At 47.3% G+C, this 72089-nt stretch overlaps 2 protein-coding genes and 1 pseudogene across 2 annotated transcripts; 1 reads left to right on the top strand and 2 right to left on the bottom strand.

Annotated features, from left to right (window-relative positions):
* Positions 1–15922: 15922 nt before the first annotated feature.
* Positions 15923–22122, top strand: LOC123078630 (aspartic proteinase oryzasin-1). Its single transcript, XM_044501209.1, has 14 exons — positions 15923–16082; positions 16445–16929; positions 17036–17096; positions 17693–17787; positions 17877–17989; positions 18530–18698; positions 18835–18874; positions 18976–19040; positions 20272–20385; positions 20502–20566; positions 20711–20867; positions 20945–21061; positions 21606–21694; positions 21799–22122. The coding sequence occupies exons 2-14, from the start codon at positions 16456–16458 to the stop codon at positions 21881–21883; spliced, it is 1644 nt and encodes a 547-aa protein (XP_044357144.1). The 5' UTR covers positions 15923–16082; positions 16445–16455; the 3' UTR covers positions 21884–22122.
* A 6189-nt stretch (positions 22123–28311) lies between these two features.
* LOC123074558 (uncharacterized) lies at positions 28312–29384 on the bottom strand. Its single transcript, XM_044497360.1, has one exon. It carries the CDS (start codon positions 29241–29243, stop codon positions 28533–28535), a length of 711 nt encoding a protein of 236 aa, XP_044353295.1. The 5' UTR covers positions 29244–29384; the 3' UTR covers positions 28312–28532.
* Positions 29385–31490: 2106 nt separating this feature from the next.
* On the bottom strand, positions 31491–37306 carry LOC123076281 (uncharacterized; annotated as a pseudogene).
* Between the last annotated feature and the right edge of the window lie 34783 nt (positions 37307–72089).

A 72089-nucleotide genomic window follows, 5' to 3' on the forward strand; every position in this document is an offset into this window, starting at 1 on the left:
AAGGAGCTACACTACATATGCATGGGTATATGTGTAAAGGGCCATATCGGTGGACTGAACTGCAGAATGCCAGAATAAGAGGGGGGTAGCTAATCCTGTCGAAGACTACGCTTCTGGCCACCTCCATCTTGCAGCATGTAGAAGAGAGTAGATGGTAAGTTCACCAAGTAGCATCGCATAGCATAATCCTACCCGGCGATCCCCTCCTCGTCACCCTGTTAGAGAGCGATCACCGGGTTGTATCTGGCACTTGGAAGGGTGTGTTTTATTAAGTATCCGGTTCTAGTTGTCATAAGGTCAAGGTACAACTCCGGGTCGTCCTTTTACCGAGGGACACGGCTATTCGAATAGATAAACTTCCCTGCAGGGGTGCACCACATAACCCAACACGCTCGATCCCATTTGGCCGGACACACTTTCCTGGGACATGCCCGGCCTCGGAAGATCAACACGTCGCAGCCCTACCTAGGCGCAACAGAGAGGTCAGCACGCCGGTCTAAATCCTATGGCGCAGGGGTCTGGGCCCATCGCCCATTGCACACCTGCGCATTGCGAGGGCGGCCGGAAGCAGACCTGGCAACCTCCATTACAAAGGAAGTCACGTTACGCGGTCCAATCTGGCGCGCGCCGCCCAGTCGCTGACGTCACGAAGGCTTCGGCTGATACCATGACGCGAGTGCCCATAACCGTTCCCACGTAGTTGGTTAGTGCGTATAGACCAAATGGCCAGACTCAGATCAAATACCAAGATTTCATTAAGCGTGTTAATTTTAAGTATCCGCGGATGCCGACCAGGGCCAGGCCCACCTCTCTCCTAGGTGGTCTCAACCTGCCATGTCGCTCCGCCACAAAGTAACAGTCGGGGGCCGTCAGGAACCCAGGCCCACCTCTACCAGGATGGAGCCACCTGTCCTTTCAGCCCCCTCATCAGAATCACTTGCGGGTACTCAACGAGCTGACCCGACTTTAGTCACCACATGTGTCATGTATACAAAGTATATAGTATATACCCGTGATCACCTCCCTAGTGATCACGGCCCGATAGTATAGCATGGCAGACGGACAAGAGTGTAGGGCCACTGATGGAACTCTAGCATCCTATACTAAGCAGTAGGATAGCAGGTAAGGGTAACAACTGTAGCAACAATGACAGGCTATGTAGCAGAATAGGATTAACCGAAAGCAGTAACATGCTACACTCTTCTAATGCAAGCAATATAGAGAAGAATAGGCGATATCTGGTGATCAAGGGCGGGCTTGCCTGGAAGCTCTGTTGCACAAGAAGAAGGGTCGTCGGTGACGTAGTCGTACTCGGTGGCATCAGTGCCGGTCTCGGGGTCTACCGGGGAAGAAGAGGGGGGAAGAAACAGTAAATACAGAGCAAACAAAGCATCACAAAACATAACGAGGCAATACGCGGTGCTAGGTATGCCCTAACGCGGTAGGAGGTGATACCAACGAAGGGGGCAACATCCGGGAAAGTATCCCCGGTGTTTCGCGTTTTCGGACAGATGAACCGAAGGGGGAAAGTTGCGTGTTTGCTATGCTAGGGATGTGTGCTGGATGAACGGGCTGCGTATCCGGATTCGTCTCGTCGTTCTGAGCAACTTTCATGTACAAAGTTTTTACATCCGAATTACGGATTATTTTATATTAATTTTTAAAGATTTTAAAACATTTTCTAAATTATTATTAATAATTTAATTCGAAAATGGCATTACTGCATCAGCATGACGTCAGTATGACGTCAGCAGTCAACAGAGGTGTTGACTGGGTCAAGCTGACGTGTGGGTCCGAGCTGTCATTGACTGTTAACTAACCTAACAGATTAATTAACTAACCTAAGTGATTAAGTTAATCTGATCAGGATTAATTAAGTTAATTAATTAAGTAATAAATTAATTAATTATTTTCTTAATTATTTTTTTATTCTTTTTCTTATAAAACGTTTAAGGGCGGGGCCCGCCTGTCATTGGCCCCTGGGGGCTTAGTGGATCGGGCGCTGGCGAAACGGGGCAGAGCCCCGGGTGGGCGGGCGCCGGGCGCCCGACTGGGCGATGCGGGTGCCGGAGGTCACGGGGCCGGCCAGCGAGGGGGGGGGGTGGCCGCGGCGAGACCGGCCGCCAGTGGCCGGAGCGGGAGGGATGGGAGGAACACCGGGCGACGCCGAAGCGGGGTAGGACGAGGCCAGGTTGGGTCCGGCAGAGCGGGCCGACAGGTGTGGGGCTACGGGCGACCAACGGCAAAGCCGTCGGTGAGGCGTTGCCTCGACGCGAGGCGCGCGCGGCCAGGAGCAGGGGGAGGTGGTGGCGCAAGGCGGGGCCGGAGGCCACGGCGCCGGCCAGGCGGCCGGAGCAGCGACTGCCGCGGCGGGAGGCGGCACGGGGACGTTGGGATAGGGGACGAAGAGCGGGCGTCTTCTGGCGAGGCGAGCGCACCCGTGGGCAGCGGCAGCAGGCGCGGGCGGGAAGGGGAAGGCGAGTGCGGCCACGGCGAAGAGAGGAGGGAGGGGTAGCTCACAGGGATCGCAGGGAACGGGGCAGCGGGGCGCGAGGAGGGCGACGGGGACGACAGCGTCGGAGTGGAGGCAGGCCGTCGAGGGAGGAAGCCGGGGAAGCGGCGAGCGACGGCGTCGGGGGCGGCTCCGGGACGGCGTGGCGGCGGCGGGGTGGTGCCGGTGCGATGGCGTCGGGGACGCGTCGGGGGCGGGCGTCGAACTCGATCCAGATCGAGCGAGAGGGGGACAGGAGGAGTGGGGATCGTGGGGTGGGCGTTAGGGTTAGGCGGGGGCAGCGGGGTCCTTGTAGGGGCTGACGGGGCCGACCTGGTGGCCTGCTGGGCTGAGGCCCAGTTGGGGGGGGGGGTCACCCCATTTGTTTTACTTTGTTTTTGCTTTGCCCTTTTTTTATTTCTTTTCTGTTTTATTTAATTTTAGTTTTACAAAATACAAAAGTTGCAGCTAAAATAGTATTATTAATTATGCCACTGTCACAATTAATTTTGGCACCTAAAATAAGATAGTTTGTACTTGTTTATTATTTTTAAAAGCATTTAAATAATTGTTTAGTCCCTGTTTTATTCACCTTAGAGTACTTAAAACATTTTATAAAAGTGGGGTTTCTTCACCACAATTACCTATGCATTATTTGGCACAACCCGAACATTTTAGTTTTAAAGTTTGAAAACTTTTGTTCTTTGCCTTTAAATGCTATTTGAATTTGGATCGATTTTGAACTAACGCGATTTTAATAACAGTAACCATGGTCACGTGGCACCATTAATGTGGGATTACTGTAGCCTAATTATCCGCGCGTCACACGGGTACCCCTCAGGGTCGACCCGCCTTTCCAAGTAACAGGTGTAAAGTCCAAGTATCCGTGTGTCCAAACATCAAGGGGAAAACCCGAGGAATCACCCCGGATGAATTCCACTCGATGTAATCATCAAGGTGAACGTAAGAGAATCCACCCTCGAGGTTCACACTTGAGGGGTTGCACGACAGAGTTGTATCGGAAGTGATTAAAGAGGAAATCACCCTCGATGACCACGACCGAATAGCTACACTACATGGTTAACATCAGAAGTGCTGAAGAGGTCTCACCCTCGGCACTCGATAGTAACCCAGTAGTGTCGAGCAACTAAGGGGAAAGTGATGTGTGGTGCCGGGGCCTGGTCTTCGATCCCGTTGATCGGGTCTTCGATGATGAAGCAGGGGCAACAAGGATAAGGTGGGGGTCACTGATGGATCAATAACCAACCTATACTAAGCAGTTTAGGAGGCGGTATGGGGCCGCGGGCGGCACCACTGGCTCGTGCTAGGGGTGGTCGGCGCAGCGGCTACGGCGACTTCCGACGGCAGCTACGACGGGGCACGGCAACAACGGGGAGCTAGCAGGGGGGCGCGAGCGAAGCGGGGCAGGGGCTCAGTCAGGGCACGAGCGGCGCACGACCACGCGGGGGAGGGCGCACGTGCACAGCGCAGCGGACGACGCGCGCGACGCTGGCGCGGTGGCGCGGCAAACGGACAAAGGCAGCACGTGGGAGGTGGCCGGCGCAGGTGGCCGGTGACCTCGAGCAGGCGTCGGAGTGCGTTCGCGACAGAGAGGAGGGGGGAGAGGCCCTCACCGAAGTTGGAGGGAAGGGGGCAGCGTGGCTCCGGGTCAACCGGCAAGGAGGAGGTCGGGGACGGTCGTGGTGATGCGGCGGTGAGGCGTTGGCGCCGGCGATGGAGAGGCGGGCGGGGTCGAGGAGGCGTCCGGTGGGGTTCGGTGATGGCGCGAGGTGACGGCGACGTCGACGGCGTTGAGAAGGCGTCGGGCCACGATGGAGAGGGGACGGGGCTGCGGCGAGGAGGCCGGGAGGGGCGGCGCTCGGCGATTCGTTGGCGGGGTCGGCTGATGTCTACTACGCAACCTTCTTCTTATAGACGTTGTGGGGCCTCCAAGTGCAGATGTTTGTAGGACAGTAGCAAATTTCCCTCAAGTGGATGACCTAAGGTTTATCAATCCATGGGAGTTGTAGGATGAAGATGGTCTCTCTCAAACAACCCTGCAACCAAATAACAAAGAGTCTCTTGTGTCCCCAACACACACCCAATACAATGGTAAATTGTATAGGTGCACTAGTTCGGCGAAGAGATGGTGATACAAGTGCAATATGGATGGTAGATATAGGTTTTTGTAATCTGAAAATATAAAAACAGCAAGGTAACTAATGATAAAAGTGAGCACAAACGGTATTCCAATGCTAGGAAACAAGGCCTGGGGTTCATACTTTCACTACTGCAAGTTCTCTCAACAATAATAACATAATTGGATCATATAACTATCCCTCAACATGCAACAAAGAGTCACTCCAAACTCACTAATAGCGGAGAACAAACGAAGAGATTATGGTAGGGTACGAAACCACCTCAAAGTTACTCTTTCGGATCGATCTATTCAAGAGTCCATAGTAAAATAACACGAAGCTACTCTTTCCGTTCAATCTATCATAGAGTTCGTACTAGAATAACACCTTAAGACACAAATCAACCAAAACCCTAATGTCACCTAGATACTCCAATGTCACCTCAAGTATTCGTGGGTATGGTTATACGATATGCATCACACAATCTCAGATTCATCTATTCAACCAACACAAAGAACTTCAAAGAGTGCCCCAAAGTTTCTACCGGAGAGTCAAGACGAAAACGTGTGCCAACCCCTATGCATAGATTCCCAAGGTCACGGAACCCGCAAGTTGATACCAAAACATACATCAAGTGAATCACGTGATATCCCATTGTCACCACAGATAAGCACATGCAAGACATACATCAAGTGTTCTCAAATCCTTAAAGACTCAATCCGATAAGATAACTTCAAAGGGAAAACTCAATCCATTACAAGAGAGTAGAGGGGGAGAAACATCATAAGATCCAACTATAATAGCAAAGCTCGCGATACATCAAGATCATGCCGAATCAAGAACACGAGAGAGAGAGAGAGAGAGAGAGAGAGAGAGAGAGATCAAACACATAGCTACTGGTACATACCCTCAGCCCCGAGGGTGAACTACTCCCTCCTCGTCATGGAGAGCGCCGGGATGATGAAGATGGCCACCGGTGAGGGATCCCCCCTCCGGCAGGGTGTCGGAACAGGGTCCCGATTGGTTTTTGGTGGCTATAGAGGCTTGCGGCGGCGGAATTCCCGATCTATTTTTTTCCACGATGTTTTTAGGGTATATGGATATATATATAGGCGAAAGAAGTCGGTCAGGGGAGCCACGAGGGTGGAGGGCGCGCCCCCCTGCCTCGTGCCTTCCTTTTTGCTTCCCTTACGTACACTCCAAGTCTTCTGGATTGCTTCCGTTCCAAAAATAACTCTCCCGAAAGTTTCATTCCGTTTGGACTCCGTTTGATATTCCTTTTCTACGAAACACTGAAACAAGGAGAAAAATAGAAACTGGCACTGGGCTCTGGGTTAATAAGTTAGTCCCAAAAATAATATAAAAGTGCATAGTAAACCCATTAAACATCCAAGATGGGTAATATAATAGCATGAATACTTCATAAATTATAGATACGTTGGAGACGTATCAGCATCCCCAAGCTTAATTCCTGCTCGTCCTCGAGTAGGTAAATGATAAAAGAAAGAATTTATGAAGTGTGAATGCTAACAGGTGCATAAGTTTGATCAATGATAATTTCAATCACCCTTTCTAGCATCATTATATGTCATAACAGTAGCTCATATCATAAAACTTTACATGATCAAGTAACAAACTATTCACATGTTAAAGTATAGATCATAAACTTTCTTGAAAACTAACAAACCGTGTTATTAGTCATCAAACAATTACAATTCCTCTTATTTTCCGGAAGAGTCTATGTCAGAGCTTTGATTCTGCAAACTTCACATACTCAACTATCATTTAGTCTTCCATGATTGCTACCACTCAAAGCATATTTTTAGAACAAATAGTATTCATCGAACACAGAGAAAGATAGGGGCTTAATGTTTCGCCTCCCAACCTTTTACCTCAAGGCTAATGTCAACAATAATAATTCATGCTCAAATATATTTGAATGACCATATATGCTTAGATCTTTCCATCACATGATGCTTGCAAACTACAGAGTTGGTTGGAATGAGAAGGCATACTAATGACTCTTGCATAAAAGTAAAAGATACGCCCTTCGCAGAGGGAAGCAGGGATTTGCAGAGGTGCCAGAGCTCGAAGCTAAAACAGAGATGAAAATAATTTTGAGAGGTATGCTTTCATTGTCAACATAACGACCAAGAGTTCCCAATATCTTCCATACTAGATACATTATAGGCGGTTCCCACGCAGAAAGGTAAAGATTTTACTCCCCCTCCACCAACATTCACACTCCACGGCTTGTCCGAAACAACGGGTGCCGTCCAACTATCAACATTCCTGGGGGAGTTTTGTTTAAATTATTTGCGAATTTGTTTTTGATCTTTTGATCATAGGACTGGGCATCCCAGTTACCAGCCATTTTCTCGTGAATGATGAGCGGAGTCCACTCATCGTGAGAATAACCCACCTAGCATGGAAGATACTGACAGCCCCTAGTCGCTACATGAGCGATTCGGGCATACAAAACAGATTATTATTTGAAGGTTTAGAGTTTGGCACATGCAAATTTACTTGGAACGGCAGGTAAATACCGCATATAGGTAGATATGGTGGACACTCATGGAAGAAACTTGGTTCAAGGAATTTGGATGCACAAGCAGTATTCCCGCTTAGTACAGATATTTTGGCTAGCAAAGGATTCTAAATAGCAAGCACCACATGTTAGAGGATCCATAACAATATAACTTCTATACAAATATACCCAAGCATAACTCATTATGTTGTCTTCCTTGTCCAACTTCAACTAATTTGCTCAGGTTTGAAAATAATTAATGGGGCTCACAATCATAGAAGATGTCCAAGATAGTATATTTATATGTGAAATCTCTCTTCCTTCAATATTCTTTCATGAATTGTTCAAGTGACCAATACAATGTTTGCTAACCTTCAATAAATTTACCACCTCTACTTCTTATATGTGAAGGCATTACTCCCCATGGGAAAGGCATATGAAACATATATAATTTCAGATTTATGACATTCAAATCATTCAACCATTTACTCATAGGATATAAGTGAAGCACACGAGTAAATGACAAACTACTCCAAAAAGATATAAGTGAAGATCAATGAGTAGTTAAATAATTATGTAGCTATGTGAAGACTCTCTCTCATTTAATAATTTCATATCTTGGGATTTTATTCAAATAGCAAGCAAAGCTAAATAAAATAAAATGACGCTCCAAGCAAAACACATATCATGTGGTGAATAAAAATGTAGCTCCAAGTAAAGTTACCGATGAACGAAGACGAAAGAGGGGATGCCATCCGGGGCATCCCCAAGCTTAGGCTTTTGGTTGTCCGTGAATATTACCTTGGGGTGCCTTGGACATCCCCAAGCTTAGGCTCTTGCCACTCCTTATTCCGTAGTCCATCGAATCTTTACCCATAACTTGAAAACTTCACAACACAAAACTTAACAGAAAATCTCGTGAGCTCCGTTAGCGAAAGAAAACAAAACACCACTTCAAGTACTGGATGAACTCATTATTTATTTGTATTTGTGTTAAATCTACTGTATTCCAACTTCTCTATGGTTTATAAATTATTTTACTAGCCATAGAGTCATCAAAATAAGCAAACAACACATGAAAAACAGAATCTGTCAAAAACAGAACAGTCTGTAGTAATCTGTAACTAACGCAAACTTATGGAACTCAGAAAAATCTACCAAAATAGGAAGACCTAGATAATTTGTTTATTGATCTACTGCAATTGGAATAAGTATTTTATCACGTTCTGGTGATTTTAAAAAATTGTTTTCGTGAACAGAAATTTTCTGAAATTTTCAGCAAGATCAAATAATTATCATCCAAGAAGATCCTATAGGTCTTACTTGGCACAAACACTAATTAAAACATAAAACCACATCTAACCAGAGGCTAGATGATTTATTTATTACTAAACAGAACCAAAAAGCAAGAAACTAAAATAAAATTGGGTTGCCTCCCAACAAGCGCTATTGTTTAACGCCCCTAGCTAGGCATGATGATTTCAATGATGCTCACATAAAAGATAAGAATTGAAACATAAAGAGAGCATCATGCAGAATATGACTAGCACATTTAAGTCTAACCCACTTCCTATGCATAGGGATTTTGTGAGCAAACAACTTATGGGAACAATAATCAACTAGCATAAGAAGGCAAAACAAGCATAACTTTAAAACTTTTAACACATAGAGAGGAAACTTGATATTATTGCAATATGTAGAAGCATATGACCCTCTCTCATAATAATTTTCAGTAGCATCATGAATGAATTCAACCATATAACCAGCACATAAAGCATTCTTTTCATGATCTATAGGCATAGAAATTTTATTACTCTCCACATAAGCAAATTTCTTCTCATGAATAGTGGTGGGAGCAAACTCAACAAAATAACTATCATGTGAAGCATAATCCAATTAAAAATTAAAATCATGATGACAATTTTCATGGTTATCTTTATTCTTTATAGCATACGTGTCATCACAATGATCATCATAAATAGGAGGCATGCTTTCATCATAATAAATTTGCTCATCAAAACTTGGGGGACTAAACATATCATCTTCATCAAACATTGCATCCCCAAGCTTGTGGCTTTGCATATCATTAGCATCATGGGTATTCAAAGAATTCATACTAACAACATTGCAATGATCCTCATCATTCACATACTTTATGCCAAGCATTCTATGTAATTCTTCTTCTAGTACTTGAGGACAATTTTTCTTCCCATCATTTTCACGAAAGACATTAAAAAGATGAAGCATATGAGGCACCCTTAATTCCATTTTTTATAGTTTTCATTTTATAGACTAAACTACTGATAAAACAAGAAACAAAAATATTCGATTGCAATATCTAAAGATATACCTTCAAGCACTCACTACCCCGGCAACAGCGCCAGAAATGAGCTTGATGTCTACTACGCAACCTTCTTCTTGTAGACGTTGTTGGGCCTCCAAGTGCAGAGGTTTGTAGGACAGTAGCAAATTTCCCTCAAGTGGATGACCTAAGGTTTATCAATCCATGGGAGGTGTAGGATGAAGATGGTCTCTCTCAAACAACCCTGCAACCAAATAACGAAGAGTCTCTTGTGTCCCCAACACACCCAATACAATGGTAAATTGTATAGGTGCACTAGTTCGGTGAAGAGATGGTGATACAAATGCAATATGGATGGTAGATATAGGTTTTTGTAATCTGAAAATATAAAAACAGCAAGGTGACTAATGATAAAAGTGAGCACAAACGGTATTCCAATGCTAGGAAACAAGGCCTGGGGTTCATACTTTCACTAGTGCAAGTTCTCTCAACAATAATAACATAATTGGATCATATAACTATCCCTCAATATGCAACAAAGAGTCACTCCAAAGTCACTAATAGCGGAGAACAAACGAAGAGATTATGGTAGGGTACGAAACCACCTCAAAGTTACTCTTTCGGATCGATCTATTCAAGAGTCTGTAGTAAAATAACACGAAGCTATTCTTTCCGTTCAATCTATCATAGAGTTCGTACTAGAATAACACCTTAAGACACAAATCAACCAAAACCCTAATGTCACCTAGATACTCCACTGTCACCTCAAGTATCCGTTGGTATGGTTATACGATATGCATCACACAATCTCAGATTCATCTATTCAACCAACACAAAGAACTTCAAAGAGTGCCCCAAAGTTTCTACCAGAGAGTCAAGACGAAAACGTGTGCCAACCCCTATGCATAGATTTCCAAGGTCACGGAACCCGCAAGTTGATCACCAAAACATACATCAACTGAATCACGTGATATCCCATTGTAACCACAGATAAGCACATGCAAGACATACATCAAGTGTTCTCAAATCCTTAAAGACTCAATCCGATAAGATAACTTCAGAGGGAAAACTCAATCCATTACAAGAGAGTAGAGGCAGAGAAACATCATAAGATCCAACTATAATAGCAAAGCTCGCGATACATCAAGATCGTATCACCTCAAGAACACAAGAGAGAGAGATCAAACACATAGCTACTGGTACATACCCTCAGCCCCGAGGGTGAACTACTCCCTCCTCGTCATGGAGAGCGCCGGGATGATGAAGATGGCCACCGGTGAGGGATCCCCCCTCCGGCAGGGTGCCGGAACAGGGTCCCTATTGGTTTTTGGTGGCTACAGAGGCTTGCGGCGGCGGAACTCCCGATCTATTCTGTTCCTCGATGTTTTAGGGTATATGGATATATATAGGCGAAAAACGTCGGTCAGGGAAGCCACGAGGGGCCCACGAGGGTGGAGGGCGCGCCCAGGGGGTGGGCGTGCCCCCCTGCCTCGTGCCTTCCTCGTTGCTTCCCTTATGTACACTCCAAGTCTTCTGGATTACTTCCGTTCCAAAAATAACTCTCCCGAAATTTTCATTCCGTTTGGACTCCGTTTGATATTCCTTTTCTGTGAAACACTGAAATAAGGAGAAAAACAGAAACTGGCACTGGGCTCTGGGTTAATAAGTTAGTCCTAAAAATAATATAAAAGTGCATAGTAAAGCCCATTAAACATCCAAGATGGATAGTATAATAGCATGAATACTTCATAAATTATAGATACGTTGAAGACGTATCATCGGCGCGCGGGGCGACGCGGTCATCGGTGTTAGCTGCCCCCGATCTGGATCGGGGGGAGGGGGAGGGAGCGAGAGACGTGGGGGATCGAGGGGAGTGGGGGGTAGCGGTTAGGGTTTCTGCCGGGTGGGGGATAAGGTGGGAGCGGGGTGGGTCGGCTGGGCGACGGTGCGGGCCGGCCTGGTGGCGTAGTGGCCAGCTCGGTCAGTTGGCCCAGTGGGGTAGCCCTTTCTCTTTTTTCTATTTCTTGTTTCCTCTTTTATTTAAAAATAGAGATAGAAAATGACTATTTAGGGTAACCACAAGAGCTGAGAAAAAAATGTGGGACTTAGCCTATTAAATAGTTTGCATTTTTAGGCAGTGCCACAAAAAGTTTGGAGGCTAGAGGAGTCCATTTTCATTTTTCACAAATAAGATAGCACTTAAAAATGCTGAAATTGCATTGTAATAAGTGCTACAGTTCATCTTAGCGCTTAGGTGATGTTGTTTTCCTTAACAATTAAATGTTATGGAATTTCGGCTAAATGAACTATATTACAACAACTTTGGTGCAACTCCATATCTCACTTGCAAATTGAATTTCATTTCAAAGTGGAAATTTCAAACGATATTTGAATCGAAGGTGATCAAGCACTGTTTAGCAAAACGATCAACTTTAATCACAGAGGGTTACTGTAGCATGACACCGGGGGTGTTACACCGTGCCCGGCTCCGGCAGGATTGGCGGCAGCTGTAGCTCTGACTCCTCTGGCGCCTCCGGCCTCCTCCGCCTCTATCTCCACGTTGAGTTCGGCGAAGAGCGCGTTGGACTCCGCCTGCTCCCGCCAGAGGAACACCCGATTGGATTCCACATAGGCCTCATCCTGGATGGACTCCAGGATAGGCTGCTGCTCCGGCATCTCGTCAGACTGGACGACGGCGAACTCCGCCTCCGCCCGCTCCATGTTGAATCCCGACAGCTGCTGCTCCGGCTCCTCCGCCTCCTCCACCTCCATCGGAGCCAGCTCCTCCTTCTCCTCCGGCTCCGGCGAGTCCGGAGGTAGCCCAACAGTGATGCGGGCTGCTCGCACGGCTTGTCTCGCCCAGATCTCCTGTTGAATCTCGGTGCGGCGCTCCAGTGTGAGCATTGCATAGTAGGTTATCTTACTCTGGACCATGGAGGACCACCGGAGCGTGGACAGAGCACCGGAGCAGGAGAGGGAGGAGGTGGATGGGTTCAGACTAGCGGCGGGGAAAGGGGAGGAGGAGGGGGTGGATGGACTAGGGTTGCGGGACTCCGGCCGGGCTAAATAGGCGGATTTGCTCTCAGGCAGCAAGCTGGAGCGGTGCCACGCGACATTCACACCGCGACGACGGAGGAGGCGTCTGTCGGACCGCCGGATTTCCGGGCGAGTGTGCGTGGCTCGTCAGTCCTACATGACGGGCGTGCTCGGGCGCCCCCATATCTGCCCCACATTTGGGCTGGATATGAGGGGTGCCGGTCAGCCCCGGCGTTTGAGGCCCGTTTGAGGCGTCCGTCTGGGTGAAAAAACGTGACTAGTCAGTGCCCGAGGGTTTGAGGCGCCCGTTGTAGATGCTCTTAGCACACACTTTACAATCGCCCGCCCATTATATTTCTGGCGACTATACGGGTTTGGGCCATTTTTAGGCCAGAATAGACCCCGTATAGTCGTCACGGTGTGTAAATGGTTTACAATGTCCCGCAAAATTGCCCCCAGTCAGTATATCTACCGTCCCGTGGACGCTATACAGGTCGCAACCCTTTTACCCCGCCGCCGCAGTCCACCCTCTATCTACTCGCATTTCTCGCCGCCGGCCACCCCTATCCGCGACTCCGGCGACAGATCCGCCATCGCTCCGCCGCATGTGGCGCGGGATGTGGAGCGTCGGCCACTCTGCCAGCGGTGATTGCGACGAGGAGAGCAAGCGCTGCGTCGCCGCCGACGTGGCGCGGAAGCGATCCACCCGCCAGTACACCAACCGCGGCCTTGAGCCTCCGACGTCCCTCCTCCGCCGCGAGACAGAGGAGTGCAACCGGTGGCAGGCTCGGCTCTCCGGCCAGGCAGCTCGCACACGCCACTGCCACCGGTCAAGAGGGAGGCGGAGGAGCTCCCGCCGCTCCACGCGCTGAAGAGGGAGCCCGAGGCGGAGCGGCCGCTTGCCGACGTCGTCAGGCCGGAGGACTACCTCCCCCCCTCCGAGGCGGACGCCACCGAGGCGGCGATTCTCGAGCGCAGTGCGCGGGAGGAGGAGGAGGTGGCGCAGCGCCACCATCGGACGAGGAGATCAACGATGTCCTGTACAAGCAGATGTTAGCGTGAAGATGTTAGCGTGGCGCAGCGAAGACGACGTGCAAGACTCCATGTTCATCGACCTCACCTCCTCTGACGACGACGAGTGATCGCCGCCACGTCACAGCATCGCCGCCGCACCTGAAGGGCTTCGGTGAGCCCCATTTTGGGCAGTTAAAGTAGGGTTAGGCCGACACTTCGACGTATCTACCCTATGTCTCGATGTCAACTTGTATCTACTATTGTTTCTTGTTCATCTCTTGCGCGAAACCTTTTTTTCAAAGTTTAAAGTTTTATATGTGGTTTCTGTTCTGTCGTAGGCAAATTCGTCTCTTATAAAACGCGAACCGTAAATCCGGCTAGCCTTATAAGGGGTCTGTTAGAGATGCTCTAACTGGGAAGAAGTTGAACCCGAGATGGTTGCGGCATGCTGAAGGCCCTGCACTCAGCGACGACCACTTCCAACTCTCCTCGCTTTCCGTATTAGTATTCCGCTTTAGACAAGGAGTATTGGAAACGATGGCCAGTATGCTCCAAGGGAAGTCTCTCCTGTGGGAAGTGGATTAACTCAGCTCAGGTTAATAGTAAAATCGAAAAAAGTTAAGAAAAATCCAAAATTCTAAAAAAATTTGTGGCAAAATTTAACAGTTGTTTTAAATGCTTGTAAAGTTTCAACATAGAATGACATTTATGAAATTCATGACAAAAAATATCAACACTTCAAAATAACTTTTTCGAGCATAGATTTTTTTGGCACAACTTCATAAATGTCAATTCATGATGACACTTTGCAAGCATTGAAAACATTTCTCAAAGTTCGCCATCAAACAAATTTTCCCCTCATTTCTTTGCTAGTACTCATTATTTCCCTTTTTTTTGCACAAAACGTTTAACCAAATGGTCCATATGTGACATGTTTGCAGCTCAGTTGAATCCTGCTGTGTCAACCATGGCTGGTTGCTATATTATAAAATTGATGATGTGCACTAACCTCACACCAAACGCACCATCTAATCATGTGGCCTCGCAAAGCCATCTCACTGTGAGGCGAGAGCATCAACCGCTCTAGCACACCATTAGCGCGCATCACGTGCGCATGCTCTAAAATCCGCCGCGCGCATCTTCCATCATCCCATCTTCAGGAGGGATCAACACACTGAACTTGTCAGACCCAAATGCCGTCGGCACCACCATGACACTAGACAACGCCATCACCCTGCGCTCGTCCATCGAGACGCATCCATCGCGGAGACTCCGCTGCACCATGCCGACGAGACTACCAACACATTATTTGGGACGTGGCTAGACGGGGTAGATTCCGAAACAGCGAGACATATCCGTGTAGGAGTATGTGCTTTATTGTGGGCAGTTTGGAACTGCAGAAACGATTTGTTTTTTAACAGAACAACAAATATTCATTTCTTGCAGGTTCTCTTCCGGGCCACTACACTGATTCGTATGTGGTCGCTACTCACTCCGACGGAGGCCATGGAGCGTTTGGTTACTGGATCTATCCGATGGGAGATGGTAGCTCGAGATATCTTCAACCGGTTTGGATGGCGGTCATGTAATAGGATAGATGTTTAGTTTTCCATCTTAATTTGTGCCTGCCGGTTGTAGCTGTCCTTTTGTTTTGTTTTTGCTCTTTGTGAGCCTTTTACTTTTCGAGACATGGAGACTTTTTTGTTGAATGCCTTGTTTATCAATAATATGGCTGTAATGCAGAGGCCGGGGATAACCTCCTTTTCAAGAGAAAAAAAATACCGACGAGAACTACCGTCGTCAACGCGGGAGAAACGACACCGCTCCATCTCTAGACATCTTTAACCAGCACTTGCTCCAAAAATGATACTCCATGATGGTGAGCGGCGCCAGACACCGCCATCCCCCGATCAAGAAGACCGAGATCAAGGGTTTCGCCGGCAAATGACCCTTCCAGTGGAGTCAAGGTGATGGTCCAACTCCGTCACACCTTCGAGATCCCATCGGCCGAAGCTCCCAAACAATGCATCCACGCCACACGCCGCCCGTGTCCGGTCCGGCAAACCTAACATGAGGTTTCCTTCAGAGCTTCACGTGCCCAGAGCCATGACCATGCCTGGTTGCCACCTAGCATAGTAGTACGACTAGTCTACCACTCCCATGGCTATGGAAGGCAGTAGCACTCTGGTCCACACGGGGACGTGGAGTACGGCACAAGACCAGGTCTCGTGCCCCCAAAGGTTGCTCTGTTGGCCACTCGCTCGCCGATGGCTCTCATGGGGCTGGCGATGGAACAAACTTGGATCGATTCGCAAGCTCGAATTCTTGATCTTCTAAGGCACCGCACGGGTCCAGTGGCCAACGTTACGTGACACCAACCTAGCTAGCTACTTGTACCGCCTGTGATGATTGATGCCTAGTTGCCTGTGCTGTGCTGAAGAAGGGATATTGTTTACGCTGTAACTATGTGTACAGTTTGCATGCAATCATCTTATAAATAAGCGCCCCTGATAATTGCTCGCTCAGTTCGTATCCGACGCCCTCCTTTTCTTTGAGCCCTTCTTCCGCTAGCAGGTGAGTACTCTGCTCCATGTGCTCTATTAAATCCCCTGCCTCGTTTCGATCAACTAAATAGCAAAATGGTCGGCCAGTTCCACTTTTTTTTTCTCTCTGTAAAATAATCATTCCCCCGTTTCATCCTTTCTGTCAGAATAGTTCCAGTTTGAGCTTAAGAGTGTTCGATGTGTGCTCAATACAATTCAACTCGAAAACCCTTTTTTTTCAACAACAAGCAACGATTATTTGCATTAAGATTAGAAGAAAGTAATAATTACCAGAGTGCCATGGCATGAATTTGCTAATGACATTTCCGTAGTATCCAGGAAAATTCATCATGCTTTTGACAGCTTATTATACTGCACTACTTGCATCTGCAGTGCACATCGCAATGGGGCAACACGGAATTCGTGGGATCTGTACAATTCTCTCCGTGATCCTAGCGTCGAGTACCCTCGTATCTGCCGGAGACGATGGCTTGGTCCGTATTGCGTTAAAGAAGAGGCCGGTAATGCAAGACATCTATAACAAACCAGTGCCAAAGAGTACAACGGAGAACAGCGGGGCAGGGAGGGAGGTTGATCCGGTGAGGGAAGCAGTTAACCAAGTTCGCGCCCAGGCACAAAGAATCTTCACAGAGGCTGCGGCCATGGAACGGCGGCTCAAGCGCCGTTGGAGTCACAGAGGGATCGGAGGAAACAGACGTGTGCGCGAAGGTTATCAGGCCGTCGTCCCGCTGAAGAACTACGTGAACGCTCAATATTTTGGGCAGATTGGGGTTGGCTCCCCGCCACAGAATTTCACGGTGGTCTTTGACACGGGGAGCGCCAACCTCTGGGTCCCTTCCGCCGAGTGCTTCTTCTCGGTAAGAGTCAATTCAACCTCTTTTTGTCCTCGTTTTATTTTATTTTATTATTTTGGGATGCTTGCTATGCTGGGTTGACTACTGATTTTGGTCAGCGTAAGAACAGCTTGCTTGCTACTTCCATCCCAAGTATGTATCAAGACGGTCCAGCACTTACAAGGAGAACGGTATGCTTTCTCTCCAAAACATCTATTTATTTACACTGTTGGGTTTGACTAGTCATAGTACTCCCTCTATTTCTTTTTAGTCTGCATATAAGATTTGATCAAAGTCAAACTTTGTAAAGTTTGACCAATTTTGTAGAAAAAATATCAACATCTAAAACACTAAAGCTATATGGTATGAAAATTAATTTCATGATGCATCTAACAATATTGATTTCATATTGTGAATCTCGATATTTTTTTCTATAAACTTAGTCAAAGTTAACAAGGTTTGACTTTGACCAAATCTTATATGCAGACTAAAAAGAAACGGAGGGAGTATGTACTACAGCTCAATTTTTAAATTCTTCTATTCTTAAACAAAAAACACAATGCTCTAGGGTGATAGAATTTCGACAACGATTTTAAATTTCAGTAGCATTTGTTTAGTGGAACTAAGATTTGAGCTGCGAAGACGATTTTTTTTGAACTTTTGAAAGAATTCTCTTGATTTTCTTCATGTTCTCATAAGCAAAATGAAAACCGCTGCTTCATGATGTAAGACTTTTAAGATTATGGCTAGATGCTGGTCCGATTTCTCCCTTCTTGCTGCTACGCAGGAACACCTGCTTCCATTCATTATGGAAAAGGAGCAATTTTTGGATTTTACAGTCAAGATCAAGTAACTATTGGTGATCTAGTTGTAAACAATCAGGTGATTCTTGTAACAGTTCCTTATTTACAAACTTATTTCGACCAATAGACTGCCAATGCTAATGCCGCTGAACTTAAATTTGTTATCAGGAATTCATTGAAGCTACTTACGAGCCCGGCTTTACATTTTTAGCAGCAAAATTCGATGGCATCCTTGGACTTGGATTTAAGGAAATTTCGGTTGAAGGCTCAGTTCCAGTCTGGTATAATAGTATCATTAATTCATAATCTAATTATAGTTGTTGTGTGGTACTACCATAGATTAAGGAGCATCGTCCTGGTCTTTAATCCTTATTTATCACTCTTACAGTTTTTCATCCAAGATTTCTTTCCATGGATTTATTCATAGCTTTGCATGAGAACAGTATTGTGTCGTGTAGTAAGGAACCACTCTTTTTGTTGGACACTTCAATCTATGTTATCCTCATGATAAATTCTTTTGGTATGCTTCGTTCAACAAAAAAATGTGGCCAATGCTACTTCCTACTTCCTCCTTCACAAAATAAGTGTCTTAAGTTAGTACAACTTTGTACAAAAGTTAGTATAAAATTGAGACACTTATTTTGGGACGGAGGGAGTACTCTCTAGCCACCAGGGGCATGTTCTTGCTGATTAAGTGTTATGCCTTGACTTTTGTCTTGCTGATTAATTCGGCACAGGGCAAGTCACACCACATAGGTTCTAACTTGTCACTTGCCTGAATTGCGTTTTGGTGCCATCTTACACCTCCAGTCATCTACCAGGTACAATATGATTGCACAAGGCCTTGTGAACCAACATGTTTTCTCCTTTTGGTTAAATCGAAATGCAAACAATGGGGATGGAGGTGAAATTGTTTTCGGAGGTAGTGACCCCAAACATTACAAAGGCAGCCATACATACACCCGAGTAACCCGGAAAGCATACTGGCAGGTTGTTACTGTAGCTTCACTCGTCAAAAGTTAAAAGAATATTGCTGGCCTTGTTCTGAATTTATTGTGTTCCCTCCGTCCATCGAACTTTTTGAGAGTTAATTTTCTATTTTATTTTATACTGTTGGTGTCTGCAGTTTGAAATGGGAGACTTTCTTATTGGTGGGAAGAGCACTGGTAATGAACTATGTGTATTTTTTCCTTAAATAGGCAGGACTATTAAGCTCCTGTAGATGCAACATTGCCCTCTCCTGATCTATAACGTATGTCATGACCAGGAATTTGTGTGGATGGATGTGCGGCAATAGCAGACTCCGGAACTTCATTGATTGCTGGTCCAATAGTAAGCAACCATAGCCATCGGCCAATTCCATCCCACCTTTCAAGTTTGTATTAGGAAGAAGTGTACTTTTGGTCCCTCAACTATTGTTAAAATCAAATTTTCTTCCATGAGAATAGCACTGAACATTATTGATCCCCTAAAAGTGTCAAAACTTTCTAAAGTTTATACTTTGCATCGGCTGAGATTTTGCACAAATGGCAGCCAAAACAGACAAAACAGAAACCGTAAGCGGTCAATATAAGGCATTTCAAAGTTTAACGAGTCCTATGATTTTCAAGAATATTTTTAAATCCTATGCCATTTTGAAATTTGTGAAAATTTTGGAACCTCTTTTGGATATATGTTTTGGCGACTAGTAGTATATTTTATGTTCCCCATTTCCATGACTTTTTATGTACAATAATAAGGACCAAACATAGACTTTGGCAATGTTGGGATCCAAAGTGACCTTTTCATTTGTTAATAAATTTATTTTCTAGCTAAATAAAAAATTAGAATTTTTTCCATTCAATTATTGGCCAAAGGTTGTTTTGGTGCCTCAAGTATAAAACTAGTCAACTTAACCTATGACTTCAAATGGGACAGACACACAATGGATGATGTTGTAGTGGTTTCTCACTAAAAAGGAAATGAAAAATGTGGAATTATGTAGGGAAAAGTGCTAATTAAAAAAAATTTGAATGATAATAAAATTGTGTGAAAAAAATCATATTGTGATGATAAATTGTTGGAAATACGAAAATATATTTGAAAGAAATAGGAACATTGATGCGAAATAATGAGATTGGGTAATTATTTATGACTTCAAAATATTTCGGGTTTTTTTTAAAAAAAAATCTGATTTTTTTTCATTTCTAATATTCCCACATATTTTGGTAGTTTATCCTGGCTAGTTTCATACTTTTCCTGATTCTAGATAGATTGCGAGATTGGTTAGTTAAAATGCCTTTCAAAAATAGATTGCTTAATTAAATTATTATTTTTTTACTCTGTTTCCACTTGTGCAAAACCAGAGTCATGTTGTGAATCTCCGAATTGGGTAAGAGACCAAATCTATCATGTTTTGAAGTTAATTGTAAAACTTGTAAGGTTATAGAACTCGAAGTTTAAAAATAAACTTGAGATATAGTTCAAGGACCAAAACATATTTTTGCAGTTCTAACAAAAATGCCCCTGAGTGAAGTCGTACAACCCTATTAGGTTTTCATTTCAGTACTTTTCTGTTGTTTAGGGTGTCATTGCCCAAATCAATGAGCGGATTGGAGCCACCGGAGTGGCTAACAAAGAGTGCAAACAAGTTGTTTCTGGATATGGACAAGAAATGATAGAGTTGCTGAAATCAGAGGTTTGATCTCTCAGCTTGACCGATTGAGTATGTTTATTACTCTGTGAGAAAAGCGAAGGCACATTTCTTTTTTTAGTCCAGTTGTGTTACAGTTCAACGCTTCCGAATAACTGCAGACACCACCTGCACAAGTGTGTTCGAAGATTGGGCTCTGCGCATTTGATGGAACTAGTGGAGTAAGGTGTGTGCGGTTATCAACAAAGCTTTGGTTGTATCTCTAAAAATCTGAAGTTGATTAATCCTTAAACAAACTCTCATGTTTCTTGTGTTTATTTTGGATTCCTCTCATGACTTGACTTCACATGGTTTCTGTGTATCCGCGCAGTGCTGGTATTAAGAGGGTAACGGGAGAGGGACGAACAACTTCTGTACACAACATGTTTGACGCTACATGCAATGCGTGCGAGATGGTGGTGACGTGGATGCAAAGCGAATTCGTTCAGAATCATACCAAGGAGGGCATGTTGGAGTATGTCGATCGGGTGAGGTTACCTTCTGATTCTTGAATCACTAAGCATTTCTACATTTGTAGCTTACAGGTAGCTGATCTAAATGACAGCTCTGCCACAATATGCCTAGTCCCATGGGCTCATATGTGGACTGTAGACACATTGATTCCCTGCAAAGTGTTTCGTTCAGCATAGGCGGAAGGATATTTGAGCTCCAACCAGAACAGGTATACTGTTCCCATTAGTTCAATTACAGTAACACGCTTATGACCTTTATAAGAATGTGCACACCCGTCGTCATAAATTTTGAATGTGATAAGTAGTCACGATGATTAGAACTCAGAAGACTTGGCTAGATACAACAAATTGACCGCTTTCATGGGCCTGCTGTATTCATTTCGAACTAGTTACCATCTTGTATCCGTTAGCACAAATTCCGGCATGTCTTATAAAATGGTTAGTATTTTCTGACACTCAGTGGGTTTTTAAACATACGTGGCTCGCTCTTGTAATATACGAGTAGTTTGCAGTTGCAAGGCAGAGATACTTAAAACCGCGACATTTTTTCTCTTGACGTTAGTTTACTACTTCTGAATCTCAGAGAAATCCTACTGAAATGTACCTCACTTCCAATATATATTTGTAAGGCGAGGCAAAAAATTTGTCACATTCAATTAATTAAAAGGTAGCTCTGGATGCAAATAAAACCTTAGTTCTGTAATACAATCATGTTGTTTTCACACAATTTCAATCATCTTCCGCGACGAGCAGTACATTCTCAAGGTTGGCGATGGATTCGTGGCTCACTGTATTAGCGGATTCACGTCTTTGGACATTCCCCCTCCAGTAGGCCCTCTTTGGTAAGACAGAGCACTACTTGCACTGTTGTTGCTGATTAAATGTTTTTTTAGTTTGCTCCCATGAGATCTGAATTTCACGGCATCGGTCCCTCTTTGTCATGCAGGATATTGGGTGATGTCTTCATGGGAGCATACCACACCGTTTTTGACTACGACAAGATGAGTGTTGGCTTCGCAGCTTCTGCATGAGAGAAGCATTTCACTGGTGTATTATCTTTGATTGATCAAAACATGGCCATTTCGACATGAGGAATTATATAAAAAAGACGTATCTGCGTGCATGATAGCCTTACATATATATTGCGTGTTAGTCGTGTCCGTCTCACAAAATATAGCACAATATGTGGCTTTATGTTGTGTAAAAGGTTAAATAGCATCTGACATGTACCTAGCCAATACCTTGCGCACCTATAAAAAAAAATTGTTTCTGGTTTTTTTAATGTTACCGTCGTCAAGCTAAAACATGTAGTTTTGCGTAGACAACTTATAGAGTACTTGAGTAAGGAGTTTATCGACATTGTTCGTTGCCAAGACTTCACCCTCCGGCAAGTCATGTGGCATGTCAGTCGGAGTGTATGCGGGAGAAAGTCGGAATGATCCAAGTTACAGCGAGAGTGTTTGTGCGTGTGCGAGAGAGAGAGAAAGAGTCACAGAGGGAGTGCTATACGTAGTTAACAGAGATTGTGTGTTTGTACAAGAGCATGCGTAGAGAGAGGGAGAGTGGTGTATGTGTGAGAGAGGGGGAGACAGAGACAGATAGATCGAGACACTAGTAGAAAACGAGTATTAGCATCCGCCAATGGAGGCAGTTATGACTAAGCTGATCAAAGTCGCCTTTAATACATCGAGCACAAGCAGTTAACATTGCTATAGACAGCTCCGGAGGTGGTTAGAACAATAAAACTGTATGCAAGAATCGTTAGAGGCGGTTGTTATTCTATAACCACCCCCCACCCCTTAAATTTCTCGTCAACGCATGCGGTTTTTATTTTACAACTGCTCGAGTGTGGCCAGTTCCTCGGGGGCGTAACCTTGCTAGTCTATTTTTCTTCCATTTCCCTTGCCCTCCCACCTTCCACGGACAAACCCTAGCACCAACGTCCTGGTCGCATGTCCGCCCATCTGTTGCGGCTCTTCGCCCTTTCGCGTCGGCACGTTGGCCGATCTGCCCATCCTAGACGTGTTGGGGAACGTAGCATGCAATTTCAAAAAATTTCCTACGATCACGCAAAATCTATCTAGGAGATGTATAGCAATGAGAGGGGGAGAGTGTGTCCATGTACCCTCGTAGACCGAAAGCGGAAGCGTTAGGTTAACGCGGTTGATGTAGTCGAACATCTTCACGATCCAACCGATCAAGTACCGAACGTACGGCACCTCCGAGTTGAGCACACGTTCAGCTCGATGACGTCCCTCGAACTCTTGATCCAGCAGAGGGACGAGGGAGAGTTTCGTCAGCACGACGGTGTGATGACAGTGATGGTGATGTGATCCGCGCAAGGCTTCGCCTAAGCACTACGACGCTATGACCGGAGAAGTAAACTGTGGAGGGGGCACCACACACGGCTAAGAGAACAACTTTTGTGCCTTGGGGTGCCACCTGCCCCCATATATAAAGGAGGAGGCCGCCGGCCTACAGGGGCGCGCCATGGGGGAAACCGAATAGGACTCCAAGTCCTATTCGACCCCTTCCTTTCTTACGGAGGGGGAAAGGGGAAGGGAGAGGGAAGAGGAGAAGGAAAAGGGGGCGCGCCCCCTCCCCTAGTCCAATTCGGACTCCCCATGGGAGGGGAGAGCGGCCACCCCTTGTGGGCTGCCTCCCCTCTCCCCTATGGCCCATGTAGGCCCAATACTTCCCCGGGGGGGGGGGGGGTTCTGGTAACCCCTCGGTACTCCGAAAAATACCCGAATCATTCCGGTGTTCGAATACCATCTTCCAATATATCAATCTTTACCTCTCGACCATTTCGAGACTCCTCGTCATGTCCGTGATCTCATCCGGGACTCCGAACAATCTTCGGTCACCAAAACACATAACTCATAATACAAATCGTCATCGAACGTTAAGCGTGCGTACCCTACGGGTTCGAGAACTATGTAGACATAACCAAGACACATCTCTGATCAATAACCAACAGAGGAACCTGGATGCTCATATTGGTTCCTACATATTCTACGAAGATCTTTATCGGTCAAACCGCAATGACAACATACGTCATTTCCTTTGTCATCGGTATGTTACTTGCCCGAGATTCGATCGTCGGTATCCTCATACCTAGTTCAATCTCGTTACCGACAAGTCTCTTTACTCATTCAGTAATGCATCATCCCGCAACTAACTCATTATTCACATTGCTTGCAAGGCTTATCGTGACGTGCATTACCGAGAGGGCCTAGAGATACCACTCCGATACTCGGAGTGACAAATCCTAATCTCGATCTATGCCAACCCAACAAACACCTTCGGAGACACCTGTAGAGCATATTTATAATCACCTAGTTACGTTGTGACGTTTGATAGCACACAAGGCATTCCTCCGGTATCCGGGAGTTGCGTAATCTCATAGTCAAAGAAATATGTATATGAGATGAAGAAAGCTATAGCAATAAAACTGAACGATCATTATGCTAAGTTAACGGATGGGTCTTGTCCATCACATCATTCTCCTAATGACGTGATCCCGTTCATCAAATAACAACATGTGTCTATGGTTAGGAAACTTAACCATCTTTGATTAACGAGCTAGTCTACTAGAGGCTTACTAGGGACACGGTGTTTTGTTTATGTATTCACACATGTATCAAGTTTTCGGTTAATACAATTCTAGCATGAATAATAAATATTTATCATGATATAAGGAAATATAAAATAACAACTTTATTATTGCCTCTGGGGCATATTTCCTTCAAGACGGCGAGGTGGCATGTTGGCTGATCCACACGTTGGACTCGGTGATTGGATCCAGCGACAACGACACTCGTCCTTCCTGGAGGCGTTCTTCTTGGAGCACGTATCCTCTCACCTTGTGTTGCAATTATTATTTATGGATTAGCCTTTTTTGTATCATTTTGTAGTAATTTAGTTGTGTGCACTTCCATGTCTTTGGTAGCTTTTGAGTTGTATTGGTGCAAAGACTAGGTGTAATCGATATATTCTTGATAATAAAATGTGTTTTAATGTGTGTGAAAGAGAGAGAATAAGTACTCAATGAACGCACGTTACATGACATCGATCAACCTTCCTAATGAATTGGTTTACCTTGATGCATATGGACGCTTTTCCGAGGTAAATACACTCGTGGTACATGAAGTTGCACAATATGTTTACTTTGGTATCGTAAATTAAAAAATACAAAAAAGGGGTGCGAGAACATGTCCCTAGATGCATGTATGGTTCAATTTCCGTCAGCAGCCTTATACGTCGCCCGCGTGGCCTCGATCCCACTGTTAATGACTGGGCGGGGCTAAAGCGTCACTTTTTTGCAGAAACCCCCTAAACTAGTACCAAATCTCATAAAAGCCCCTAAAACGCCATTGTACCTTTCTATGTCTGTTGGGGCCCACCTATTAGCGAACAAATATAAAGGGGAGACAATTAATATGAAAATGGTGCTCACTGGGGGCCTTATCAGCGACCTCATCCTATAGCGTCGACCGAGCTAGCCACCTCAACCGATCATGCTTGATGTCTATAAAGGATAACTATGCACAATGTCTTGCAGCGGACCACTCTCATAAGGCTTAAATGTGGTGCAGCCAATGCGGCCCATTTCCCATATGTTAGTTTTTTTGTGAAAATAAGCAAATTATGATCAAAGTACAAAACTAAAGTTAGAATATTCATGTGTTATAAATAATATACAAAAAATCATTTACTTTTTAAAAATGTTCATGTAATTCTAAAAGATATTTATATAATTGAAATAAACTTTCTGAATTATAGTAATATTCATATAATTATTTAAAATATATTTCTAAAATATTAACACATCCTAAAAATAATGTATTTAAATAAATGTTCATAGAATTTTAAAAATGCTCAGATTTGTGAAAAAATCTTGTAGTATATAAGAAAACCTTTATGCATTTTTAAAAAGTGTTTGCATTTTTTAATAAAGTTTGTTTGTTTGCCAAAATATTTACATATATTTAAACAGAAATAAATTGAAATTCATGTGTGAAAAAATAAATACGAGCCTAGTAAGCCCACAGATTGCATGTCCCCAAATGAATATTATTTAAATTTGAATATTTTTATAATATTTAATATTTTTTATTTATATGAATATATTTTTAAATAATAAATGTATACTTTATTATATATATTTTCAACATTAAGTTAATATTATCTTTAAATATATAAACATTTTTTTATTCTAATTTACATTTTAATTTAAAGAACATGAATATTCTATTTTTTATTGTTATTGTTATTATAATTTAAAGAACATGAATATTCTAATTTATATTTTGAATTGTGGGTTTATGATCGGTTTGAAAGAAAAACTCAAATAGCCTGCGCCCAAGTCTTCTCTTCATGATATGGCGGTCAAGTCCGCCGTCATGATTTCCCCTTCCTTCGTCATTAAAGCTAGTGCCACCTCTTTGCTTTGGTCTTGGCATTCATGGCCTCAATCTCGACCTTTTTTGTTTGGACTACCTCCTCAATCTCCGATTTCCTCCTTTTGACGCCCTCCTCTCGTTTGGAGCTCGATGTAGGCCTCCTTAATCTCTAGCTTCCTCCATTAGGGCGGCATATTGATCTTCAAACATGGGGCAATCTTTGATGAGCGTCCAACAATGGGTATGGTGAGTGGCTTGTTCGCATTTTGGGCCTTGAAGGCTTCCAAAGTTTGGAATGCCCACATAATAAAAGTGAAGGCCATAATGTAATAGCGAAGGACACAAAATGTAACACAACATGAACATGGCATAGGAACAAAGAGGAGAAGTTTATACCATGTCGCCCACGCTTAGGCTACTCATGGGACGGGCTTCAATGCTATCATGCGCAGCACAAAACTTGTTGCATTCTTGTTGGATAAACCCCCACCTACTTTGGATTGAGTTGATGCCACGGGTGCTCGCAAACTTGTCGGGCGGGAACTTCCTACATTCATGGAAGGGTGCATGAACTCTCCCAAAAGACAACTCCTTTTGTTTCGGCGCCGGTCTTGGGATATTGCCATATTTCCTTTCAACTTTCGCAAATCAACTTGTCCTCATCTTTGGTGTATGATCCCGTCTGAATGCTTTCCTCCTCTTTTGTGCATTGGCCTTTAAGGTGAGGTCATCAATGAACAACGGCTCCTCCTTAATGTCTACGCCATCTTCTTCATCTTCACAATAAATGTCTTCATGCCATGGCTCGCCTTGGCCGTCAGTCGCTTCTTGATTGTTGTGGCTGCCAATGTGCTCGACACCATGATCTTGGCTGTGACCGTCTTGACTTTGGGTCTCGTCGCGATCGAAGGCTTGGCCATGGCCCTCGGGGTGGAAGGCTTGGCCACTACCCTCATAGATGATGTTCTCCATGAAATCGTTGAAGTAGGTCGGGTCATCTTGCGCCAGGGTTGGGCGTTCCGTCAAACGGCTTGCGGGCGCCGGGCAGGTTCACCGTAGGGATCGCCCGCGGCCGCTTCTGTTGCATCCCGGTGGCTGGCGGGACGACGCCGGACCCAGGCGTGACATTGAGGTCGATGCTGCCCACAGGAGCGGGTGTGGCCGGTGCGATCACGTTGTCGTCCGATGACGTGGAGAAACAGGTCGCTCCATGGTCGTGCGACGGATGGAGCCAGCCGGTCTGTGGTGTTGTGGGGGAGCTTGGCAACTGCCCCTGTGGAGGGTGAACGGCCAACAAGCACGTGCCCGCCGCGGCCATGGCGGTAAGAATGGCCGGCATGGGTCGGTTGAACCCTAGCAAGAGGAGGGCATGTTGCATCGCTGCCTGCGTGGCCTTGGCGACGAGGGCCTCATTATCATCAACGGTGGCCTTGTGTTGCGCCGCGGCGGCGTCGACGGCGGCCTGGGCTGCGGCCTTCCCCTTCGCAGCAACGTCCCTCCGGCCTGCCCTCTTCGCCTTTTCTCGGGCGAGTTGTGCCGGCGTGAGCACCTTCTCGGGTTTCTTCTTCGGGGCCACGGGGCGGGCGGCGGTAGCGGCATTTGGTGTGGTGGCCATGGCGGAGAGGTAGGGCGGGAGGGTTTTTGTGAGGGAATAAGGAAAATGAGAATGGTGTGCCCCGACAGGTGAGTGGGGGTGGGGGCGCAAGTGTGTGCGTCCCACGCTTCCGCACCTTGTTCGTTTCGACACAAACGCGGCCTAAATTGGGACCGAAAATGAAACAGGAAAGGACACTCATCCATTTACATCGGCACGTTGAGCCGTATTTTCTGTACGTTTCGAACCAAACCAACAGAAACGACTAATGCGGTAGCGCAACGGAGTTGGCCTCATTTTGTGCATCATGCGTGTGGCAACGATAATATGCATTCACACGGGAAGTAATTCGACTCTTGTATACAAAAATCCAATATAATGATCCAATTCGTACGTGCGTCATAAATTAAGAGACAGAGATGCACGAGAGTCGTGGGCCGACACCATACAGCGACCGAAGTCTAAAATTGAGTAATCTAGTCCATCGATCGGCGGTAGCTATCAGTCAATCACAGACGCCCCGAAAGCAAGTGGAGAAAAGAAACATATTGAGATGCTAGAAAGACAAGAAGCAAAAAGGCCAAACTTGTACACTAAACAAGGCACCAACAAATTCTTTGCACACCGATCCATCCTTTCACACTCGTCACCCTCCCAGCGCTCACTGTTGCAACTCCCTCGTCACTTCACAGCTACGGTGATCGCCTGAGCATCGTCTCCGACGCCGGCGCCGTCGACCAAGACAAAGGACTCCTCGCGGTGAAACCGCGTCTGCTGCTTGGCGATGAACGCCTCGACTGCCTTCCGGAACTCCTCCTTCTCGTCCTCCGCACCGCATTCCTCTGGGGCCGCCGACGACGTCGACCGCCGCCTCCGCCCGTTGTCCGAATCGGACCAACGCATGTCCGGCGATCCAGCCCTCCTCCCGCCCAGCTTTCCGGCGCCGATTTTCTCCGACCTGCTCCGCCGCGGGGCACGCACCGTCACGTGCACCGCCTGCTTGTCCTCGAACACCGCGTCCGTCTCGACCGCCAGAGCCGGCGCCTCTGTGGTCGATGGCGACAGCAGCGGTGTGGCGGTGAAGGAAAGGAACTGGTCCTGGGCGTCCTGGTCGGAGGCAGAGGAAGAGGACGACGGGTCGCGGCGCGAGAAGACGTAGAGGAGCAACACGATGGCGTTGGCGATGACGAAGATGGAGCGCGGGTGGAGGAGGAGTGAGGCGGCGAGGCGGAGGGCAGAGGAGGCCGCAGACGCGGCGTAGGGGAGGCGGGGGAAGGAGCGGGAGAGGAGGACGGCCAGGCCTAGGAGCTCCGCCGCCCGCACGACGCGCCACACGAGGCGGAGCCGCGCAGCGGCGGACCACTCTCCGGCATCGGTGGCGGCGGCGGCCATGGAGAGCGGCTAGGCGAAGAGAGGGCGTGGGCGGCAGCGGCTCTTTGGATGCTTGTGTTTGATTCGGTTTGGAGGGAGAGGTGCAGGGGTTTGGGTTGGGAAGTGAGAGGAGTGTGGGTAGGCCTGTGCTGTGCCAGTGGGTTTAGGGAAGCGTGAAGATAGACGCTGCGGAAGTACCAGGAGTATATAGGGAGCCTTCAAAATATTCAAAAAAAAAAATTCAAGTGTTTGGTAGGCCTAGAACCAAATCTAAGGAAAGTGTGGCAATATTGCATGGCAAAGTATGGCATGATTTGACCTAGAACCAAACAGCACCTCACTCTCAAAAAGGAACTTAAGCTTCTAGCAATAAAGATCAAGAGCAAATTTTCTGCAGAATTCAAGTCTTGGCTAGCTCATAAGGAGTACCTTTTGACTTCATGATGATCCTATAGTCGCCAAAAACTGGAGTTGGATAAGCTATTTCTTCCTTTTGTAGGATCCCTCAATATAACATAGTTTTTATTAATAAAAATTACCATAGAACTATTGTTTTATGGTGTGTGCTTAAGAAAGACAAACGCAAGAGTTTATATTGGCAAAAAAATTGCATTGAAAAACCATCCACTAGTTATTGGAAAAAATGGCGAAGAAGGAGTCAAACAAAGAAAGATATATTTCTATTTCAACACTACCTATTTTGTCGGATATTAAAAAGGGAGCTCGACTTCACATGCTCTCGGATGGAGATTAAATTTGAAAAAAGTAATACTTTCCTTTTCTACGATAAACATGTTCATATCTTTTCATCGTGTACAAAATCTCATGAAGAAATGACATATTCCCTCCATTCACAATGTAGTGCGCCCGCGCTTCCCGAAATTCAAGTTTGACCGTAAATTTAACCAACGTGACCGACTGCCGCGGGAACAAAAATTATACCAATGAATTCGTATTTTCGATATGAATTCAGTGATATAATTTTTGCCCCCGCCGCACTCGGTCTTGTTGTTAAAGCTACAGTCAAACTTGGATATCGGGAAACGCAGGCGCACTACATTGTGGAATGCAGGGAGTATCTATTTAGGAAAAAATATATCAATGCTCCCAAAAGCTTCCTTTTTTATTGTTTGGGCCAAGATAAAAAAATATGTAATTTCTTTGTGAAACATTGCTCACAATTAGAAGACACAAACATTTTTTTGTCAAAAAGTTCTACAAAATAATTTGATTGATCTTTACAGTTATTCTTCACCCGGAAGAATAGGGACTAGTCGTATTCGTAAGGAATTTGACTTCTGCAAAACTACATTCACTTGACAAACAATTTTCTAAAGGGCATTATTCGTCTGATGTCAAATTTTGGCTTTTGAATGAATTGGTTATCTAGCAACTGACCTGCTAATTTGTTGCAAATTTTGGCACAACAGAATTTTGACTAGCGAAAGTGTATCGACTCGCAAGTTTTAGAAAGAACATTATATTAACATGTGGGCATGGAATGACATTTGTGGAAGTCTTAAAAAAACAAGTTTCCAGGAATGTCATTCCATGATGAAACTTTGAATGCACTCAAACATCTGTCAAAGTTTGTCACATTTTTTTTTCAAAAAAAAAAACAGATTTTACAGTTCATCAGCGAGCATTTGAGCTCATGACCAAAATAGGACTTTCTCTATTTTTTCCTTTTATACTAGTATTGTTTGTACTATGAATTATGGTCTGGAAGTCATGTAGATCAATCCACAAAGACCTCAGATTAACCAAATTGTCAATGAAATTTATAGCCCTTGAAGTAGTAGATATATTGATTTGTTTTGTTTCTGGTAGTTGTGGATTTTTGCAGGCTATTATCTAATTTACTTAATGTTTCAAGTTCATGTGTGTTTCTCATATCAGTTTTCATATTATTTTCCGGCTGAGAAATAAAATTTCCTAAGTAGATACTAAGAGCTGCCTGATAGATCATCAAGATGCATGCATTAGTACTGTATATAATTATTCGATGGCTACGGATGTCGTATGTGAACAATCAGGCTCCTTTGATTCAAAAGAATTTAATAGGATTTCTGGAGAATTTTTTTCCTATGTTGGTCCTTTGATTCTTAGGATTGAATCCTATAGAAATTTTTTTAACGGAATCTTTTGTGCTATATTTCATAATCTAACATCCATTCCAACCTATTTTTACAATTTCTTTATTTTTCTTGTGCTACCAAACACTCATTGCTAATTCTATAGGATTCAAGTGGGCATACCACTCTAACCCTATACTTTTTCTATTCCTACATTTTTTCGATAAAGGGCGATTTTATTACCTCAGAATGTAGCATCAAGGGGATACAAAACATTATGAGTAACACCCGGCCTCTGCATAACTGAGATGCACACAGCCAAATCCAAAAGTCTGACAAAAAACATGAAATATAAACCGACATATCGGCAACAGTAAAGTCCTATAGACCGACACTATGCCTATGTCGAAGGTGGTGGTGGATCGATCCGGAGGTTATGCTGCCACCCATGTTGGGAAAAAACCTCCGTAGCCACCTGCTGCAACCGCGTACACACCGCCTTGAACAGCGATTGGTGCTCCGATCGTTGTAGCATAGACCACGTATGAAGCGATTGCGTACAACGGAAAATAACCTGCAGAGGAGAAGCATTTTTTCCATTAAAAACCAAATCGTTTCTACATAGCCAGAGCGACCAAATTAAGGCGTACGCTCCCACCCTTATAAGCGCTTTAAACCTATTTGGAATACCGTCCAACCAGTGACCAAATATATTGGCAACACTTGTGGGCGGATATAAATTTGACGCTATTTGGATGATTGACCACGTAGAACGTGCAAACTTGCATTGGAAGAAGAGGTGTTTGATTGTCTCGTCATGAGTACAAAAACAACACTTCTTACTCCCTGGCCAGTTGCGTCGTGCGAGGTTGTCTTTGGTCAACACAACTCCCTTATGAAGATACCACATGAAATTTTTCACTTTTAGTGGAATCTTGGACTTTCAAATTTTCTTGTTATTACTCACTGGTACCTCAGAATGTGTGAGCGCACGGTACATAGAGTCTACTGTAAAAGACCCTGATGTAGTAAGGTTCCAGCGAAACACATCCCGACCTTGTGTCAGGTTAATCGAATCCAACCGGGACAAAAGATTATGCCATGACAGAAGTCTGGGGCCAATCAAATCCCGCCTAAACGAAATGTTCGGCGGGGATGAACTGAGCACGTGCGCAATAGTGTTGTTCTTATCGCGAGCAATGTTATATAAGGCTGGATATTGTTCTCTGAGACTGGCATTGCCTAGCCAGATGTCTTCCCAGAATCGAATCTCCGACCCGTCTTTTATCGCGAAAGACCCAAAGCGAAAGAGATGTTTCTTTGCCGCCATTAGGCCAGCCCAGAAGTGCGAGTCACCAGGTTTCCAATATGCCTGGGACACCGCCTTTTGGCCTAGATACTTGTTGCGCAACATGGTTTGCCAAACACCATCCTCAGTAAGAAGTTTGAACAACCATTTACTGAGCAAGGCCTCATTCTTGACCTGTAGGTCATGAATTCCAAGGCCGCCTTGGTCTTTTGGCCTACAAACCATGCTCCATTTGGCCAACCGATATTTTTTCTTTTCTCCATCTCCTTGCCAAAAAAATCTGGATCTAAAATAATCCAATCTTTGCAGGACCCCTTTTGGGAGTTGGAAGAAAGAAAGCATATAGAGAACCATATTTGTGAGAACGGAGTTAATCAAAACCAGCCGTCCTCCAACTGAGAGCAGCTTGCCTTTCCAACTGCTCAATCGTTTCTCTAGACGCTCCTCTACATGCTTCCACTCTGTAATGGTGAGACGCCGATAGTGGATCGGTATTCCCAAATATTTAATCGGGAATTGGCCATGTGCGCAACCAAAGAGGTCAGCATAATCGGCAGCCGCCTCAACGGCTTCTCCAAAGCAGAAAAGTTCACTTTTATGGAAGTTAATTTTGAGACCCGACATTTGCTCAAACGCTGAGAGCAAGAGTTTTAGGTTTCGAGCCTTGTCTAGGTCATGTTCCATAAAAAGAATTGTGTCATCGGCGTATTGCAGAATAGAGAGGCCACCATCCACAAGATGTGGCACTACTCCTTCTATCTGGCCGTCCTGCTTAGCACGCTCAATCAGAATAGCCAACATGTCAGCAACAATGTTAAATAACATTGGAGACATGGAGTCACCCTGTCGTAGTCCTTTTTTTGTCTGAAAGTAATGGCCTACATCATCATTGACTTTGATGGCCACACTACCTCCAGTTACAAAATTTTGGATCCACTGACGCCATTTATCGGAGAAACCTTTCATTCTTAGGGCTTGTTGGAGGAAAGACCATTTGACCTTGTCATAGGCTTTTTCAAAGTCAATTTTGAAAACTACTCCACTCATGTTTTTCCGGTGCATCTCGTGAACGGTCTCATGCAAAATTACTACGCCATCGAGTATATTCCTTCCTTGCATGAACGCCGTTTGAGATGGCCGAACAACATGATCAGCTACCGAGTTTAACCTATTTGTGGCCACTTTGGTGAAAATCTTGAAGCTAACATTAAGGAGGCATATGGGTCTGAACTGTTGGATCCGTTCGGCCTCCTTAATCTTGGGCAACAAGACAATCTCGCCAAAATTAAGTCTAAATAGGTCTAGGCGGTCGGCATGAAGACAATTGAACAAATCCAAAAGGTCGGTCTTGATGATATCCCAAAAATTCTGATAGAATTCTGCGGGGAAACCATCTGGCCCTGGAGCTTTGTTATGTTCCATTTGGAACACCGCCGCTCTCACCTCCTCTTCCGAGAATGGTGCCGTTAGGATATCATTTTCTTCTGCCGTGACTTGTGGAATATCATCCGTTCGGGTCTCGTCAAGGGTGAAGTTCCCTTCAACTGACGCTCCAAACAGAGATTTGTAGTATTTGGTGATATACTTCTTGAGCTCCTCCTGTCCTTCGATCCGCCCCTCATCTTGTTGGAGACTGTAAATACATTTTTTCCTATGCCGCCCATTGGCGATCAATTGGAAGTATTTTGTATTACTATCACCCATCAAGATGAAGTCAGCTTTGGATCTCTGGTAGTATTTGATCTCCTCTTCTCGCAAAAGACGTGCTACCTTCTCGTTAGATTGATTTTTCAGCTCAATCTCTTGTTGAGATAAGGTGCGCGTCTCTGCAATTTTGTCGAGGTCATCAATAATGGTAGAGAGTCTTTGTTTTTCTTTTTTATATATCCCGTTGATGTGTTTCGCTCATCCAGTGAGGTGTTTCCTCATGGCCCTTATTTTAAAGTTCCATCTCTGAATAGGCGTACGACCAACAGCGGGCTTCTCCCAAACATTCTTGATTATGTCTACAAATCCATCCCCATGCAGCCATCCCAATTCAAATTTGAAAGGGCGACGGACGTTTGGCTTCGTAGAGTTAGAATCCAGAATTATGGGTGCATGATCCGATAACGCCTCGATACGCTCTAGGGCTCGCACGCCAGAGGAAATTTTAGTTCCCATTCGGTGTCCATGAGTACCCTATCGAGTTTCTCGTATGTCGGCACAGATCGGTTATTAGCCCAGGTGAACTGCCGCCCCGACATACTGGCCTCCCGAAGATTCAAACTGTCTATCACAACATTGAATATGAAAGGCCAATGAGTGTCGAAGCGGTCATTATTTTTTCTCTTGTTGGTACCTAAGGATATTAAAGTCCCCTCCAATAAGCATTGGATATGGGTTATCCTTAGCCAGGTTCACCAAATCACGAAGGAAGGCCGATTTATGCTCATCTTGGGCAGCCCCATAGACTGCGACCAGGCTCCATGTAAAATTATCAGCTCTGTTCCGTAAGTGAAATTTCATATGAAATTCACCAATCGAAAAAGCCAACAAGTCCATGGTGGTGGTCTGTATCCCAAGAAGGATTCCTCCAGACCTTCCACGAGCTGGCAGACTATGCCACGTGTAGTCGAAACCACCTGATAGGTGATCAAGGACATGCGGGCGGAAGTCACATTTACCAGCCTCCGAAATTGCCACAAAATCCAACCCATGTTCGCGCACACAATCACCGACGTGTTTATGTTTAGCCAAGTCTGAGAGACCTCTGCTATTCCAAAACATGCCTCTCATGTGGAAACTCGGGTAGGTGTTGAACATTTCGCCTTCTTGGGCTGTTTTTGTTTCTTTTTAGAGGAATGCGATTTAGATTTTCGCGAAGACGCTGTGAAGTCACAAAACATGGACCCAGGTCTTGCGTCATCCAAACCAACCTCGGTAACCTCACCAACCAAGTGGGAGACAAGCGGACCATCATATTTGGCATCCGCTTCATCCTCATCCTCGATTTCGGGGTTTGGTAGGGCACTATTACACTTTGGAGAAACCTTTAAACGGTCAATCTCCATATGTTTAAGTGCTCCAACCGAAAGATTAATTTCATTACCATTCTTTCCCATGGATATACCAACATCTTTAAGGCTACAGGAAATACGAGTATCCGAAAATGAAAGAAAAGATTTAGCAGGTGAGGTACCTGGCGTGGAGTCCAAATTCCTCGAGGCTTGTCGTTGCATTGCCTTAGCTAGTGAATGTTCATCTGTCGAAGAGGAACCATCCGCGGAGACGGCGTGACGGTTACTACGCCAAAGCGGCGAAGCCAGCCCTCCAGACATAGTACCCATCGGTGTCTTCGGTCGAGCCGTTGGTGTTGGTTGCTGCAAAATCGGCGAGCTCCGATCTGTCCCTAAGGTCGGTGAAGAGGGACGTGCCGCAGGTCCCACCGGCACGATCGCCACGGGTGCCGGGGCCGAGCCACTCGGACAATCCGCTAATGGACCGAGAGGAACCACGGCAACCGGAGCAGGAGCTGAAGAAGCATCCACGGGTGACATCTTGGAACCTTGCGCGCGGACCGGAGCAGGATCGTCAACATGCCCTGCTGGCGGTGCGCCCGTACCCAGGACCGGCTGCACGAGCGCAGAAGATGCAGCACCGGCTGGCTGCACTACTGACGGTGCGCCCTCAACCATGGCCGGCAGCACTGCATGCAGGCCACTGTGCGCATGCACACATGCAGCCACACCTGGGTGTGCAGCCGCATCAAGCGGCAAGAGTGCTTCATTTCCTGTAATGGATGTAGTATCTCCCTGTTGGTCAACTCCAGTACCAGCCGCCACGGTGGTGTCCACATCGAGGTCAGCTCCTGCATCAGTCTGCGAAGGAGCGTCCGATGCGTTCACAAAGCGATTATCAGTCTCCATTGGAATGGTCCCAGTAGATGACGTATTGGACTGAGCAGCACCCCTTTCAGAATTTTTCCCATTTTTGTTCGCATCTTGATGAGGCAAAACATCATCTCGGTTAGCCCCGTGGTCTGGACCGTCATCATCGTGCTCCCAAATGCGAGGGATGAAATCATCTTCGGGTATGAAATCGTCCTCCTCAAGCACGAACCGAAGATTGTACCCGTTAAGCTTGACATAAACCCCAGCCGAGACCGAGGCAAGACCTACACCATCTTCTTTTTTAAACATGTTTAAATTCAGAACCGCCACCTGGATGCGCACAATGCCACGACGGCGCAAGCATACCAAGTCAACATCCTGAGTAGCACCGATGACGGATCCCACTGCCCACAAACCAAGAAAGTGACGAAGTGGCGGTGGAACACCAGTTATATGTACCCAAACTGGCTTTAGCGGATTATAAGATGGTCTGACATCTGATTCTGATTTCCATTCACTGATAGCAATTACCACATCATGAGACTTGACTTTGAACTCAAAAGCAGCAACTCTTTCTAGAACCTCCATAGATGGGAAAGCAACCAGGAATGCATCGTTGCCATGGGGAACGGCCTCCCACTTCCAAGGAGTTAGGACCGAGGAAATTTTTGCAATCTCAGTCTCCACAACAGCAGATGTGACCGAACCTCCTGATATCTTTACCAGACCAGTCGGTGAGGATGGTGGTGCAAGGTGTTCCCTGAAAACCGAGTCCGGCAGGTGCACAAACATAGCCTCATTAAGACCAACACCCCCGAAAGATGCCATTGGCTTCGGCTGCTTCAACACAGAACAACGATGCAGAGGGTGCTTATAGTTATTACAAATATAACAGTAGTGCGTAATGGTTCAATCTTTTGAGAGATGATCATCATTCCTGCACTTATAACACCACAAATTTGCTTTCTTTGCTACACGACCCAGCTCGGAAGTGTCCGCCTGAGACGCCTCCGCAACGGGGTTGGGCTGCATAGGCGGCACAGGTGCGGCGCTCGAAGGCGGAGCGAAGATCGAAGGCCTTGTGGCCGGCGGAGAACGAACCCTGTTACTCTTTCTGGACGAAGGTACAACTGCCTGCTGCAGGGGCACTCCGAAGGCAAACGGCCCCGAGGAAACTGGGGGCAAGGCGGCCTGCCCGACCGCGATAGCCGAGCCTCCCGCCTGCGGCGGCCCAGCCGAGCGGCCGAATCCGGCGAAACGCTGCTGAGGGTCCAGTGCAGCCATGGCGTTAGGGTTCCGCGGAGGCACCTTGACAGGAGGCGGCCCTGAAGGCTGGCCGCCCTTGTGAGACGGAGATGGCCCAGAAGGCTGGCCGCCCTTGGATGGCGGAGGAGCCTGGCCGGCCATGGAGGCGGAGGTCGGGGCGCAGAGAACAGACGCGTACGAAGGCCTTGGCGGCGGACGGGAGCAGCGATATGGAGGCGACTCGGAGACAGCAGGATGGTCCCATGCACGAACGGAGCCCGATCTATGGGAAAAGTCAGCACAACGGGGCCACTCCAGCTTCCTCATGGGACCACCTGTCATGGACGCATCCTGCATGGCCCTGGTTGTCGACGCCCTGATCGCGGCCTCCTCCGAAGAATGCGGATCGCGATCCGCCTCCACATTCTCCTCCACCACGGTCGGGGAAGAGGCCACCGCCGGGATGAACGCACCCAGCGCGACGGGCTGCACCACGCGAGGGCGCGGGAGTGGCCCCTTCCAAGGCCTAATGTGCACCCCGCGGCAGCCGTTCGAGGTGTCCCCGCCGTCGAGCCAGGTGCTTGGCGTTCCGGCGACCTTCTGCATGCAGACGACACACCATTACGTGAAACGGAACTGCTGCTCACCTAGTCATTAGATGCCTCCGGCGGTAAAGATCCACGCTGCTCCCAGACGCGCGAGGACTGGGTCAAGAAGCCCACGTCCACCCAAAATTCCTGGACCAACTCTTCCTTCGTCTTCCTCCGTCTCGGCTGTACCGTAGACCAAGTGCCATCAGAATCTACGTTCTTCTCTCCGGCAAGAACTTTGTTCGCCGCCTGCACCGCGACGGGGCAGTCACCCAGCTGCACCGCGTCCTCGTTGACGGCAAGCATCTCTAAACGCGATCCAGATCCCGGGGATGCAATGGATAGCTCACCAGGTGCCAATGTTAGCCACCGCTGCTTCGGGAACACGCGGTGGCCGACACGAACGACGCAATCCACCAGCACCATCTCGATCCCAGGCGAAATCCACTCCCCGCTGCGTAAGAGCCGCCCTTCTTCGATCTTGCCATCAACATTTCTTAGGAAGAAAAAGTTGTGAGGTCGATCTAGGAAGAGAGAGCCAGGACGCCAATCAGATCTGCCGTCGAGGAACGCAGAGGAAAATGACGCCGACCACTGTAGCGGAGGGGGCGCTTCCGGCGACCTGGATAGGCTGCCGTCTCCGGGCGCCCTGGAGTCGCCGGCGGGAGAGCACCTCCGTAGCATCCTCGGCTGTTACCTGGCGGTCTGTTGTAGACGTTTCTTCTTTTTGCACAGCAGAAAAATTCCTGTTTGTAGTAGAGGTCCAAGCATATTCCTACATTTTTAAAATCCTACGAATCAAAGAGGCCCTCATTTGTAAATCAATAGGGTTATATTTGCTCTTTATTATTCAAAGTGGTGGAGGAAGCGAAGTCCTGCTTTGATTTACATGAATTTTGTAGAAATTATAGATAGGATTTTTGTAAGAAATTTTCCTTTAGTGTGCTTTGCTTTGTAGGAACAGAATCATATTCCTATACGGATTGATTTATATCCATCGTATTTCAAAAAAAACATCAAGTGAGATTGAATGAAAAAAAAAATCATATCTTGTTAACCAAATGCCTTCTCTTTTTCTACACCTATTCATAAATTAAGATTTGAGATACATGATGCTTCCTGTAGCTTTTTCAATTCTTATGATATGTCGTCCCGTGGACCAAAGGAGGTCTAAGGGCATTTCCAAGGCGGACCCGAAAATCTCCCGCAACTGTTTAAATCATGCTGCCCGGACCGCGGAAGCCATCCAACGCTAATCTGTATCAATCCGTGGGACAGTCTGGACGCGATTTTTCCAGAAAACCGAAGACAAAAGTGGGGGAAATTTGCGGGTGTGTGGACCGCTCCCAAGCCCGCTTCTGGCCGTCCTAGCCCATCAAAAATCCGCCCCCTCCCGCGCGTGCTCCCGATCGGCGCCAGCTGCCCGCATTCATGCTGATGTGGAGCGGGCCGCTCCGCATTGAAGACGGCTACGGGAGGATGCGACCTCGCACTGCTTCCGCCCATTGAAGTGGCGCACCGGCCGAGGGCGCCGTCCGCTGCACGCCCGGCTGAACACGCCTCTTCGCCGCATTCATACTCCTCCATTAACTCCGCGTGGAAGCCGAGAAACCTACTCCGGTCACACTTCCGTTCATGAACGGGCCGACATTCAACGCAACACCGGCCGAACTCCTATCGTCCACCCTCTATTTAAATGAGGACAGACGCGGGCCAAGAACCATATCCCTTCGCCGTTCCCCCAATCTCTTCCTTCACCAATCTTCCGATGGCTTTCGAAGAGCAGTTCTCCGGCATACAAGCCGGCTGGGTGGCCCGCCGAGCCCGCCGGATACGAGCGAGGCAGCTCCCTGCTCCACCTCCCGCGCCTCACCCGACAAAGCAAGTTGCTGCCCCAAGCCGCGCATGCTTCAGCAACTCGCTGCTCCAGGCCCACTCGATGAGGAGTGGCGAGTTGCTCCACGTCGGCACTGCAGTGAGCATGGCGGCACGGGTGTCATCTTTGCCGTCAACGATTGCGCCTCCCGTGTCTGCAGTCGCGCCTCCCGTGCATGTGACAGCGCCTCTCGTGCATGCGACCGCTCCTCCCGTGCCCGCAACCGCGCCATGCAGGCAGAGGCAGAAGCCGGGTGGTGCGGAGAGAGCAACGAGCCGGTGGCCGGTGCCTGCGCGTCTGCCGCCATCATCGAGAAGTAGAACATGAGAGTCCACCGCCGCTTGGGTCCCATGAAGGCCATCACCTAGGTGATACCGGCGTACAGAGTCGGTGTCTTGCCCGATTCTTCTCTTTCCAGGACCTCGGTCTATCCCACGTGGGCTTCACGGAAGCGGAGGCGCCGCCTTCCCCTCCTGCTGAAGCATCAGCCGAGGGTTCCACTCCGATGAGTGGTGGGGAAGCGAGCCGTCCTTTGCGTTGAAGCATATACCTCCAAGCCTCCCGGCAGTCCGGTGATGAGGCTGCCGGACATGAGGAAGACAAAGGGATCCGCGGGCGGCGATTTAGATTAGGTATTAATTATACCTTCGTAGACGGACTAGCATCATTTATGTAAATGTACCGAAATCCGTCATGTTTATAAAAAAAATCGCCTTTTTTTACATAAAATCCATCATATTTGTATGATATCCGACCATGTTTGCACGAATTTCGTTCGGTTCATTTGAGTTATTATAAAAATGCATGCGGCTAGTGTTAGATGATGGTTGCCTCCGCATCCGTGTCTGCGAATTGGTCCCCCTATTCGTGAATGGATGCGAGAGATTTTTTACGGGTTGCCGTTGGAGATGACATTGTTTGTAGTCTGCTGAACGAAGATGTATCCTTAAGACTACCCACAGTGGGAGTAACATATGTAGTAACATAGACTAGTAACATGAGCATGTTACTAATCTATGTTACTATCCATTGTCGCTAGTCTAATTCGTGCGTCGTCATTCGTTTGTGTAAAGACATTTGCTACACTATCGAGAGCTAGGAGATAAAAATACTACTAGTACTAAAATATCACTAGTCATCCAGCCATCCCTGACAATATTAGCTCAGGGTCACCCACAAGCCGCAACCACAGTGATTGTTCCTAATCACCGAGTTTTGACTTTTCCCATGCGTGGCAACTTTTCCCTTAAGGCGAGGAGCCCAAGAAAGCAAAGCAAAAAAGCTCCCTTGTGACCACAACCACATGGACACACACTAGTTGGCCTGCCTGTCTGAGACGGTCCATCAGGCAGAGAGCAGAGCACCATGCGCTCACCGCTGCACGTACGGTCAGCACCACCACCACCCAAGCAGACGCAGAGCAGCACGTCCCCCTTCGCAGAGCTACTAGAAGATGGCCTTTCCTGCGCCACGCATGGGCACGGGCAGGGCAGATGGTCACGTGGATCGTGGATAGAGGCAGAGGCAGAGGCAGGGGGGCGGGAGGGTTTTATGTAAGCGCACGGATTCTCAGGTGCCCGACGCAAAGCTTCGCCTTCGCTCGCCGCAGATTGGTGTCAGTGTCCCGGGCGCAGGGCGGGCAGTTGAGTAGTGCAGTGCTGATGGGGTATTGCGTCCAGAGTCGAGATTCGCGCGTGGTTCGGTCGATCACGTGAATTGAGGGCCCCCATTACTCGTGAGTATGCATTGCATTGCATTTCATCCCATGGCATGGTGGTGGTGGGTGAAACACTATGGTCTATGGACGTGACCTTCTCCGCCGCCGGTGCTCCAGGGTTTTGACCACTGTGTCTTGGATGGTTCTTTGTTTTCAGCACGCCACAGGGTTGCGGGTGCTGGTAAAAGTAAAAAAAAAAAAACTTCGATCCGTCTTCATTCGACCGAGGGGTTCAACTTCTAGCCAGATAACTATACAGATACTGTTGTACACAAAGTGTGTGGGTACTGTGCATAAGACCAACTTTAGTAAGGCCTTGCCTCTCGAATCATTATTACCAGCATGGCCACGGCTTGGCTTGGCTTGGCGTGCGAGGTCGCCGAAATGTGTACACCGGGCAACGTGATGTGACCAAAGCGTAAGATGGATGGGTATCTTGGACATGTCCCGCCACCCCGCCTCCACCTCCTAGCTACCCAAACTGAAGAAGGGGAAGAGACAAGTCAAGCGGCGAGCTAGACTCTTTTACTCAAGAATCGGCAGGAGAGCAGAGAGCTGCTGCTCTTGAGACTCACACGAGTGTTCGCTCCCTTTTTCTTTTCTTTTTTTGCGAGGGAGTGTCCGCTCACTTGTTCTACCTAACGTGTGAGGCCAACTCGAGCGCGCAACCCCATCTTGTCCGGGTGCGTCCGTTTGAGATAAAACGGACGAACCAGACGGCCCAGCGCGCGGGCGCAAACGGACATTTGTCCGTTTTCTGTCCGCTTTCGACCCATCCCGACCCAAGTTTACGCCGCTTTTGGGGTGAAACCGACATCAAGTGGACAGGCGGGCCGTGTGCGCGTGTCCTTCACTGGCCCGCCCGTCGGTGGCACAGGGACGCCTTTTTCTATCCGCCCCCTCCATCCCTCCGGCCTCACCTCCTCCACTCTTCCCCTCGCCGCCGTCGCTGCCGCTGCCATTGCAGTTCTGCAGCTTGGACGCGCGCTCGCCCATCCCCTTCCCCTCGGCGCCACCGAGCTACCCAACCACGGCCACCTGATTTGCGCACCCGGCGGCCGGATTTGGGGCGGATCCGGTCGGTCTTCAGTTCGCCCTGCTGTGGGAGGCCGCGCCGCGCCATGGACTGGTCGGGCATCGGGACCACTTATTAAGTGCGACCACTGCCCAAAGAAGGTCGTGCGCCGCGTGTCTACAACACCGGAACATCCCGGATGAGTGTTCATCAAGTGCTGAAACGATGGGGTATGTGCTCTTTTTAGCTTCGGTTGTGCTCTTGGATTTGACTACTTGTGCTAACTTAAAATTTTATTGTGTAGCATGGATGCAAGTTTTGGTATTGGGAAGAAGAGTACATCGATATATTGATAGAGCGTAATTTAGTAGATGTTCGTGCACTTTTAGCTAGCGTAGAGGTTAGAGATGAGACTAGTGCATTTGTTGCTAGAATAGAGGCACGCAAGAGAGGAAGCAATCTCTACTTCTTTAGACTCGAAGAAAAAAGAAGCACGCAAGATCGAGCCTCCTCCGCAGATCAACAATGAATGCATCGAGAATGCACTAATCCAACTTACAGAAACAGTTATGGAAGTTGGATATCTTCTAAAATGTATTCTTGTGGTTTTTATTTTTTTCCTTGCTTTTTTAGTCAAAATTTGGTGATGTATTCTCATGTATAAAAAATGAATGATGAAAAAAAAAGTTAAAGGCTTGCAAAGAAAAATGTACGCGGACAGGATGCGCCCGGGATACGTCCACATTGGGCGCACGGCCACCGTATTCCAAAAACTGCACGAATACGACCCATTGCCCTACCCAAACACACAGAATCCGGATAAAACAAACATCCATTTAAGAACGCGTAGTGGAGTTGGCCTAAGCAGAGCGCTGCGCGCAGTTTGCCAAAAGCAGTTTCCTCTTGCTGGTCCAAATTGCTGCGGCGCGGACGTTTGATTAGGAGACAGCCGCCAGCCGGTGCTCAGGGTCACGAAATCAGGCTCCCAGTTGGAACTAACAGGATGCAAGTTTAGTTTTTTTGAAACTAGGCAAAAGACTTGCCACTTTCATTGATTAAGAAAAAGGTTTAGAGATTTTGGCAAAAATACACGAGGTCGCCGAAATGTGTACGCCGGGCAACGTGATGTGACCAAAGCGTAAGATGGATGGGTATCCTTGGACACGTGCCGCCACCCCGCCTCCGCCTAGCTCCCCAAACTGAAGAAGGGGACCGGACGGGACAAGTCAAGAGGCGAGATAGACTTTTTTTTGCGGGATAGATAGACTCTTTTCGTGAAGAATCGGCACGAGAGTTGCTCGTTAGGCCAACTCCGGTTTGGTCGGATTTTTTTCCTTTTGGGGGCGGTAATGGATTCGTTCATGTCCGCTTTTGTCCGTTAGGGTGTAGGTGTGCCTAACGCGCGGCCGCACGCCAAATCATGTTCGGGGTGGACGTGATTAAAAAACAAAAAAAAATGCCCAAAAAAGTAAATAAACGTAAATATAAAAACATAAAACATAAATTAACCATCACGGCCACAAAACGGCCCAGTTTCACGGTTCACATTGCCATAATTAACATAAAAAAACAAAATAAAGCCGCCACCTGCGCGCTCCTTCCGTGGCCGTCGCCGTCTTCAGTTTCACGGTTCACATTGCCAGGCTCGAGTGGGGAGTGTGGACGACGACCGGTCCACTACTTCCTCATTTAAGAAAGACGACGACCGTTCGCCTGGGCAGATGACAGGTGGGGCCGACAGCGCGTGCGCATTAATGTCGGGCGGTGGGAGGTAGGTGGTCGCGTGCCACGCGGCCCCGAAGCAGACGAGCGACGCGTCTGTTCGTGAAATGGGTCGACCCGGACACAAAACAGACCAGATGGGTCCAGGCCGTCGCGCGCTGGGCCGTCTGGTTTATCCCTTTTATCCCAAATGGATGGGGCCGAACGGGATGGGGTCGTGCGGTGGAGTTGACCTTAGACTCACGCGAGTGTCCGTTCACTTGTCTTGTGTACCGTGGAAAAAAAATCTCTAGCACCTTTATATAAAATAACCGTCAATTTATGGTATGACGTAAAAAAAACTCTGAACAGTCACCGTAAACACGTTTGAGCTGTAAAATTTTTTGGGGGGCGCGTAAATTGCCCCTCCAACCCGCGAAAACCCAGTCACCCCCACCCCATCGGTGCACTGTATCCGCGAAAGCGGTTGGCGGGAGGAACATTTCAGCGCGCGCGTTCCCCATCCCCCCTCCCGCAGTCGCCCGGCACCGTCGCCAGTCGCCTACAATTCTGGCTATTTCTGCCGAAGGAATCACGCCGCCCGGCCGCACTAGACCTGGGACCACGCCACCGCTTTGACGGCGCCCCGCCGAGCAGAGCCGTCCCCGGGTCGCCGCCGCCCCGGAGCATCCATAGCCGGCGAGCCCCCTTTTCTGCCACTTCTAGATCGACCACAACAAATGAATTTCCGTTGATGCGAGCTTAGGTGTGTTTTTGTAGATGGGTTTGAGCCCTTGCGAGGAATTTTTGCTCGAGGATTTGTCGTCGTCCGACAACTCGTACGTAGAGTCGATGCTCAAGCGCCATCGGCAGCAGATGGTGGTGGTGATCCTAGCCATGAAGGATCTTGAGGATTGGAACCGCAAGAGGCGGCAAGTGAAGGAGCTCATAATTCTATGTAATATGCGAGATATGTGTCAAATTCAGAAGATAAAAACCACGTGTTTTGCAGGCTGGGGGTCTGTTCGGCCGTAGCCCGCGCCAATCCGCAAAACACGTTTTTCAAGAACGGTAAACACACTATAAAGATTCACGATATAAGAGATCTGCTAGAGATGCTCTAAGCAGAGTGCTGCCTGCAGTTTGCCAACAACAGTTTCCAGTCACTGCTTTCTGGTCCAAACTGCTGTGGCGCCGATGTTTGATTAGGAGACAGCCGCCGGCCGGTGCTTGTGGTCACGAAATCAGGCGCTAAGAGCATCTCTAGCAGACCCCGCATCTCGCCGACCTGCAAAATGCGTTTGCAGTTCGCGGAAAAACGATTTTGCAGGCAGGCGCGAACGGGTCGCAGAGGCACACCTCGCAAAGCCGACCTGTAAAAGAGCATCTTCCACGAATATCCTCTTTTACGGGTCGGCTTTGTGGGGTCTGGTCTGACGCCGCTCCCCCGGCCCACAAAACCTAAATTTGCACCTCAATTTGACACAACATAATGCATTTCTTTGCTTTTTCAATAACATTGGATACATAGGATATTACCAAATCTTTGCTAGAATAGCAAGACAAAAAAACAAGAACCACAAGTATGCATTTTAGACGATTTCCAACTTCCATAACTGCTCCCACTAGTTGAAGCAATATCTCCTCCATGCACTCATTGTTGATCTGCGGATTCTTAATCTTGCATTCTTCATTCTTCATCTTTGGTTCAAAAGAAGTAGACGTTGCTTCCCCTCTAGTTGCAAATGCAGCCGCATCATTGCCTTCGATTCTACTAAAGAGTGCATGGACGTCTATTAAGTTTCTTTCTATCAATAAATCAATGTATTCGCCTTCCCAAAACCAAAATGGCATCCATCTTCCTGAAGGAAATATGCCCTGGAGGCAATAATAAAGTTGTTATTTATATTTCCTTATATCATGATAAATGTTTATTGTTAATGCTAGAATTGTATTAACCGAAAACTTAGTACATGTGTGAATACATAGACAAAACAGAGTGCCCCTACTATGCCTCTACTTGACTAACTCGTTAATCAAGGATGGTTAATTTCCTGACCATAGACATGTGTTGTCACTTGATGAATGAGATCACATCATTAGGAGAATGATGTGATGGACAAGACCCATCCGTTAGCCTAGCATAATGATCGTTAAGTTTTATTGCTACTGCTTTCTTCATAACTTATACATATTCCTCTAACTATGAGATTATGCAACTCCCGAATACCGCAGGAACACCTTGTGTGCTATCAAATGTCACAACATAACTGGGTGATTATAAAGATGCTCTACAGGTGTCTCCGAAGGTGTTTGTTGGGTTGGCATAGATCAAGATTAGGATTTGTCACTCCGAGTATCGGAGAGGTATCTGGGCCCTCTCGGTAATGCACATCACTATAAGCCTTGCAAGCAATGTGACTAATGAGGTAGTTAAGGGACGATGCATTACGAAACGAGTAAAGAGACTTGCCGGTAACGAGATTGAACTAGGTATGAGGATACCGAGGATCGAATCTCGGGCAAGTAACATACCGATGACAAAGGGAATGACGCATGTTGTCATGCGGTTTGATCGATAAAGATCTTCGTAGAATATGTAGGAACCAATATGAGCATCTAGGTTCCGCTATTGGTTATTGACCTTTGATGTGTCTCGGTCATGTCTACATAGTTCTCGAACCCGTAGGGTCCGCACGCTTAATGTTCGATGACGATTTGTATTATGAGTTATGTGTTTTTGGTGACCGAATTTTGTTCAGAGTCCCGGATGGGATCATGGACATGACGAGGAGTCTCGAAATGGTCGAGAGGTAAAGATTGATATATTGGAAGGTAGTATTCGGACACCGGAAGGGTTCCGGAGTGTATCGGGTACATACCGGAGTACCGGAGAGGTTGCCGGACCCCCCCGGGGAAAGATATGGGCCATAGGAGGGAGGCACCCCCGCCCACAAGGGGCTGGCGCACCCCCCACCAAAGGGGAAACCGAATTGGACATAGGGTGGGGCGGCGCGCCCCTTTCCTTCTCATCTTCCTCTCCTTCCCCCTTTTCCCCCCTCCGGAAGAAGGCAAAAGAGGGGGGCCGAATCCTACTAGGAGTGGAGTCCTATTAGGACCCCCCTGGTGCGCCCCTTGGTGGCCGACTTCCTCCTCCCCTCCTTTATATACGGGGGCAGGGGTGCACCCCATAGCACATCAATTATTCTCTTAGCCGTGTGCGGTGCCCCCTCCATAGTTTACTCCTCCGGTCATAGCGTCGTAGTGCTTAGGCGAAGCCCTGCGTGGATCACATCACCATCACCGCCATGCCATCGTGCTGAAGGAACTCTCCCTCGACCCTCTGCTGGACCAAGAGTTCGAGGAACGTCATCGAGCTGAACGTGTGCTGAACTCGGAGGTGCCGTACGTTCGGTACTTAGATCGGTTGGATCGTGAAGACGTTCGACTACATCAGCCGCGTTAACCTAACGCTTCCGCTTTCGGTCTACGAGGGTACGTAGACACACTCTTCCCTTCTCATTGCTATGCATCTCCTAGATAGATCTTGCGTGATCGTAGGATTTTTTTTGAAATTGCATGCTACGTTCCCCAACAGTGGCAGTAGAGCCAGGTCTATGCGTAGATGATATGCACGAGTAGAACACAATGAGTTGTGGGCGATAATAGTCATACTGCTTACCACCAATGTCTTACTTTGATTCGGTGGTATTGTTGGATGAAGCGGCCCGGACCAACATTACATGACCATGTTCATGAGACATGTTCTACCGACGTGCTTTGCACACAGGTGGCTGGCGGGTGTCTGTTCTCCAACTTTAGTTGAATCGAGTTTGACTATGACCGGTCCTTATTGAAGGTTAAAACAACACACTTGACGAAAAATCGTTGTGGTTTTGATGCGCATGTAAGAACGGTTCTCGCTAGAAGCCCATAGCATCCACGTAAAACTTGCAACAACAAAATAGAGGACGTCTAACTTGTTTTTGCAGGGCATGTTGTGATGTGATATGGTCAAGACATGATGTGATATACGTTATTGTATGAGATGATCATGTTTTGTAAAAGTTATCGGCAACTGGCAGGAGCCTTATGGTTGTCGCTTTATTGTATGAAATGCAATCGCCATGTAATTGCTTTACTTTATCACTATGCGGTAGCGATAGTTGAAGAAGCAATAGTTGGCGAGACGACAACGATGCTACGATGGATATCAAGGTGTCAAGCCGGTGACAATGGAGATCATGACGGTGCTTTGGAGATGGAGATCAGAGGCACAAGATGATGATGGCCATACCATGTCACATATTTTGATTGCATGTGATGTTTATCTTTTATGCATCTTATTTTGCTTAGTACGGCGGTAGCATTATAAAATGACCCCTCACTAAATTTCAAGGTATAAGTGTTCTCCCTAAGTATGCACCGTCGCTACAGTTCGTCATGCCGAGACACCACGTGATGATCGAGTGTGATAAGCTCTACGTTCACATACAACAGGTGCAAGCCAGTTTTGCACGTGCAGAATACCCGGGTTAAACTTGACGAGCCTAGCATATGCAGATGTGGCCTCGGAACACTGAGACTGAAAGGTCGAACATGAATCATATAGTAGATATGATCAACATACAGATGTTCACAGTTGAAACTACTCCATCTCACGTGATGATCGGACATGGTTTAGTTGATATGGATGACATGATCATTTAGATGACTAGAGGGATGTCTATCTAAGTGGGAGTTCTTAAGTAATATGATTAATTGAACTTTAAATTATCATGAACTTAATCTTGATAGTATTTGCATATCTATGATGTAGATCAATAGCTCGCGTATAGCTCCCCTGTTTTATTTTTGATATGTTCCTAGAGAAAACTAAGTTGAAAGATGATAGTAGCAATGATGCGGATTGGGTCCGTGATCTGAGGATTATCCTCATTGCTGCACAGAAGAATTATGTCCTTGATGCACCGCTAGGTGACAGACCTGTTGCAGGAGCTGATGCAGACGTTATGAACGTTTGAAAAGCTCGGTACGGTGACTACTTGATATTTTAGTGCGCCATACTTTACGGCTTAGAACCAGGACTTCAAAAAATGATTTGAACGCCACGGAGCATATGAGATGTTCCAAGAGCTGAAATTGGTATTTTAGACTCATGCCCGTGTTAAGAGGTATGAGACCTCTGACAAGCATGTTGCCTACAAGATGGAGGAGAATAGCTCAGCTAGTGAGCACGTGCTCAGAATGTCTTAGTACTTCAATCACTTGAATCAAGTGGGAGTTAATCTTCCCGATAAGATAGTGATTGACAGAGTTCTCTAGTCACTATCGCCAAGTTACTAGAACTTCGTGATGAACTATAATATGCAAGGGATAACGAAAATGATTCCCAAGCTGTTCGCGACGCTGAAATCGGTGAAGGTAGAAATCAAGAAAAAAGCATCAAGTGTTGGTGGTTGACAAGACCACTAGTTTCAAGTAAAAGGGCAAGGGAAAGAAAGGGAACTTCAAGAAAAATGGCAAGCAAGTTGCCACTCCCGTGAAGAAGCCCAAAGCTAGACCTAAGCCTGAAACTGAGTGCTTCTAATGCAAATGGAATGGTCATGGGAAGCGGAACTACCCCAAATACTTGGCGGATAAGAAGGATGGAAAAGTGAACAATAGTATATTTGATATACATGTTATTGATTTGTATTACTAGTGTTCATAGTAACCCCAGGGTATTTGATACTGGTTAAATTGCTAAGATTAGCAACTCGAAACAGGAGTTGCAAAATGAACAGAGACTAGTTAAGGGCAAGGTGACGATGTGTATTGGAAATGATTCCAAGGGGTATAAAGATCACCATCGTACACTCCTTTTACCTTCGGGATTAGTGTTGAACCTAAAATAAATGTTATTTGGTGTTTGCGTTGAGCATGAACATGATTGGATCATGTTTATTGCAATACAGCTATTCATTTAAGTCAAAGAATAATTGTTGTTCGGTTTACATGAATAAAACCTTCTATGGTCATACACTTAATAAATGGTTTATTGAATCTCGATCATAGTGATACACATATTCATAATATTGATGCCAAAATATGCAAAGTTGATAATGATAGTGCAACATACTTGTGGCACTGCCGTTTAGGTCATATTGGTGTAAAACGCATGAAGAAACTCCATGCGAATGGACTTTTGGAATCACTTGATTATGAATCATTTGATGCTTGCGAACCATGCCTCATGGGCAAGATGACTAAGACTCCATTCTCCGAAATAATGGAGCGAGTCACCGACTTATGGAAATAATACATACCGATGTATGCGGTCCGATGAGTGTTGAGGCTCACGGCGGGTATCTGTTGGGAATCGTAGCATAATTTTAAAATTTTCCTATGCTCACCAAGATCCATCTATGGAGTATACTAGCAACGAGGGGAAAGGAGTGCATCTACATACCCTTGTAGATCGCGAGCGGAAGCGTTCCAATGAACGTGGATGACGGAGTCGTACTCGCCGTGATTCAAATCACCGATGACCGAGTGCCGAACGGACGGCACCTCCGCGTTCAACACACGTACGGTGCAGTGACGTCTCCTCCTTCTTGATCCAGCAAGGGGAAGGAGAGGTTGATGGAGATCCAGCAGCACGACGGCGTGGTGGTGGATGTAGCGGGTCTTGGCAGGGCTTCGCCGAGCTTCTGCGAGAGGGAGAGGTGTAGCAGGGGAGGAGGGAGGCGCCCAAGGCTGTTGTACTACTGCCCTCCCTCCCCCCTTTATATAGGCCCCCTAGGAGGGGGGGGGGGGCGCCGGCCAGGAGCCCATCTGGATGGGGGGGGGCGGCGGCCAGGGGGGATACTTGCCCCCCAAGGCAAGTGGGGCGCCCCCCCACCCTAGGGTTTCCAACCCTAGGCGCAGGGGGAGGCCCATGGGGGGCGCCCCAGCCCACTAAGGGCTGGTTGACCTCCCACTTCAGCCCATGGGGCCCTCCGGGATAGGTGGCCCCACCCGGTGGACCCCCGGGACCCTTCCGGTGGTCCCGGTACAATACCGATAACCCCCGAAACTTTCCCGGTGGCCGAAACTTGACTTACTATATATAATTCTTCACCTCCGGACCATTCCGGAACTCCTCGTGACGTCCGGGATCTCATCCGGGACTCTGAACAACTTTTGGGTTTCCGCATACTCATATCTCTACAACCCTAGCGTCACCAAACCTTAAGTGTGTAGACCCTATCGGGTTCGGGAGACATGCAGACATGACCGAGACGCCTCTCCGGTCAATAACCAACAGCGGGATCTGGATACCCATGTTGGCTCCCACATGTTCCACGATGAAATCATCGGATGAACCACGATGTCGAGGATTCAATCAATCCCGTATACAATTCCCTTTGTCAACCGGTATGTTACTTGCCCGAGATTCGATCGTCGGTATCCCAATACCTTGTTCAATCTCGTTACCGGCAAGTCTCTTTACTCGTACCGCAATGCATGATCCCGTGACTAACGCCTTAGTCACATTGAGCTCATTATGATGATGCATTACCGAGTGGGCCCAGAGATACCTCTCCGTCACACGGAGTGACAAATCCCAGTCTCGATCCGTGCCAACCCAACAGACACTTTCGGAGATACCCGTAGTGCACCTTTATAGTCACCCAGTTACGTCGTGACGTTTGGCACACCCAAAGTACTCCTACGGTATCCGGGAGTTGCACGATCTCATGGTCTAAGGAAAAGATACTTGACATTGGAAAAGCTCTAGCAAACGAAACTACACGATCTTTTATGCTATGCTTAGGATTGGGTCTTGTCCATCACATCATTCTCCTAATGATGTGATCCCGTTATCAATGACATCCAATGCCCATAGTCAGGAAACCATGACTATCTGTTGATCAACGAGCTAGTCAACTAGAGGCTTACTAGGGACACGTTGTGGTCTATGTATTCACACATGTATTACGATTTCCGGATAACACAATTATAGCATGAACAATAGACAATTATCATGAACAAAGAAATATAATAATAACCATTTATTATTGCCTCTAGGGCATATTTCCAACAGTCTCCCACTTGCACTAGAGTCAATAATCTAGTTACATTGTGATGAATCGAACCCCCATTGCGTCCTGGTGTTGATCATGTTTTGCCCTAGGGAGAGGTTTAGTCAACGGATCTGCTACATTCAGGTCCGTATGTACTTTACAAATATCTATGTCTCCATTTTGAACACTTTCACGAATGGAGTTGAAGCGACGCTTGATATGCCTGGTCTTCCTGTGAAACCTGGGCTCCTTCGCAAGGGCAATAGCTCCAGTGTTGTCACAGAAGAGAGTCATCGGGCCCGACGCATTGGGAATCACCCCTAGGTCGGTAATGAACTCCTTCATCCAGACTGCTTCCTGTGCTGCCTCCGAGGCTGCCATGTACTCCGCTTCACATGTAGATCCCGCCATGACGCTTTGCTTGCAACTGCACCAGCTTACTGCTCCTCCATTCAAAACATACACGTATCCGGTTTGTGACTTCGAGTCATCCAGATGTGTGTCGAAGCTAGCGTCGACGTAACCCTTTACGACGAGCTCTTCGTCACCTCCATAAACGAGAAACATATACTTAGTCCTCTTCAGGTACTTCAGGATATTCTTGACCGCTGTCCAGTGTTCCATGCCGGGATTACTTTGGTACCTTCCTACCAAACTTACGGCATGGTTTACATCAGGTCTGGTACACAGCATGGCATACATAATAGACCCTATGGCCGAGGCATAGGGGATGACACTCATCTTTTCTCTAGCTTCTGCCGTGGTCGGGCATTGAGCCGTGCTCAATTGCACACCTTGCAATACAGGCAAGAACCCCTTCTTGGACTGATCCATATTGAACTTCTTCAATATCTTGTCAAGGTATGTACTCTGTGAAAGACCAATGACGCGTCTTGATCTATCTCTATAGATCTTGATGCCTAATATATAAGCAGCTTCTCCAAGGTCCTTCATTGAAAAACACTTATTCAAATAGGCCTTTATACTTTCCAAGAAATCTATATCATTTCCCATCAATAATATGTCATCCACATATAATAAGAGAAATGCTACAGAGCTCCCACTCACTTTCTTGTAAACACAGGCTTCTCGATAAGTCTGTGTAAACCCAAACGCTTTGATCATCTCATCAAAGCGAATGTTCCAACTCCGAGATGCTTGCACCAGCCCATAGATTGAGCGCTGGAGCTTGCATACTTTGTTAGCATTCTTAGGATCGACAAAACCTTCCGGCTGCATCATATACAACTCTTCCTTAAGGAAGCCGTTAAGGAATGCCGTTTTGACGTCCATCTGCCATATCTCATAATCATAGTATGCGGCAATTGCTAACATGATTCGGACGGACTTCAGCTTCGCTACGGGTGAGAAAGTCTCATCGTAGTCAACCCCTTGAACTTGTCGATAACCCTTAGCGACAAGTCAAGCTTTGTATATGGTCACATTACCATCCGCGTCCGTCTTCTTCTTAAAGATCCATTTGTTTTCTATGGCTCGCCGATCATCGGGCAAGTCAGTCAAAGTCCATACTTCGTTTTCATACATGGATCCTATCTCGGAATTCATGGCTTCTAGCCATTTGTCGGAATCCGGGCCCGCCATCGCTTCTTCATAGTTCGAAGGTTCACCATTGTCTAACAACATGATTTCCAGGACAGGGTTGCCGTACCACTCTAGTGCGGAACGTGTCCTTGTGGACCTACGAAGTTCAGTAGTAACTTGATCCGAAGCTTCATGATCATCATCATTAACTTCCTCCCCAGTCGGTGCAGGCACCACAGGAACATTTTCCCGCGCTGCGCTATTTTCCGGCACGGAAGGGGTGACTATCACCTCATCAAGTTCCACTTTTCTCCCACTCAATTCTTTCGAGAGAAACTCCTTCTCCAGAAAGGACCCGTTCTTGGCAACGAAGATCTTGCCTTCGGATTTGAGGTAGAAGGTATACCCAATGGTTTCCTTAGGGTATCCTATGAAGACGCATTTCTCCGACTTGGGTTCGAGCTTTTCAGGTTGAAGTTTCTTGACATAAGCATCGCATCCCCAAACTTTTAGAAATGACAGCTTAGGTTTCTTCCCAAACCATAATTCATACGGTGTCGTCTCAACAGATTTCGACTGAGCCCTATTTAAAGTGAATGCGGCAGTCTCTAAAGCATAGCCCCAAAATGAGAGCGGTAAATCGGTAAGAGACATCATAGATCGCACCATATCCAATAGAGTGCGATTACGACGTTCGGACACACCGTTTCTCTGAGGTGTTCCAGGCGGCGTGAGTTGTGAAACTATTCCACATTTCCTTAAGTGTGCACCAAATTCGTGACTTAAATATTCTCCACCACGATCTGATCGTAAGAATTTTATTTTCCTGTCACGTTGATTCTCAACCTCACTCTGAAATTCCTTGAACTTTTCAAAGGTTTCAGACTTGTGTTTCATTAGGTAGACATACCCATATCTACTTAAGTCATCAGTGAGAGTGAGAACATAACGATATCCTCCACGAGCCTCAACACTCATTGGACCGCACACATCGGTATGTATGATTTCCAATAAGTTGGTTGCTTGCTCTATTGTTCCGGAGAACGGAGTCTTGGTCATTTTACCCATGAGGCATGGTTCGCACGTGTCAAATGATTCGTAATCAAGAGACTCCAAAAGTCCATCTGCATGGAGCTTCTTCATGCGCTTGACACCAATGTGACCAAGGCGGCAGTGCCACAAGTATGTGGGACTATCGTTATCAACTTTACATCTTTTGGTATTCACACTATGAATATGTGTAACATCACGTTCGAGATTCATCAAGAATAAACCATTGACCAGCGGGGCATGACCATAAAACATATCTCTCAAATAAATAGAACAACCATTATTCTCGGATTTAAATGAGTAGCCATCTCGAATTAAACGAGATCCAGATACAATGTTCATGCTCAAAGCTGGCACTAAATAACAATTATTGAGGTTTAAAACTAATCCCGTAGGTAGATGCAGAGGTAGCATGCCGACGGCGTTCACATCGACCTTGGAACCATTCCCGACGCGCATCGTCACCTCGTCCTTTGCCAGTCTCCGTTTATTCGCAGTTCCTGTTTTGAGTTACAAATATGAGCAACCGCACCGGTATCAAATACCCAGGAGCTACTACGAGTACTGGTAAGGTACACATCAATTACATGTATATCACATATACCTTTGGCGTTGCCGGCCTTCTTGTCCGCTAAGTATTTGGGGCAGTTCCGCTTCCAGTGACCACTTCCCTTGCAATAAAAGCACTCAGTTTCAGGCTTGGGTCCATTCTTTGACTTCTTCCCAGTAACTGGCTTACCGGGCGCGACAACTCCCATGCCGTCCTTCTTGAAGTTCTTCTTACCCTTGCCCTTCTTGAACTTAGTGGTTTTATTCACCATCAACACTTGATGTTCTTTTCTGATCTCCACCTCCGCTGATTTCAGCATTGAATATACCTCGGGAATGGTCTTTTCCATCCCCTGCATATTGAAGTTCATCACAAAGCTCTTGTAGCTTGGTGGAAGCGACTAGAGGATTCTGTCAATGACCGCGTCATCCGGGAGATTAACTCCCAGCTGGGATAAGCGGTTGTGTAACCCAGACATTCTGAGTATGTGCTCACTAACAGAACTATTCTCCTCCATTTTACAGCTGAAGAACTTGTCGGAGACTTCATATCTCTCGACCCGGGCATGAGCTTGGAAAACCATTTTCAGCTCCTCGAACATCTCATATGCTCCATGTTTCTCAAAACGCTTTTGGAGACCCGGTTCTAAGCTGTAAAGCATGTCGCACTGAACGAGGGAGTAATCATCAGCACGCTGCCGCCAAGCGTTCATAACGTCTTGGTTCTCTGGGATTGGTGCTTCACCTAGCGGTGCTTCTAAGACATAATCTTTCTTGGCTGCTATGAGGATGATCCTCAGGTTCCGGACCCAGTCCGTATAGTTGCTGCCATCATCTTTCAGCTTGGTTTTCTCTAGGAACGCGTTGAAATTGAGGACAACGTGGGACATTTGATCTACAATACATAGTGTAAAGATTTTATACTAAGTTCATGATAATTAAGTTCATCTAATCAAATTACTCAATGAACTCCCACTCAGATAGACATCCCTCCAGTCATCTAAGTGAAACATGATCCGAGTTAACTAGGCCGTGTCCGATCATCACGTGAGACGGACTAGTCAAGATCGGTGAACATCTCCATGTTGATCGTATCTTCTATACGACTCATGCTCGACCTTTCGGTCCTCCGTGTTCCGAGGCCATGTCTGTACATGCTAGGCTCGTCAAGTCAACCTAAGTGTATTGCGTGTGTTCCAAGGCCATGTCTGTACATGCTAGGCTCGTCAACACCCGTTGTATTCGAACGTTAGAATCTATCACACCCGATCATCACGTGGTGCTTCGAAACAACGAACCTTCGCAACGGTGCACAGTTAGGGGGAACACTTTTCTTGAAATTATCATAAGGGATCATCTTACTTACTACCGTCGTTCTACGCAAATAAGATGCAAACATGATAAACATCACATGCAATCAAATAGTGACATGATATGGCCAATATCATTATGCTCCTTTGATCTCCATCTTCGGGGCACCATGATCATCTTCGTCACCGGCATGACACCATGATCTCCATCGTCATGATCTCCATCATTGTGTCTTCATGAAGTCATCACGCCAACGATTACTTCTACTTCTATGGCTAACGCGTTTAGCAACAAAGTAAAGTAATTTACATGGCGTTATTCAATGACACGCAGGTCATACAAAATAATAAAGACAACTCCTATGGCTCCTGCCGGTTGTCATACTCATCGACATGCAAGTCGTGATTCCTATTACAAGAATATGATCAATCTCATACATCACATATATCATTCATCACATCTTCTGGCCATATCACATCACATAGCACTTGCTGCAAAAACAAGTTAGACGTCCTCTAATTGTTGTTGCAAGTTTTTACGTGGCTTGTATAGGTTTCTAGCAAGAACGTTTCTTACCTACGTAAAACCACAACGTGATTTGCCAATTTCTATTTACCCTTCATAAGGACCCTTTTCATCGAGTCCGTTCCGACTAAAGTAGGAGAGACAGACACCCGCTAGCCACCTTATGCAACTAGTGCATGTCAGTCGGTGGAACCTGTCTCACGTAAGCGTACGTGTAAGGTCGGTCCAGGCCGCTTCATCCCACAATACCACCGAAACAAGACAAGACTAGTAGCGGCAAGAAGAATTGGCAACATCAACGCCCACAACTGCTTTGTGTTCTACTCGTGAATAGTAACTACGCATAGGCCTGGCTCATGATGCCACTGTTGGGAATCGTAGCATAATTTTAAAATTTTCCTACGCTCACCAAAATCCATCTATGGAGTATACTAGCAACGAGGGGAAAGGAGTGCATCTACATACCCTTGTAGATCGCGAGCGGAAGCGTTCCCATGAACGTGGATGACGGAGTCGTACTCGTCGTGATTCAAATCACCGATGACCGAGTGCCGAACGGACGGCACCTCCGCGTTCAACACACGTACGGTGCAGCGACGTCTCCTCCTTATTGATCCAGCAAGGGGAAGGAGAGGTTGATGGAGATCCAGCAGCACGACGGAGTGGTGGTGGATGTAGCGGGTCTTGACAGGGCTTCGCCGAGCTTCTGCGAGAGGGAGAGGTGTAGCAGGGGAGGAGGGAGGTGCCCAAGGTTGTTGTACTACTGCCCTCTCTCCCCCCTTTATATAGGCCCCCTGGGAGGGGGGGGGGCGCCGGCCAGGAGCCCATCTGGATGGGGGGGCGGCGGCCAGGGGGGATACTTGCCCCCCAAGGCAAGTGGGGCGCCCCCCCACCCTAGGGTTTCCAACCCTAGGCGCAGGGGGGAGTCCCATGGGGGGCGCCCCAGCCCACTAAGGGCTGGTTGCCCTCCCACTTCAGCCCATGGGGCCCTCCGGGATAGGTGGCCCCACCCGGTGGACCCCCGGGACCCTTCCGGTGGTCCCGGTACAATACCGATAACCCCCGAAACTTTCCCGGTGGCCGAAACTTGACTTCCTATATATAATTCTTCACCTCCGGACCATTCCGGAACTCCTCGTGACGTCCGGGATCTCATCCGGGACTCCGAACAACTTTCAGGTTTCCGCATACTCATATCTCTACAACCCTAGCGTCACCGAACCTTAAGTGTGTAGACCCTACGGGTTCGGGAGACATGCAGACATGACCAAGATGCCTCTCCGGTCAATAACCAACAGCGGGATCTGGATACCCATGTTGGCTCCCACATGTTCCACGATGATCTCATCGGATGAACCACGATGTCGAGGATTCAATCAATCCCGTATACAATTCCCTTTGTCAATCGGCATGTTACTTGCCCGAGATTCGATCGTCGGTATCCCAATACCTTGTTCAATCTCGTTACCGACAAGTCTCTTTACTCGTACCACAATGCATGATCCCGTGACTAACACCTTAGTCACATTGAGCTCATTATGATGATGCATTACCGAGTGGGCCCAGAGATACCTCTCCGTCACACGGAGTGACAAATCCCAGTCTCGATCCGTGCCAACCCAACAGACACTTTCGGAGATACCCGTAGTGCACCTTTATAGTCACCCAGTTACGTTGTGACGTTTGGCACACCCAAAGTACTCCTACGGTATCTGGGAGTTGCATGATCTCATGGTCTAAGGAAAAGATACTTGACATTGGAAAAGCTCTAGCAAACGAAACTACACGATCTTTTATGCTATGCTTAGGATTGGGTCTTGTCCATCACATCATTCTCCTAATGATGTGATCCCGTTATCAATGACATCCAATGCCCATAGTCAGGAAACCATGACTATCTGTTGATCAACGAGCTAGTCAACTAGAGGCTTACTAGGGACACGTTGTGGTCTATGTATTCACACATGTATTACGATTTCCGGATAACACAATTATAGCATGAACAATAGACAATTATCATGAACAAAGAAATATAATAATAACCATTTATTATTGCCTCTAGGGCATATTTCCAACAGTATCGTTATTTTCTAACCTTCACAGATGATTTCAGCAGATATGGGTGTATCTACTTAATGAAACACAAGTCTGAAACATTTGAAAAACATCAATGAATTTCAGAGTGAAGTGGAGAATCATCATAAAAAGAAAATATAGTTTCTGTGATCAGATTGCGGAGGCGAATAGTTGAGTTACGAGTTTGGCCTTCATTTAAAACAATGTGGAATAGTTTCACAACTCACGCCACCTGGGACACCACAGCGTAATGGTGTGTCCGAACATCGTAACCATACTTTATTAGATATGGTGCGATCTATGATGTCTCTTACCGATTTACCACTATCGTTTTGGGGTTATGCATTAGAGACGACTGCATTCACATTAAATTGGGCACCATCTAAATCCGTTGAGATGACACCATATGAACTGTGGTTTGGCAAGAAACCTAAGCTGTCGTTTCTTAAAGTTTGGGGTTGCGATGCTTATGTGAAAAAGCTTCAACTTGATAAGCTCGAACCCAAACCGGAGAAATGCACTTCATAGGATACCCAAAGGAAACTGTTGGGTACGCCTTCCATCACAGATCCGAAGGCAAGATATTCGTTGCTAAGAATGGATCCTTTCTAGAGAAGGAGTTTCTCTCGAAAGAAGTGAGTGGGAGGAAAATAGAACTTGATGAGGTAGTTGTACCTTCTCCTGAATTGAAAAGTAGTTCATCACAGAAATCAGTTCCAGTGATGCCTACACCAATTAGTGAGGAAGTTAATGATGATGATCGTGAAACTTCAGATCGAGTTACTACCGAACCTCATAGGTCAACTAGAGTACGTTCCGCACCAGAGTGGTACGGTAATCGTGTTCTGGAGGTCATGTTACTAGACCATGACGAACCTACGAACTATGAGGAAGCGATGATGAGCCTAGATTCCGCGAAATGGCTTGAGGCCATGAAATCCGAGAGGGGGTCCATGTATGAGAACAAAGTATGGATTTTGGTTGACTTGCCCGATGATCGGCAAGCAATAGAGAATAAATGGATCTTCAAGAAGAAGACTGATGCTGACGGTAATGTTACTATCTACAAAGCTCAACTTATTGCGAAAGGTTTTCGACAAGTTCAAGAAGTTGACTACGAATAGACCTTCTCACCCGTAGCGATGCTTAAGTCTGTCTGAATCATGTTAGCAATTTTATGAGTATGAAATTTGGCAAATGGATGTCAAAACCGCGTTCCTTAATGGATTTCTTAAAAAGAGTTGTATACGATGCAACCAGAAGGTTTTGTCGATCCTAAAGGTGCTAACAAAGTGTGCAAGCTCCAGCGATCCATTTATGGACTGGTGCAAGCATCTCGGAGTTGGAATATACGCTTTGATGTGGTGATCAAAGCATATGGTTTTATACAGAGTTATGGTGAAGCCTGTATTTACAAGAAAGTGAGTGGGGGCTCTGTAGCATTTCTAATATTATATGTGGATGACATATTGTTGATTGGAAATGATGTAGAATTTCTGGATAGCATAAAAGGATACTTGAATAAGAGTTTTTCAATAAAATACCTCGGTGAAGATACTTATATTTGGGCATCAATATCTAAAGAGATAGATTGAGACGCTTAATAGGACATTCAAAAGCACATACCTTGACAAGATTTTGAAGAAGTTCAAAATGAATCAGTCAAAGAAAGGGTTCTTGCCTGTGTTGCAAGGTGTGAAGTTGAGTCAGACTCAATGCCCGACCACTGCAGAAGATAGAGAGAAAATGGAGGTCATTCCCTATGGCTCAGCCATAGGTTCTATCATGTATGCAATGCTGTGTACCAGACCTGATGTGTTCCTTGCTATAAGTTTAGCAGGGAGGTACCAAAGTAATCGAGGAGTGGATCACTGGACAGCGGTCAAGAACATCCTGAAATACTTGAAAAGGACTAAGGATATGTTTCTCCGTTATGGAGGTGATAAAGAGTTTGTCATAAAGAGTTACGTTGTTGCAAGCTTTGACACTGATCTAGATGACTCTAAGTCTCAATCTGGATACATATTGAACGTGGGAGCAATTAGCTAGAGTAGCTCCATGCAGAGCATTGTAGACATAGAAATTTACAAAATACATATGGATCTTAATGTGGCAGACCCATTGACTAAAATTCTCTCACAAGCAAAACATGATCACACCTTAGTACTCTTTGGGGGTTAATCACATAGCGATGTGAACTAGAATATTGACTCTAGTAAACCCTTTGAGTGTTGGTCACATGGAGATGTGAACTACGGGTGTTAATCACATAAAGATGTGCACTATTGGTGTTAAATCACATGGCGATGTGAACTAGATTATTGACTCTAGTGCAAGTGGGAGACTGAAGGAAATATGCCCTAGAGGCAATAATAAAGTTGTTATTTATATTTCCTTATATCATGATAATTTTTTATTACTCATGCTAGAATTGTATTAACCGAAAACTTAGTACATGTGTGAATACATAGACAAAACAGAGTGTCCCTAGTATGCCTCTACTTAACTAGCTCGTTAATCAAAGATGGTTAAGTTTCCTGACCATAGACATGCGTTGTCATTTGATGAACGAGATCACATCATTAGGAGAATGATGTGATGGACAAGACCCATCCGTTAGCCTAGCATAATGATCGCTAAGTTTTATTGCTATTGCTTTCTTCATAACTTATACATATTCCTCTAACTATGAGATTATGCAACTCCCGAATACCAGAGAAACACCTTGTGTGCTATCAAATGTCACAACGTAACTGGATGATTATAAGGATGCTCTACAGGTGTCTCCGAAGGTGTTTGTTGGGTTGGAATAGATCAAGATTATGATTTGTCACTCCGAGTATCGGAGAGGTATCTCTGGGCCCTCTCGGTAATGCACATCACTATAAGCCTTGCAAGCAATGTGACTAATGAGTTAGTCACGGGATGATGCATTACAGAACGAGTAAAGAGACTTGCCGGTAACGAGATTGAACTCGGTATGGGGATACCGACGATCGAATCTCGGGCAAGTAACATATCGATGACAAAGGGAATGACGTATGGTGTCATGCGATTTGTCCGATAAAGATCTTCGTAGAATATGCAAGAACCAATATGAGCATCCAGGTTCCGCTATTGGTTATTGACCGAAGATGTGTCTCGGTCATGTCTACATAGTTCTCGAACCCGTAGGGTCCGCACGCTTAACGTTCGATGACGATTTGTATTATGAGTTATGTGTTTTTGGTGACCGAAGTTTGTTCGGAGTCCCGGATGAGATCACGGACATGACGAGGAGTCTCAAAATGGTCGAGAGGTAAAGATTGATATATTAGAAGGTAGTATTCGGACACCGGATGGGTTTCAGAGTGTATCGGGTACATACCGAAGTACCGGAGAGGTTACCGGAACCCCTCGGGGAAAGATATGGGCCATATGGGCCATAGGAGGGAGGCAGACCAGCACACAAGGGGCCGGCGCGCCCCCCACCAAAGGGGAAACCGAATTGGACATAGGGTAGGGGCCGCGCCCCCCTTTCCTTTTGCTCTTCCTCTCCTTTCCCCTTTTCACCCCTCCGGAAGAAGGAAAAAGAGGGGGGGGGGGGCGAATCGTACTAGGAGTGGAGTCCTAGCAGGACTCCCCCCTTGGCGCGCCCCTTGGTGGCCGGCCTCCTCCTCCCCTCCTTTATATACGGGGGCAGGGGGGCCACCCCATAGCACATCAATTGTTCTCTTAGCCGTGTGCGGTGCCCCCTCCATAGTTTACTCCTCCGGTCATAGCGTCGTAGTGCTTAGGCGAAGCCCTGCGCGAAGCACATCACCGTCACCACGCCGTCGTGCTGACGGAACTCTCCCTCGACCCTCTGCTGGATCAAGAGTTCGAGGGACGTCATCGAGCTGAACGTGTGCTAAACTCGGAGGTGCCGTACGTTCGGTACTAAGATCGGTTGGATCGTGAAGACGTTCGACTACATCAACCGCGTTAACCTAACGCTTTCGCTTTTCGGTCTACGGGGGTACATAGACACACTCTCCCCTTCTCGTTGCTATGCATCCCTTAGATAAATTTTGCGTGATCGTAGGAATTTTTTTGAAATTGCATGCTACATTCCTGAACACTTCCTACACGCATGATGATGTTCGAAATGACATTTCGCAATTGAACCAAAGAATGAGCTATCGAAATGAGCCGAATGAAAACAGCACGTACTCCGTCGTTTTCGCATTTGAAGAACACCCATCCGGGGTGCTTTGGCATGCCCGAGGTTAGCCGGAGCACTGTCCGCGTGCAGTCGTCGCACTATATGAGCGGCATCGGCGAGCCACAGAGCCTCTGCGCGAGCGCCGACCCCGGCGGACGGCCGGCCGAATCCATGCCCGCAAACCGTCGGCGGCGGCGAGAGGACGAACTCGTACCTGCATGCACCGATGCGGCTTTGCAGGGGCTGCGCGAGATGCTCCCCAACCATTTCATCGCTTGGCGCACCCACCGGTGGCCGGAAAAATCAAATCCGGCCGGCCGCGATGAAGGGCCACAGATCCGCAACTTCCCGGCCCGCCGACGTAGGAGGGGGGCGGAGGGCAACCTCGTGCGTGTGGCGGCCTTTCGGCGTGCTCCCACCGGCTGCTTTCGCCGGAATCTTGGGCGGCGGCCCGGCAGCGGGGCGAGGGGGAGAGGGGAGGTGGTTGGTGGGGAAAAAGCGCGGGCTGAAATGTCCTCCTCACCAACCGCTCCCGCTATATGCAGGGCACCGACGGGGGGGGGGGGGGGGGGCGCTTATTCATGGTTTGGGGTCAAGTTTTTGCCATGTCCCTTAAAATTTTTTCGGGCTGGCCGCTTTTGTGGGGTCTGTTCGGGCGGTATTTTCCACGCCGACCCGTATTTTGACGATTATTTTACGAGTCGGGGCTTTTTACGGGTCTGCTAGAGTTGCTCTAACTGCCCATGCAGGCTCTCAGTTGGAAGTTGGAACTAACAGGATGCAAGCTTAGCTAGTGCGGAAAATTACAATGCAGCGACAGGATGCTGATGGCTTCGTCAAACCGTATATTCGTTTCTTCCACGGGATGGCAAATGCAAGTAGAGACATGGTTCGTTTCAAGTCGTAAATATAGAGCCACTACCACTAGGTCCATGCCCATTGACAAATTAGCTGGGTCACGATGAAATGAAAGCAAAAAGGGGTTTCTTTCGATAATATTAAGGCATCGGTTCAATTAAATAAACTAAGCTAAAAGCAAAATTAAGGGGTTCTAAAGGCTGCGTATAGCCTTGTACCTGTTCCACATGGGATCTGCGGAAAGATGTAAAGGAGTTAATTAACAAAGTTGAGCCCCCTCCGCGCACTAGCACAGTAAAGGACACGGCACGTACGAGTATATATATATGAACAAAAAGCGAAATTTGGTAAAGGCGACGTACGCACTGGGCAGGAGCCGAATACAGCAGCCGTCTAATTAAGTTTTCCATCATATTAAACTGCGGAAAACCCATAAGCTTAGCTTAGTGATTGGCTCGTGATAGCCTCTTTTCGTAGTCGCCATTCTTTCAAGTTTCATCAAAGCACGTTTCGTGGCTTTGACTCTTCCAAGGTTGTGCAAGGACAGTTCTATTAGTAAGTCGTTGATTCGAAGACCAGAGCTTAGAATACTGGTGATTATTGATAGCAGTAGTTTAACTTTGTCGGTTTAGAGTAACCGTGTCGGCCAGCAAGGTTATATAGCTCAGTCGCAAAAAAAAAAAGCAAGGTGATATAGCTAAACCTAGACTATAACGTCTAGCTAGAATGCACACAGACACGGCCAATAGCAACACACACGCGAAAAACTGGCCGGCGAATAACAAAGTCATGAAAGAGCAAAGTTATGCATGGGCAAGGAAAAAAAAACTCCAAAGCGAACGGATCCGTGATCGACAAACTACAACAATAATCATATCCGCACCGATCATCTCATGACATCACACAGACAAAGAGGTTCTTCAACAGTAACACCTTCAGAAAAGGAACGCCATTCAATCGCCGCCGTTACCGGATCCAACCATCGAAGACCAGAATCTAGTTCTTCACTCTGAAGAATCAGTCTGAGCATATCCGAGCAATGCCTTCAACAAGGTATCCTCTCCATTGCCAGGTATACCTAACACAAGTCAGATCTAGGCTTTCACCCCAGAGCTCGAGACGGGTGCTTGAATTGCACCGCCATTAACGACACTTGTTTGTTGTCGCCACCACTTTTTCACGATCCCGGCAGCTACATGCGATGTGCAACACCCGCCGCTCCACAACCATTCCTGTGCGTCAAGTCGTTGCACGTAGTTAGACTACCTCTGAGGCCCAGTTCTTTTGCCAGAATCTGGGGATTCTCCTAGAATCCGACCCCTACCCAGCTTCTCCCAGAATCTTTGAGCCCCATTTGTTTTACAATCCTATCTAAATAGACCCTAACTAGATATGATTGTAAAACAAATGAGGCACAAAGATTCTGGTAGAAGCTGGGTAGGGGTCGGATTCTGGAAGAATCCCCAGATTATGGCAAAAGAACTGGGCCTGAATCTAGAGAGGACCCTCACAAAGATTTCGATGGCCACTGCAATCTGCATAGAGTCTGCCATCGCAGACCGAAGTGGCGTAGATGATGGAGCCCCACCGGCGAAGATCTGCCATTGCAGATGACCTCCAGGCCATGGGGGCGCCGCCATCGCGTCGGAGACCCACTGGAGCAGCTACCCGATAGCCCAGACGTCTTCAATCACCGCGGTGATGATGCCCTGTCGGGCAGCAGCTCTGTCGTGGTGGGTGAGGGAGTCCTGGACTAAGGGGTCCTCGGGCGTCCGGCCTGTCGGACAGGGCCGGACTGATGGGCTGTGAAGATACAAGACCGAACCTCTCACCCGTGTCCGGATGGGACTCTCCTTGGCGTGGAAGGCAAGCTTGGCGATCGGATATAAACCATAGGGACAATCCTAATCATACATGCTAGACTTCTAGGGTTTTAGCCATTACGATCTCGTGGTAGATCAACTCTTGTAATACTCATATCCATCAAGATCAATCAAGCAGGAAGTAGGGTATTACCTCCATAGAGAGGGCCCGAACCTGGGTAAACATTGTGTCCCATGTCTCCTGTTACCATCGACCTTAGACGCACAGTTCGGGAACCCTACCCGAGATCCGCCGGTTTTGACACCGACATTTGTGCTTTCATTGAGAGTTCCGCTGCGTCGTCCTCAAGAGGTTCGATGGCCCCGTCAATCATCTACAACAATGTTGTCCAGGGGGAAGCTTTTCTCCCCGGACAGATCTTCGTATTCGGCGGCTTCGCACTGCGGGCCAACTCGCTTGGCCTTCTAGAGCAGATCGATAGCTACGCCCCTGGCCATCAAGTCAGGTTTGAAAGCTTGAACTACGTTGCTGATACCTGCGGAGACTTGATCGTCGACGGATTTGAGCCCACGGCAGCCGCTCCCTGCCACCACGATGAGCATGACCTAAATCTGTCATTGGACTATACCCAGGAGATAGCACCTGTAAGTGCTCCGGCCCTAGATCCGGAGCAAATTGCGCCATCCGAGGACGGGAAGCTCAACCCCGCCACGGGAGCCGCAGACTCAGCGGCGCTGGAGCCGCACACAGACCCAACCTCGAGCATGACCCACGTCACTGGAACCACGGATTCGTCTCCGGTCACAGGTTCCGAACCACGCGCGCCCGCGTCCGTCGAGCCCGATCAGGTGTCGGTCGTCAAAATCAGCACCGCGGACATCTTCCGTCACTCACCTTTAGGCAATGTGTTGAACTCATTAAAAACCCTCTCCTTAGCAGGGGACTCACAGCCTAATTATATCCGGTTCGAACTAGGGGCTGATAACAGGGAATTTCGCTTCCCACCTGCCTCCCACTTCATAGCCACTGTCGAGGACTTAACCGACATGCTCGATTACGGCTCCGAAGATATCGACGGTATGGACGACGACGCCGGAGAAGAGGAGGCCCAAAACCCGTCGTTTACCGGATGTTGGACGGCCACTTCCTCGTATGACGTGTACATGGTGGATACACCCAAAGAGAATAGCGGCGACGACAAGGAAGACCCAGTCGAGGATAAACCCCCTAAGATACAAGCAAAGCGCCGACATCAGCGGCGCCGCTCCAAGTCACGCCGTGGAAAAGGCAGCAATACCGGCACAGGAGAAAACAATACTCCGGACGATGCCGAAGACAATGAAGACCCCGTTGAGCCAACTTCCGAACGGGGAGACGGGCAAGTTAGCCCTGATGAACAGACCATAAACGAAGACTCGGAGGAAAGTCATTATCTTCCGCTCTCCGAGGATGAGGTGAGCCTCGGCAACGAGGATTTTATCGTGCCTGAGGAACCTTTCGAGCAGGAGCTCTTTAAGCGCCGTCTAATAGCCACTGCAAGGAGCCTGAAAAAGAAGCAGTAGCAGCTTCAAGCTGATCAAGATCTGCTCAACGATAGATGGACTAATGTCCTGGCAGCCGAGGAATACGACCTCAAGCGCCCAACCAAAAGTTATCCGAAGCGCAAATTGCTACCTCAGTTCGATGACGAGGCTCTGGAGCCCGTACCATCATCGCGCAATGCGGCTGACCGACCACCACGTGGCCGGGACAAAGTGGCAACTCAAGCCGAACACCAGCCCGTACTACCTCACCGTAAAGGCAGAGATAAAACAGCTCGGGAACATACATATAACCTGCGGCAGAACTTGGACAATAGAGCAGGTCAGAACAGATCGATCTACGGATCGCGGGGGCGTGCCCTGACACGCGACAATAGCCACCTAGCCAGACGCAACAATCATAATCACGCCCGGGCCGAGAACCGCATACGGACTCCATCCGAGCTATGTCGCGATGTGGCCCGATATAGAGGCGCCGCACACCCCCTTTGCTTCACTGACGAGATAGTGGAGCACGAATTCCTAGAAGGGTTTAAACCCGTAAACATCGAATCATATGATGGGACAACAGACCCCGCGGTATGGATCGAGGATTTTCTTCACCATATTCATATGGCCCGCGGTGATGATATCCATGCCATCAAATACCTCCCACTAAAACTCAAAGGACCAGCTCGGTACTGGTTGAACAGTCTGCCCGAAAACTCCATTGGCAGCTGGGAAGACTTGGAAGAGGCCTTCCTTGACAAATTCCAAGGTACATATGTTCGACCTCCGGATGCCGACGACTTAAGTCACATAATTCAACAGCCCGGAGAGTCAGCCAGGAAATTCTGGACTAGGTTCTTACCCAAAAAGAACCAGATCGTCGACTATCCGGATGCCGAAGCCCTAGCGGCCTTTAAACATAGCTTCCGGGACGAATGGCTCGCCCGACACCTCAGACAAGAAAAACCGAAGTCCATGGCAGCCCTCACGACGCTTATGACCCGCTTTTGCGCGGGTGAAGATAGCTGGCTAGCCCGTAGCGGTAACAATTCAAGCGAACCTGGCACTTCGGAAGCCAGAAATAGCAACGGCAAGCCCCGACGCAACAGACACAAGCGTCGAAGCAACGGTGATAATACCGACAACACAGCGGTCAACGCCGGATTCAGTGGCTCCAAGTCCGGCCAGCGGAAGAAGCCGTTCAAAAGGAACAACTCGGGCTCATCCAGCTTGGACCGCATACTTGATCGCCCATGCCAGATACACGGCACCCCTGATAAACCAGCCAATCACACCAACAGAAGTTGCTGGGGTTTTAAATAGGCCGGCAAGATAAATGCCGAGAACAAGGAGAAAGGGTCGCAAAGCAAGGACGATGACGAGGAGCCCCGTCCACCGAACAGAGGGGGACAGAAGAAGTTTCCCCCTCAGGTCAAAATGGTGAACATGATATACGCTACCAATATCCCCAAGAGGGAGCGCAAGCGCGCGCTGAGGGACGTCTATGCGATAGAGCCAGTCGCCCCAAAATTTAATCCATGGTCGTCATGCCCGATCACCTTCGATCGCAGGGATCATCCGACCAGTATCAGTCATGGCGGTTCAGCCGCACTGGTCCTCGATCCAATAATTGATGGATTCCACCTGACGCGAGTCCTTATGGACGGTGGCAGCAGCCTTAACCTGCTCTATCAGGATACAGTGCGCAAAATGGGCATCGATCCATCAAGGATCAAGCCCACCAAAACTACCTTTAAAGGAGTTATACCAGGTGTAGAGGCTCGTTGCATGGGCTCAATCACACTGGAAGTTGTCTTCGGGTCCCCGGACAACTTCAGAAGCGAAGAGTTGATCTTCGATATCGTCCCCTTCCGTAGTGGCTATCACGCACTGCTCGGACGAACCGCATTCGCTCGATTTGATGCGGTGCCACACTACGCTTATCTCAAGCACAAGATGCCCGGACCACGCGGGGTCATAACAGTCAATGGAAACACGGAGCGTTCCCTCCGAACTGAAGAACACACCGCGGCCCTGGCAGCGGAAGTACATAGCGGCCTTTTAAGGCAGAATTTTAATTCAGCGGCCAAGCTCCCGGATACTGTCAAACGAGTCCGGACTACTCCGCAGCTTGATAGTCCGGCTCGTCAGGAGTCAGACTAGCAATTCGGCCTCCATCTCAGTCCTGACCAAATGGTGGCATACGTACTGCGCGCACATAACTACGCACTGAAGATACCATGGGCAGAGACGGAGGCATAACCAGACTGTGGTCCACAATACGGCTTCGACCTTCCCCGGACACACATACTTTCACTTTTCCTTTTATATCTTTTTCAGGTTTCTTTCCCGTAGACCCCTAGCGGTGGCCTGTTCGTCGCACCTATCGAGGGACGGATACACCAAGGAGGCAGGCGGCACAGACCTGTGGGGGAATCTCTAGACTTTCTCTTCGATGATCGTCCTACCTGTTTTCAGGACCCGCACGCAGCTCCCCCTTGGTCTTGGCATGTTAAATAGCCAGGTTGCTTATCGCACTACTTGTATAAATATGTTTTGACGTATCAATTAAATTACAACGAGAACTATTTGCGGCCCAACTTACGTGGCACTAGCTTATAATCTCATTTTATTTTGTTATTTTTATCAATCGCACGCGTACACTCTGGTACACTTTCATTTGCCAGGGGCTTCGCTACGCTCCATATTACGGCAACAAAGTACGAACACTTTTACAGTACAGCTCGGCGCCCCAAATTTTAGCATTATATGCATTGGCTCCAAATCATGTCTTTGGTCAATAGTTGGGTTGCCCGGCACCTGTGCTTACTACCTTACGTTCCACTCTATCGGCTAGGGTAATAAAGGGAGAACTGCTGCGATTGTGTCCTGGTTTATCTAGACGAGCACCTCAGTAGAGAAAGCCGAAAACTGACTATCATGATGCGGCGTGAGCTGGTCAGCTGTTCGGAGGTTACAAATCTTTTGCGATTTTTTCCGCATTATGCGACGGATCGGCCTTAGTCCGATCAGGTGTTTACAGCACCCTAGTCTGGATTAAATGCTAACTAGGGGCTGCGCCTACATTTTTATTGTCAAACTCCTATGGCTAAGTGAGGGTGATAAAGCCACATAGTCCGATTGCATGGTTCGTTGCGCTAAACACCTCCTTCAAGGACCAAAATTTTGGATCAAGCGTGTTTAGATTCCATCCCGAACACCCCCGTACTACCTACGTGGGGTTGAAGCCGACGACTGGCTAACTCTCAGATTTAATAAAAACGGCCGCACAAGAAGTAAATTTTTAATAATAACAAGCATTATATTACATAACAACTTTGTTCTACCATACATGACAGGATAACATGAATGTATTCATTCAAAGATAATGTCTTTTGAACATTGGCCCTCTACAATGCGGGATCCCTTGAGGACATCATCAAAATACCGCTTCGGCGTGCGGTGCTCCTTGCCAGCGGGCGGTCCCTCGGTCGCGAGCTTGACGACGTCCATCTTCGCCCACTGTATCTTGACACGGGCGAAAGCCATCCGCGCACCTTCAATGCAGACCGACCGCTTGATGGCATCAAGCCGAGGGCAGGCATTGACCAGCCGCTTCACGAGGCCAAAGTAGCTGCTGGGTATAGCTTCGGCAGGCCACAGCCGGATTATCAAATCCTTCATGGCTAGTTCGGCCACCCTATGCAGTTCGACCAGCTGTTTTAGCTGATCGCTAAAGGGCACCGGATGTTCTGGCATAAGGTATTGCGACCAGAACAGCTTCTCCATTGAGCTCCCCTCTTCGGCTCAGAAGAATTTCGCAGCGTCAGAAACACTACGCGGCAGATCCGCAAACGCCCATGGAGAACTCCAAATCCGGGTTAGTAAGAGATACCTCTTCTTCACATATTTGCTCTAGATAATGAAGGCCTTACCCGCCGCAATCTTCTTAGCCTCTTGAATCTCCTGAAG

The sequence above is a fragment of the Triticum aestivum genome, chromosome 3D (assembly GCF_018294505.1).
Source record: "Triticum aestivum cultivar Chinese Spring chromosome 3D, IWGSC CS RefSeq v2.1, whole genome shotgun sequence".
NCBI classification, from domain to species: Eukaryota; Viridiplantae; Streptophyta; class Magnoliopsida; order Poales; family Poaceae; genus Triticum; species Triticum aestivum.

Excerpts from the sequence above, each read along its gene's own strand:
- LOC123078630 (XM_044501209.1), top strand. The coding sequence starts at position 16,456 with ATGGGGCAACACGGAATTCGTGGGATCTGTACAATTCTCTCCGTGATC. Across the intron at positions 17,097-17,692 it reads CAGCACTTACAAGGAGAACG|GAACACCTGCTTCCATTCAT; the intron begins GTATGCTTTCTC and ends GCTGCTACGCAG. Across the intron at positions 20,386-20,501 it reads TAGAGTTGCTGAAATCAGAG|ACACCACCTGCACAAGTGTG; the intron begins GTTTGATCTCTC and ends GAATAACTGCAG.
- LOC123074558 (XM_044497360.1), bottom strand. The coding sequence starts at position 29,243 with ATGGCCGCCGCCGCCACCGATGCCGGAGAGTGGTCCGCCGCTGCGCGG.